This window comes from Pteropus vampyrus, unplaced genomic scaffold, assembly GCF_000151845.1.
Source record: "Pteropus vampyrus isolate Shadow unplaced genomic scaffold, Pvam_2.0 Scaffold12, whole genome shotgun sequence".
Classification (NCBI taxonomy): Eukaryota; Metazoa; Chordata; class Mammalia; order Chiroptera; family Pteropodidae; genus Pteropus; species Pteropus vampyrus.
In genome coordinates, this window is record NW_011888793.1 from 14,514,615 (window position 1) to 14,586,703 (window position 72,089).

Consider the following 72,089-nt stretch of genomic DNA (forward strand, 5'->3'; position numbering starts at 1 on the left):
AGCACAGCAAACTTTCCCTTAAGAGAGAAGAGGGAGATCAGATTTGGTGTAGAAGAAGGACTATCCTTCTGGTAGGAAAAGAATACAATGGAGGTTTTCCCTGCATCAAGCTTGGTCTGGTGGGTGTGGGATTTGTGGCTGGGATAAGATAGGGCACTGGGAACAGAAACACAGGTGCTATAGCTCCTGTGGTCAGGGGTGAGATGGCAGTGTAGAGAATAATGTCTCATTAGGCAATTACAGGGCCTCAGCTGGGATAACATCAGTAGTATAGCAGTAGCCACAGTAGAGTAAAAGTACTAGTAATATGAACAGCTAACATCTATTGAATGTTTATTATATGCCAGGATATGTTTTCATTACATACATTAACTCTAAAACCCTCACAACCCCACTATGAGGTAAGTACTATCATGCCCTTTTATAAAATAACAAACAGGCAAAGAGAGGTTAAATAACTTGCTTGAAGTTACACTATGAAATGTTAAAGATTGTATTGTCTGTTTACTTGTTAGTCAAACTGCCTTTAAAGGAATCAAGCTTTTGATAGGCTAGCATACAATTTGTGCAGAGATACCGCATAGTCAATTATTTTTTTGAGTGAAAAGCCTGTTTAACAGAAAGTAATGCACAGAGAAAATAGGCTGTTATCTTTACTAGCTTAATATATTTTCAGCAACGAGAATTTTGGGAATGCTGGGCACATCCTAGTTTAAGTATGCAAGCACATTCCAAAGTGAAATTTCAATTACTGTTTTTCTTTTCCTTTGCCCTAATGGTTATCGCAGAACTATAACAAAGGGCAGACTGCAAATGTTCTTCAGTTATAAACAGGCAAATCAGTAATTACTAGATTACTTCACTCATTTTGTGGATTGCATTACAAATTTTTCAGGCATTCTAAGGTAGCCTGACAAAATTAGGAAAAATTGTAAAACCCCACGACTTGTTTGAGATGCAGACTCTCGGAAGTGTTCCATTTCAAAGTACAAGTTTTCCTCCTCTTAATGGGATTTAAGGTTCTGGCAATGATTCCCCTGTCTTCCTTCATTTAAATCAGCGATTAGGCGGGAACTATGCAAAACTCACCTGGGGGAGGTGTATTTTTCTTAAGAGATTGTGTTATACTGGGTATTATATTTAGAGAATGAAGAAAATAAGATTGTTTTCATAACAATAGTTATTACAAGAAAAACGATAAATTTGTGGCTACACTTTAAAGTAACAGAAGATCTCACGGTTGGGGGTGGGTGGAGAACATCGGGAAGCAACTTACTTTTGCTCCAGGGGATTCCAGAATCTACTGACATATTTTTGCATTTGTTTAAATGCAAGCTTATATTTTCCTAAAAAAATGTCCGAGTAATAATATTTTATTCTAATCATCCATGAAATTCCCTAGACCAGAGTACAGTACTTTACGTACATCAGGATTTAAGTAAGCAGGCTGCTGATTTAAAGTTCATATGTAGAGCCCCTAAGTTATTCTGTCCTTGGCTCTGCTACGCCAAAACCTTTAACTCAATTCCTAAAGCAGAAGGTATCCAGGCAGAAAAATCTTATAGCTCACAGCACCAGTACGGAAAAATCCATCTACGGAGGCACTGATTACTTTGAAAGGATTTGCTGGCGCTTAAAAAAAAAAACAGTTGAGGTGGAGAGAATCCACTTAAACTTTCCTTAGGAAACGGGTTGTTTACTGAGTAAACATGCAGTAGCCAGAGAAACACCTGCTACTCCCAGCGACAAACCCAGGAGCCATCACCGCCACCTTCTGGTCACATCCGGGCACTTCTCTACAAACCTCTGACGTTCCGACGTCCGAGCCGTTGGGTTTATTTGAAATACGCACAACCAATCAGAAAGTGCCTACGAGGAGGCGGGCTGAGAGCAGCGACCAATCACCGCCCCTCTGGAGACTCCGGCCTATGAGAATGAGGTTGACATTACGCGCCAATCGGCATGGCTTTTAGAGAGAGGGGCTCACTTTTTGAATTGGCTGTGGCTGCCTCCGGCGAGGAATGGCGGTATCGGTGAGAGGAGTCGGCGTTTGAAGAGGTGGCACTTCCAGGGCGTTTTCTTTGAGAGTGGTGAGGACTCTGAGTGTGGGTTGGGGAGATGGGAGTAGGCTAGCGTCCCGGGAGCAGTGGGCTCCTGTACTTATGTCCCACGGCCCCGCCCCGGTGACCGCGAATTCCGGAGCACCCTAGCCCAGGCATTCCACCTCTGGGAGTTCCCCTACCCTACTCCTAATAACCCGGCTGTGTCGCGGAGTGGGAGCCCGAAGTCCACTAGGTCCCCGCGCGTCTTCACCGCTCACCTGGTTAGATATTTTGTTATAGAAGAGTCTGGGCGAAGGAGGGAGTTGGGAAGGGGGTCTTGGCAAGCGCAGTCCTCTGCGGCTCTGGGGGCCGGCAGCTGCATCCTTTGTGGGCTTATCTCAGAGTACTTAGTGGTTTCACTCTAGGATTCTTCTTGGCGTCTTCTCTGTGGGAAGTATAATTTTTACATAAAACGTCTGGCCGTTCCGCCCCTCCACCCCCCGCGCCATCCTCTTCGGTACAGATTTGCATGGCTTATTGTTTAAAAGCGCAGCTTCTGAAATCAGCTCGGGGTTGAATCCTTGTTTTACCACTAACTGTGACTTGGGGGAAGATACTTGGCCTCTCTGTTCTGGATTTCTTTATCAGATGGAGATAATAACAGTACCTCCCTCTTAGTATTGTTGAAGAGATTAAATTAATACAAGCAAAAGTTTTAGAACAATGACTGCGACATATTAAGGGTTAAATAAATGTCAGTTGTCAATCATAATGTAATGTTACCAATAATGTTATTGTCAATAACACCAACATATCCAGTATTACATTTAGCAACCCCATCCTGAAAGACGATTGCCTAAAGAAATAAGTGAAAGGGAATCAAAAGTGAATGTTTGTTTAAGTGACAAATTTTATCATTGAATGATAAACATGAATATAGTCATGTGTTATAGTTAATGTCTTTAGTCAGCTCCTTGAGTATGTTTTTGGATGAGAAATGAGCTGTTTAGGTTTATGGACATTGATCCTATTGTGTTTATTTTAAAAGCTTACAGAATACATGAATTAAAAAAGTGATTAGTGTATTTTATTTTCTAGTCAAAGTATTAGATGTTATGTCATCAATTTATCATGGAGATCATTTTTTCCCCTAAAATTTAGAGCTGTTTTGGCAATAAATTGATCATATACAGTATCACCAGAGACAATTTTAATTTTTAATCATCTGTTTTGATACTCTGAGAGGCACAGGAAAAAAATACCAACTTATGTTGTATTAGATTTATTAAAACCTCCCTTCTCAATTATTTAAAGCAGATTAGTTCATCCCTTGACTTTTTTTTTTTTTAAACAGCTTTTTAAGGGGACTTTTATTGAAAGCCTTTTTAGAGCCTTTTATTTTCACTGGAAACAATTAAGTGTTAGAGTCTTGAAAAACTTAAAAATTTAAGGACCGCATAGAATATATACTGGGTTCTAAGTAAAGATTGTTATTAACAGCTGTTGGAGCACTTCTTTGGGGGAGCCTTCGAATAATTGACACGGATGTTTGGTAAAAACATAAATATCCACATTGTGAATAGTATATGAAAAATAATCATTTGCATTCATTTTAGGACATCATCTGTTTAGTTTTAACCACAAATAGGTTTGAATTCTATTATCTTCTTAACTGATATGGAAACTGAGGCTTTACCTATTTAGTGCAGAACTGAGACAGGAGGTTGAGTTGCTTGACTTTGAAGTGTGTACCTAACAATTGTGCTTAGGTCTATTGTTATTAGTGTACACATCTTCACATCCACACAATATCACCATCCAGAAATGATGCTAATGATACCTTACTGTTTCTCCTCAGCATACAATTTACCTAAACTATTACTTTGCAAAGAATCTGATGGGAGATATTGGTATATTTTATTAACCTGAATAAGTAAGCAAGGGTAAATTAGATCAGACATGTACCTCCAGATAATATTCTGGGATTTACTTCAAGATAATAAACTTACATAAAAACTCCAGTTTGAATTGATGAAAATCTGTTCAACTTTTCCTTTTTTCCCTGCTTGCCAAACTTTTTAATTCTTAAGTCCTAGAAATATACATATCACATATATAAAAATATATATATGATATATAAGTATATAATACATATATATAAACATATTGGCACTAACCCATGCATAATTGTTAATTCTTCTAGAGGAGAGACATTTGTAAAGTAATGTGAAAATACAGATAAGGGAACAGACCAATACACATGAGAGGTTCAGAGAAATCCACAGATGATGGTAAAAAGTGGTGTTTTGGGAGTTGAAAGACATGATAGATGGAGAATTAAGCACCATTACTTGCAAGTAGGTGTGAAATAAATTGTGATCTGTATTTGAAAAGTGCTAAGAAATACATTGTGGCTGGAGCATATAGCATATGTGGACTGGGGGAATTATAGGAGATGAGGTTCAATGACCTTCTCAGCTAGGCTAGGACCAAACTGTATACTGGATGGTAAATTTGTACTTGGTCATGTATGGAAGAGTGCATGTGGAAGTTCTAAGCAGGGAAGTGATATGGTCACATTTGATTTTAGGACCATACCCCTAAAAACCATGTGGAGAGAGACCTCTGAAGAAACAGATGATAAAGTTTTTTTGAAGCTGTTTCTGTTTAACTGGGTAACCACTGTGGCATTGGACTTAGAAGAAGAGCCAAGTCCCACAAATACTTGAGATGGGATTGATAGGAATTTGGGGGAGGGCGGACAAGATAGTAAAGGAAAGAGTAAGGGATTGTTTGGGGGATGATGGTGGTATATAGATGGTGTTTAAGTGGTGGTATATATGAATATAGGAAGAGAAATAGGTTGGCTGAAGGCAAAGGTGTAGAGGAGGGAGGTAGAATAATATTTATGAGTACCTTTTGAGTGTTCATTATGTCAGGTAAAGTTCTGAGTACTTTTACTGCATTGATATTTTTATTGTATTCCTATGAGTCAGGTATTAGTATTTTGTTTCATAGAAGAGGAAACAGGCTCAGAGAAGTTGAGAGACTTTCTTTGGCTCAATATTAAGAAAAATGGGTAACGATGCTTTTTATAGATTCTAGTATAAAAGTAGAGCCTCTTATGATTAGTTTTGCCCAATGGTCATGTTTGTTACATGTATTTTTATTCAAATTTTATTTTTAAGCCAACTTTGAAGAGTATAAACAATGGCTGACGATAGTGGATTAACATCCACCACTGGGAGGACAAGTTTGGCAGACTCCTCCATTTTTGATTCTAAAGTTACTGAAACTTCTAAAGAAAACTTATTTATTGGACCTACTTCATACGTTGAAGGTAAATCTGCTTAAAACATTAATTATTTTAATCCTAAACTTAGAGTTTCTTATGATTTAACTGTAATACTGTTAAAGCTAGAGTACATATTCAGTAAATATTTGACAGAAACTCTTTACACTATGTAGATTTTTTATTATTGTTTGGATTAATGCTTTCTGCCTTTGAAGAGGAAGGCATCTTATTGTTGGATATTGCAATCTAGGTGCAACATTTTTAGCGAGATTGTATTCAGTTATGATTGGTTAGGTGAAGAGACACTTTTTCCCTTACCCCACTATATAAATGGATCTTTCCTAAAGTCCATGCACTGTTGAAGAAAATGACTGCAAGATAATGAATACTTTCTTTGGCTTTTAAGGGAGTGCTGATGTTTGTATACTCTGCTACGGTATGTTTTGTCTTCCTCTTAAATATGTGACCAAAATTTCAATAAGCCGAGAATTAAATATATTTAATTTTAGAGAATGTTATGCTCTCAAAGATTGAAAACATACCAGATAATAGCCAAAAAATGCATCAGGAACTACTGATTTTGATGTAAATTCCTGATAAAGTTTTAACACTTTTAATTTTAATAGAAGAAATGCCTCAGATTGAAACAAGAGTGATATTGGTTCAAGAAGCTGCTAAACAAGAAGAACTGATAAATGCCTTAAAGGTATGGAGTTTTAGTTTATATATTTTTTAAAGGATTGTTTTTCTTCCACCAATGTGTATATAATTTTATAGCTTTCTTAATCTCATACTTAAGTCTCTTTTCCACAGACTATTAAAATAATGGATGTCCCTGTTATAAAGATAAAAGAAACTTGTCCCGGAAAATCGGATGAAAAATTAATAAAAACTGTTGTTAATATGGTAGGTCAAGCATTTCATTGCATGTGGCATGCTGCACTTCCCTTAATTGTATTCTTATATTCCACTTATGGTGATTGGACTTCAATTAGGCACAAAGTATATTTTGTGCATTCTGAAGCTAGATGAATAGAAATTATTTTGTATTTATTTTTAAAATTTGGGTGTTTCTAAAACCCCAAACTATAGCATATGTGGAAAATAATGAAATCCTTGTAAAGTAATTTGGCATTGTTAAATTTAAATGACATGTATTTACAAATATCTGATACTTTACTTTAAACTCTATCTTTTTTTCCTTAATTATATATTTATTCTTAATTCTTGCTTTATTTTTAAAATTATAAATTATAATTGACAATCATCAGGGAATTTGCCTCAGCATATGAAATATATCTAATTCTATATACTAGTTGTAATAGTTTCTGAGGGCTGCCATAACAAAATACCACAAAGTCAGTGGCTTAAACAACAGAAATGTATTTTCTCACAGTTCCTGGGCCTAGAAGGCCAGTCAAGTTATTGGCAGGTTTGATTTCTCTTGAGGCCTTTCCTCTTGGCTTGTAGGTGGCCTCCACTTTCCTGCTATGTCTTCACTTATGTGCATGCACATCCCTGGTATCTCTTTTGTGTCTCCAGATTTCTCTTATAAGGAGAGATGTCAGATTGAATTAGGGCCCACCCTTGTGACCTCATTTAACCTTAATTACTTCTTGAAAGGCCCTGTCTCCAAATACAGTCACATTCTAAGGTACAGGAGGTTTCGGCTTCAACATGAATTTAGTGGGTACATAATTCAGCCTGTCACATCAATCTAACAAATAAAGCCCAAATAATTTATTGACCCATTCAAAATTTTTTAAATGCTTCTCTTTTACACAGGAGTCATACAGTTACTTAAATATCTTCATTCTTTTTCAAAGAAATACAGTATAAAGTGGTAAACAGTAATTTGCCTTTTTACATCCTATGTTTTACCGTGCTATACAACTGCCTATATATTTCACATCTTTCTCTTATTTTCCTTATATATACTGAAATGATTAAGTTAATATACATCCTTTTTGTAGATAGGAAGTACCATACTATTTTTTCTATTTTTCTGATGACAATTTGCACAATGTGTGGCATCATTTTCTCGGTCAGAATATAAAGCAGTAGTGGATATCTTCCTAATGCATCCTTTTATCAAAATGTATATACTTAAGTTCATTATTTTTATTTTATATGCATACTAGATGATTTATAATGACTACTAAGTCAAATTAGAAACTTATGCCTCTATAATATTAATCTTCAAAATTTAAGATCTTAATGTAGATGGAGATATATATATATATATATATATATAAATACAAGTAAGTAAAGAAATAGCTATTCACTATTAAGTATAATGCTCATTATCGTATGATTTAAAACTTAAGTTTTCTGTAAATATAAAAATGTTGATATTGAATTGATTTTTAGGTCTTATTTAGAGAGTTGTATGAGTTAATTTTATAATATGTAAATTTTATTCCTAATAACTGCATGAAAAAATCAAGGAAATTAAAGTGCCATTTGTAAAGATGGAATCAGTGGAAGAATTTGAAAGTTTGGATTCTCCAGAATTTGAAAATGTATTCATAGTCATGGACTTCCAGGATCCTGTCTTTCATGAGTTATACAAAACTGATTGTAGAGTCATTGGACCACCAGTTGTATTAAACTGTGCACAAAAAGGAGAGGTAAGAATATACTTTTTTTTATGACTTTTCAAGGTCAAATTTTTACTAGTGAGTGTTGTGAAAATTAATATGCAGAAAAATCCTGTTAATTGTTGAGAGTATGAAATAATTTAGAATAGGAATACTAGAGACTAATATAATAATTCTAATATATAATTCTATTGTAATTCTTAGCGGTGAAAACCTAAGACCTTTGAAAGTTAAACAATAACAACTGTGTATTTGTGTGTGTATATAATATGTATTAGTGTCTACATATATACATATGTATATGTACATATATCTTACTATCTGCAGTATCTTGGGAAGAAATAATTTGCTAAACTTGGATTCCATAAATGTATACACATATGTTTTCCTCCAAACGGAACAGAAACCACATTTCCATTTTTATCAGTTAGTACATTACTTAAAATCAAGGAAATAACTAACTTTTTATGCTTAAATAGCATTTCAATATAAGAGTTGTAGTTATTAGTCCCTATTCTTCGGTCTTATTGCTATATTTTGCTGTTCTTAAGCTTGCCTTATTAATTTAATATTGCTTAGGTCATTCTACTTCTTTTGTCATAGATATTAGTAATAACCACACGATAATCTTTAATTCTTGGTTTTGATTTAGAGATGTTGCTTTCAAAAAACCAAATAAAAATTTTAAAGACCAAAATTATGAAAAATAATCTTGCATAATAGTGGTAATTAAATATATATTTTTTAAAACCATTCTCTGATATATATATATGTGTATGTATGTAAAACTAGTGGTTAAATCATTTACCGATTACTTTTTTAATCTCAAAAATTGGAATCATATTTGGTTCAAATATGTGTTACACACCTAGGATTTACTATAAAATATCTGATCTGTTTTAACTTTAATTGGGAGCATTTACATTAGCGTAGGAGTCCGAAGTCTTTTCTATAGATAATACTTGATAGTCATGGGGATATAAAGTATAGCATAAAGAATATTGTCAATAATATTGTAATAACTGTGCATGGTGTCAGACGGGTACTAGATTTATTGGGGTGATCACTTCATAAGTTATATAAGTGTCTGATTACCATGTTATACACCTGAAACTAATATAATATTGTATGCCAACTGTAATTAAAAAATAAAATTACTTTTTATTTTTTAAAAATATGATACTTCATATGTGTCAAAGTACATTTGGAACTAAGAATTTGAATATAAATATTTATGTTTAATTTGCCGATCATAAAGTGTGTATAATTTGGGAATCATGGGAAGTTTTTTTATTGTGAAACTTGCAATCTGTCATGCTATTTTTTATTGCATATTGAAAAATGCAGGTAAATCTTTGGATTGGGAAAGTTGATTAGTAAGAGGGGTAATATGTTTAGCCTGAGAAAGATATATTCTATTTTCTACTGTAAAGAAAGCTCACAGGTTTTAAATTTCATTCTTCAGCCTTTGCCATTTTCATGTCGTCCACTCTATTGTACAAGCATGATTAATCTAGTACTGTGTTTTACTGGATTCAGGAAGAAAGAAGAACTAGTAAGTATTTTGAAACATTCTATTCAAAGGATATTTTTTCCATCAAAATAAATTTTAAATTGGCTGTTTGTTTTTTTTTTTGGTAGTTGTATCATGGTTTTATTTTTAAGATTTCGAAGGAGAAATTACTATGACTATACCAGGTTTTAAATTTTTTGAAGAAACATTCTGAAGAATCTGGTAAAGAAACAAATATTTTGTCTAGGATGACTGGCATATGAATTAACAGAAAAGCTTCTTAACTGATCTGTTTCAATTGTCTTTTGTTAGGTATCATACATTACAATTTTTTTAGACAAGTCTAGCCTTAAAGTACTTTACTGCCCTAGAGAATTCGTAGAGGCTTTTTCCTTTGACATATAAAATTTTCTGTGTTGGAGCTAATGGGATACTACTCTAATTTTGTGGGAAGAATCTTGATATTATGTAACCTGGTGTTAAAAAAAAAAAAAAGTAATAGGGCTGTATGAAAGCCAGTTTAGTTAACTTAGTTTTGTGCGACTATCTTTACTAGCTTATTACTAAGTTTTTGTCTGTGCCAATAAAGCAAATGAGTCTTTAATTTTTTTAACATAAAATTTATATCTCTAGAAAAGTTTCTGTTATGTACCTTATAAATAGAACGTATTCAGTAAATGGTAAATGAATTGCAAGCATAGTTTAAAATTTTGTGTAAATTAATCATAGTCAATGTTGCTTAATTTTTTGAGGTCAGATTGGTGACGTTGGTTCATCATATGGGTGGAGTTATTCGAAAAGACTTTAATTCGAAAGTTACACATTTGGTGGCAAATTGTACGCAAGGAGAAAAATTCAGGGTAGGTAAACTTGGGTATTTTTGCGTATTTCAATATAGCATCATTTTGGAATGCATATAATAGCACTCTCTTCTCTTTCTCCCACAATTTATTAAAGATCAAAAGTTCAGTTTTTGCTATCTGTACATTTAGTAAAAATTTTTAATTGTAGGAGTGTGTGGTCTCTTAGATTTTAAGAACTGGCTATCTATTTAACTGGCTATCTATCTTGGGAAAATATAAATACTGACCACTTTTTTTATACCACTTAATATTAATTATGAAAGATTGTAGATCCGATGAAGAAAGGTGAAACAATAAAACTTCTAGTAAAAAAAAAAGATTTTAAGGAGGTTGGGTCTGAAAAAATGAGTAGGATTGTGGAAGTTGGTAGATGGATAATATTTCAGATAGATGAATAATATTAGCAAAGCTTACTATGATCATTGGCGAATGAGGAGTCAGGAAGCAAGGAGAACAAATATTTTATTCTTGGACTTTATAAGAACAGAGCAGAGCTATGTTCTTATAAAATGGTTCTAAGATTTAACTTGTGAAACTTATTAATGAATAGGATAAAGTGCTTTTATTAGGATAAAAATCTTGATTTAAGATTGCACTAGCATATATATCTTAAGAAGAGTTTATCACTTTGTTCCCACTCTCCATCAGTATATTTATGCAGCAAATGGTAATTTTAGTGTACTGTTGAATTCCTGGGAGGTATATATCCTAATTCATACTGAAGTTTTTAGTTACTTAATCAGATACTTTCTTCTGTAGTGTTAAAGTTATTTTAATCTAAGTTGTATGATTGAGAGACAGTTTTTAGAAAAATTTTATATTTGTTACAAAGCAGATGAACAATGATCTAAAACTATGCAAAAAAGTATGTATATCATTGCTTAGAACTTTCATGAATGCAGTTATTTAGAGTAAATATTAATCGTAGTTAATGTTTATATTCATAGATTGCTGTGAGCCTGGGTACTCCAATTATGAAGCCAGAATGGATTTATAAAGCTTGGGAAAGGCGAAATGAACAGTAAGCGTTTAGAAATTTAGTAGTTCATTATGTGAATTAAACATATTATAAAGATAAACCCATGTGCCCCAAACTCTAAGTTTATAAACAGTATAGAAAAAATGGATTCAGTCTTTGGGTAGCTTAGGAAATAGTGAGAGGAGCAAAGTTATAAAAAAAAAAATTATAGAAAATTAAAAATTGAAAAATATCTATATCTTTGGACTTTACCTTGTGAAATAATTTTGATTATAATAAACATTCTAAAATTATTAGGTAATAACGATGCATCTGGATGTTTGGATTGTGTTGTATTTTTTTCTTATTTTATGTTTGGTTACATTTTAAGTGGTGATTGCAATTCATAACCTTTTTAAGCTTTCCAACCTCATAATTGTACTTGCCATTGTACTTCTTCATTACTTAAGATTTTATGAAACTGTAGAACCTCTAGAATATAAATAAAATTTCATGTACAGAGCAGGGGATTGAATCTTGTAAGGATTACCATGTCACATTTTGTCTCAAATTACTTCAAGACGACTGACAACACATCAGTTTTGTTTTTTAACTGAAGTTTTTGTGAACACTTAAGGTCCAGATATAAAATATTTTCAGTAAATGGATTATGCTAAAACCTTGAGAATTCCTTTAGATTATACAATGATCTACCTAATTAAAGAATATGTTTTGTTTTTAGGGATTTCCGTGCATCAGTTGATGACTTTAGAAATGAATTTAAAGTTCCTGCTTTTCAAGATTGCATTTTAAGTTTCCTGGGATTTTCAGATGAAGAGAAAACCAATATGGAAGAAATGACTGAAATGCAAGGTAGAATTTAGCATAAAAGTTATATATATTGTATTCCTTACTCCTGCCTAGTCACTTCCTGGTGAATATGCCTCTTTAAAAATTTGGGTTTGGAGATAAGTAGGTTGCCATATTCATGCTTGTATGCATTCCTCTTTAGGAGGTAAATATTTACCTGTTGGAGATGAAAGATGCACTCACCTAATAGTTGAAGAGAATATAATAAAAGAACTTCCATTTGAACCTTCAAAGAAACTTTATGTTGTCAAGCAAGAGGCAAGTAATTCTAGAATAAGATTGGTTTTCTAAAAATGTTACTCATAGCTTTTCTGATAGGTAGATTCTTAATTAAAATGTTCTTTCTCTCACTTAGTGGTTCTGGGGGAGCATTCAAATGGATGCCCGAGCTGGAGAAACTATGTACTTATATGAAAAGGTATGTTTTTTTCTTTTGTACCTTAGTCATTTGTTCTACAAATTTTATTATATAAATATGATACTTTTCTATCCAAAAAGAACATGGTATAATTAGCATATAGATCATCTTTTACATCATGTTTAGGAATTTGAGAGTAATTAAACAATTAGATAATGAATAATAATAGTCTTAGTCTATGTAGATATAAGTGAAACCATTCAATCTAAAGAATGTCATTTTAATCTCATATATTCTCTGCTAATACTTGGTGATACTGTTGTGAACAACATCACTGTCTTCGGAAACTTAGAACCTTAAGGGAAAGATATGAAAACAGTTACAGAGCAGAAGGACATATTCTATATTTAAGTAATGTGTTCTAATTAGCTTCACTCCAAGAGACTCAGGCAGGATTGAAAAGAGCAAATAAATGTTGAGCTAACATATTAGGCTAACCTGGTAAGGACATTCAAGTTAGACAGCAGGTAGGAGAAGGTATGAAAGCTTGAGAGTACATTAAAATAGCAAGTAGTTTATTATGGCTTTAGAAAAGAGTGTGGGAAAGAAAGGACAACAGGTAAAGCTTACTTAAAGGTGGTCAGAATCAAGAAGTTTTTAATATGTTAAAAAGGTTTGGATTTTATCCTTTAAGTATTAGGGGCCATTGAATATTAAGGGTAGGTCGTCATTAAAAAAATGACTGAAGTAGAATGTAGGCAAGGAAACTTTAGCCTTCATGCTAGATCTTGGTAAATAGCAGTATCATTCATCCAACCAAATGTGGCATAGAACTATAGAAGCAGGCTTTAAGGGAAGATTTACTGCAGTTTGGGATTTAATAATTTTAAATGGAATATTGAAGATGAGTTTCTTTAAAATCTAAACAGAAAACATTTAAAAAATCTAAACATACTCTGTTCTCTTCAGACTATTCTCAATTTAAGGTTAAAAATGCTTTAGATTTTTGGGAGAGGGCTCTTAAAATCAAGTGTTATTTGACAAATATCAGAGAACACTATGTCTAGCACTGTGCTAAACGGTAGGGATACAGTGAACAAAATATGAATGGTTCCTGCCTTCCTGGAGTTTATGGCCTAACAGGAATAGACAGTAAACAAGCTTCCAGATGAATATGTAATGGTGATAGTGCTATGAATAAAAAAATGAGATGCTAGGGATTAGATGCTACAGTGGTCCCTTATTATGTTTTATGAAGCTTCTGAATTATTGTAAAATTATTGTGCAAAATCCAGATTTTGTCAGACTTATAAATGTATTTATCTTTTGTTCCTGTCTCAGTAAAGAACTATGAGAGTAAAACTGAACTTTTGTGCTTTTGATTGCAGGCTAATACACCTGAGCTCAAGAAATCAGTCTCACTGCTTTCCCTAAATACTCCAAACAGTAATCGCAAAAGACGTCGTTTAAAAGAGACGCTTGCTCAGCTTTCAAGAGAGACAGATCTGTCACCTTTTCCTCCCCGTAAGCGCCCGTCAGCTGAACATTCCCTTTCTATAGGGTCACTTCTAGATATCTCCAACACGCCAGAATCTAGCATTAACTATGGAGGTAATTCACATTTTAAAAATTGATCTTTATAAAAGTTAGTGGGATGGAATATTTATTAGAGTATATGGTTAAATCTGTACTGTAGAGAATATGAAAAGCTCTGCCTCTAATTACCTTTGTTCTAGCTGAGGAGAAAAGGGACATGAAAATGCTTCCATTAATGATTGCTTACTATATGCTAAGTGCTTTTTATGTTTTGTATATTTATAAGATAGGTTTTACTTCTATTTTAAAGATGACTAAGGTTAGAGAAGTAACTTTAGGGTCACACAGCTAGCAAATGATGGAGCTGTTCAAAAAGTAAATTCTTAGCATTAGCGAAAGAAAATCACAGATTCACATGAATTATGGACAAAATAGGTACAGTGAAGTCAGGAGGGCAAGTTCACTTTGTTCTCAACTGATACAAGAAGGCTTTTACAGTTAACTCTTCTGTGTTGATCATCAGTTTTTCCCTTTATTTTTGTTTTTTAGTCTGAACACAAATATGTTATATTTTCTAGATTTAAGAAACAATCAAAACCTTCCCTTGATCACATTACACTCTCCACTTACTACATTTCTCTCTTCCCAGTAATGTTAGTACTCTTCAAAGAATTACCTTGATTAATTGTCTCACTTCCTTGCTTTTCATTGTTTTTTTAACCCATTCCAGTTGAACTTTAGTCCAGCTTCAATGTGAAATTGCTCTTGCTGGGGAGACTGACAGTTTTTATGCAATCAAGAGCATTAAGTACATTAACAGCTACTCATTCCTGGACACATTTTTTTTCTCTTGCTTTTGTACATTACTTATTTCTCATTCTCCTTTGCCTAACTTCTCTCTCAAACTCTAAATGTTGAATGTTATTTCTGAGTCATTTCTTCTTTATTTTGTTCTCCCCAAAATGGTCTCATTTAATTCCGTGGCTTTAACATTTATATGCTGATGCTTCCAAAATTTGTCATCTTCCTTGTCCAGCTGCCTGCTTGATATCTCCTTGTTCACATCTTAAACTTAACGTAATTGAATTAGAACTATTGATTCTATCACTTTCAACACTATTTGCCATTCTTTATCAGCTTTTTCTGTAGAAAGGATCTCTCGTAGACAATTACAGTGGTCTCCTAAATGGTCTCTCTATATCCATTTTTGCTTTTTTACATGTAGCACTTATTGTCTGCAAAACTAAATTAGATCATGCCACTCTTCTGCTTAAAGTCATTTAGGCTTTGTAGTTGTCATGTTCTTAATGTAATCCTTCCTCACCTCATGTAGTCTCATGCTTGTCGATAATACTCTCTAAGCTTCAGTCACACTTTTATTCTTTGGATAGTTTTACTACATCCCTAGCTCAGGAATGTTATACTTGCTTTTTCCGTCTTAAAGAAATCCTGTTGGATTCTCTGTAAAGCTAAGTCCCTGTTCCACCACTCCTTCCTACCAACCCACTACTTGGTTGTCTTCAGTAGTAGTTAGCACTATTAGAAATTATATTTTTTGTTTACTTCTTTATTTGCTTCACCAAAATGTAAGCTTTAGGAGAAAAATAACCTCATCTGTCTTATTCTTTGCTTTATTTTCAGTGCTTAGTACTGAGTAAGTATTCTCTAAATATTCATGGAAGGAAAGTCACTTTAAGGTAGGCCCAGAATACTGAGGTGGATTTGAGAATATAAGAGGAGCAAGAATACAGTATACAAATTGAGTTTTCAGGGAATAGTAAGTCAGTTTGCTTGGTGTATGGAGGAGAAATAATTAGAAAGGTTAATTGGGGTCTAATATTATAGGATTTGAAATCAGATTGTCATGTCTTTATATTGTCATCAACCATGATCTTTAGAAACTTGAGCAGCTGAGTAATGGAGTAGGTAATTTATAGTGGATTATTCTGAAGAATGTTTAGGAGGAGGGAATGAATAGATTGTCAGACCATGAAGTAATCTGCAGTGACTTGGGCCACGAGATAAGGTCTTGAACCAGGAGTGGTGATGGTTGGAAAGAAAAGGAAGAAGCACTGGGGAAATATCGATAGAATGGAGTGATAGGAAGAGGATAAGAGGAGATATTGGCTAAATATTAAATGGAAGTAATGTTACCTTGGCAAAAATAGGAAGTTCATATTTTGGAGGAAAATAGTGCAGGTTTAGAGAAAATCCAGGTTAAATTGAGGTAGTAATGTATAGTAGGCATTTGGAAAAATTGAACCGGGTGCTTGCGCAGGGGATTATGATTATGATTAGATTATGATTATGGTTTTTTAACAAATTTATTTTTTATTATTTTTTTAATATTTGAGTGGATTGAAGCCTGGAAGGTTATGTGTGTTCAAGATGCTCAACTGTTGACACAAAGCTCGAATTTGGGCCTCGGTCTGCCCCTTCCTGTCCTCTGCCCATTCCCCTCACTATACTGTTTCTGTCTCTCTGAGCCTGAGCTTCTGCTAGGGTCACCTTGTCTTGAACTCAGGAGGAATTCTCAGGATAGTTGACCAGTGACAAGAAATCTGAGTCAGGGTTTTAAGGGGGTCAGGATTAGCCTATTTGGCTGGGAGAAGCAGCAAAAGAGAGGGGTAGCCCACACTTCTGTCGCATAAGCCCAGTTTGGAGATAGATCAGAGAATTTACTGGTTCTTTAATTGTGGACAGTGTGAGCATGGGATGGTAAGAGCTGATCATAAATGACTGAAGCTAGTATATGCAATTTAGGGGACAGGAAAGGAAAATGAACCATGAAAGAAACCAGACATGTCAACTATAATAATATATTAGATACTCTATCAGGGGTCCCCAACCCTTGGGCTGCACAGCAGGAGGTGAGCAGCAGGCAGACTTGTGTACAGAAGCTTTATCTTATTTTCAGCCTCTCTCTAGCACTTGTATCACCGCCTCGGCTCCACCTGAGATCATCAGGCATTAGATTCTCATAGGAGCACCGATCTCTGGTGCCTAAAAGGTTGGGGACTGCTGCTCTATATAATAGAATCCCCAGTTTGTAGATTACTGCCTAGACAGAGTAAGTAAATTAGATCAGTGTACATCAATTTCCCCTCCCCAACCCCTTAAAGTATCCTTTAATGGAAGAGGTTCCTTAGTCTGGTGAAAGTAGCCTGAAATAAAACAGGAAGTATGAAGTTCTTGGAAGTCTGTTATTTTTAAAAAGCATTCAAAACTCTATAGTATACTTGATTGTTTTACTAATGCTTAAAATTAGTTTTCATTGAGTAAAACTGATATACTGGGACTATATAGTGTCTTTCTTCATGTCATTTTATTAAATGTAATACATTCCTTTTCCTGTTGAAAAACTTATTAGGAAGTTCTGTATATTATGTTGAAATATTCTAACCATATTGATAGTAAGAAAATAAGCTTTTATAAAATTTCATTTTTAAAAATTTTCCTTGAAATACATAGAAAATATACTAACACATCTTCCTGACACTTTGGGCTGGACTGGATGTTTTATATTATGTTAAGATACTTTGAAGTAGCAAAGAATTTGTAGTTGATGTTGGACTTTTTTGAGGGAGGCTTTCTCCATGTATATAAAAAGCTTTTTATTATTGTAATCATAACAACGTTTTCCTCCCTTTTTAAGTTAAATGTTTCTGTACATTGCTTTCCATTTTATTATTTAAGCTTTTATTTAGAAATTTCAGTTAGCAAAAAACCTACAAAAATCGTACAAAGATTCTTGTACTCTCTACTCAGACTTCCCAATTGGAAATATTCTGCCATGTTTGCTTTAACATTCATTCATTCATTCATATTCTTTTTCTCTCTTTTCTACACACACATATTTTTTATATCTGTAGTGTTTGAGAATTAATTGCAGATGTGATGTGCCTTTACCTCTGAATACTTAAATTTGTATTTTCCAGAATATAGGGACATTCCTTGTTTAACTAAAATACAAGTATTAATAATTAGGAAATCAATATTAATACTGTGATCTACTCAGACCTTTTGATTTTGCCAGTTGTTCCACTAATGTCCTAATGTCTTTTTTAGCAAAGTTCATTTTTTCTGTTCTAGGATCCAATCCAGTATCACAGGTTATGTTATCTCTTTCTAGTTAGTCTCTTCTAATCTGGAACAGTTCCTCAATCTTTGTTTTCAATAACTTTGACATTTTTGAAGAGTACAGGTCATTTATTTCATAAAATGTCAATTTGGAGTCATTGATATTTTTGATGATGATTGTTTTTTTCTGGCCTCAGCTTATGATGAAATTTTATTTTAATGAAAATCTATCTTTATGGTGGTATATTTAGAAGAGTAGGTATACTTCCTTTTTTTCCGTTTTATTTGTACAATGTTGGGTACTTATTTCTGGCCTCCATTTTAAATCATTCCTACTTTTTACCTTTTAGAAACACCAAAGTCTTGTACTAAGTCTTCTAAAAATTCCACTCCGCTTCCTTCAAAGCAGTCAGCCAGGTGGCAAGTTGCAAAAGAGCTCTATCAGACTGAAAGTAATTATGTAAATATATTGGCCACAATTATTCAGGTAAGAGTTTGGTTACAAAATAATTTGTTTCAGTGTTTCTAAGTAAAAAAAAAAATCTAAAAGATGTTATTTCTTATAAGAAAGTTACATAAGCATAGAATTTGAGCATAGATATTAAAAATGAAAATGTGACAAAACTGCTATTAGGGAAATGCCATAACTGTTAATGGTAGCTTTTATTCATGCAGAAATAGCATCATTTTTTAGAATGACTTTAAAGAGAGAAGAATTCTAAATAGATGATCATAGAGGGGACCGAGTTTAATTCAGAACCTTGCAGATTCCTTGTCAAGATACTGCAGTTGTATTTATATTTGGAAGTGGTAGATAACTTTTTCTGAAAGTGCGTGTTCTAGAGTCATTGCTTTATCTAGTACTGTACATATGTGCAAAAACACTAGCAATGAAGTATAACAATATGGATATCAGTAATTTAAAAAAAATCCTTTCGTGTGTCAAATTTCCTTATGTATGTAGTGGTTAGTCATAAATAAATATTAACTCATTGCTTAGCAATATTAAAATGTACTGTGAAGTTACCTGTGAAGAAAAACAATTCTAATGAATCCTTGTAGGATGAGATTGAAGAAGATACTAAGGAATGAACCAAAATTCAAGGTTCTAAAAGACATAATAATAGGACATAACTTTGAAATTTGTAGAAGGAAGGAATAAATTTGTTTTAGGTAATGAAGGAGAGGGGATAGTTTGTCAGGAAAATAATACCACCAAACCTGTCTTCAAATAGAAAAATGATAGCGAGTTTCTGATTTGGGTTTAATTTTTAACTGGCCTGTATTTGAATTCTTAATATAATTCATTAGGATCCAATATAATAGCTTTTAGTTGCTTGTATCATCAATAAAATACATGGATAAGAAATGGAAAGACTTCTTTCTTGGTAGTCATGGGGAGGTTATTCTTCATAGTTAATTCGTTTAGCAGTAGTCAAGGTTTTATGAGGCCCTCAGCTATATTAAACTTATTTAAGTCAGCTTTTCTCTTCTTCCTCAAGAGAAATCATCCTGGATGAGTGTCTTGTTGAAGTTTTTATAATAAGCCAAAAATGTAGCTGAGGAGCAGAATATCCCTTTGGCATATATTGTTCATCTACTTCGGAAGCATTTATTTCAGGTCATGGTAAATGCACTGGAGTTTCAGAATTCTAATTTGCATACCAATTAAATTCACCAGAACTCTTTTTAGAAAAGCCCTTGAAATTATTAAACTGTAGACAAAATTTCGTACCACTACACTTAGTATAAACTCACCTAAGATCTAATTTCATAACAGTGTTCTCTTGAAGCTTTATATTATGACTTTTTTTTTTTATATAAATTAGATTTGGAATAACTTAATTTTAATTTAGTCCCCAGATTAAATGAATGTTCAGAATATATTATAATATAGAATAATATAAAATATTCCAGAATATTATAAAAACATACTAACATTATAAATTAATATTGTGCGAGGAATTAAAAGAAGTTTTGTTTAAAAGGAGCTTAGACTGGAAGAGGAGATAAAGTATACATATCAAATTGTAATACCAAGTGGAAGGTTATAAACATCATGAAGGAGGTTTAATTAAGGTATTTGGAGAGTTGTGGTGAGAGTTTTACTCCTCTTCCAGCTTAGAGAAGGTGTTGAGCTGGAATTTTTGATAGATTGAACATTGGAAAAAGCATCATAAAGAAGAAAAAATTGAAGTGAATTTTAAAGTATGAGTCTGGTACATGCAAAGAATATGCATAGGAAGCATATTTGAGATTGCATGAATAATACAGATGATTGAAGATGTATTATTCAGGGTATTGTGAGTAGTCTGGGGGATTAGAATTTAGGGTGGTTTAAGAGAATAAGGGAAAGGGATGAGATATGGATACAGTGAGAGTTGAAATAAGGCTGCCTATGCCAGACCAGAGAAGGCCATTTTATCCTGTACTGAGTCATCTATGAGCTATAGAAAAAATTTGATAGGAAAGAGAGGATATGTGACTTGAATTTTAGAAAGATAACTTGGTTCACTTTTAAGGAGGTTTTAAAGGGGGGGATTTGTCATGTCAAGAAGACCTGTTTAGAGGTTATTTCAGTAGTCTTAGAGATTTTGAGGACCTGAACGTCTTAGAGTAATATCAGTGAAAATGAAAAGAGGATAGATTTGAAAAATATTGGAAAGGTAGAATCAATAGATTTTGGCTGTCTAATTTTATATGGGGGATTAAGGCAAACACAGTACAACTGTTTTAAGATGGTTTAACATGTCTAAAGACTACTGAGAGGCTTTTAAATGAACTTGATGTATTTTGATTGTCCTAATTTTTTTGTTTAGGATTTTTATTAAATGTCAATTAGATAAAAGAATGTTTAAAACTGATTACAGATATTTTTGAAACCTCTATTGTTTTTTCCCAGGCCCATTCCTTTCCATCCCTTAAAGATAATCATTATCTGGAATTTTGTGTTTATCATTTCCCTCAGAGCTGTCTCAGATGTGTAGGAAGACAAACTATAAATGTGACCGTATTTATATGTTTTTATTGACTTCCCTTTTTTTCACTTGAGAGTAATATTCTTGAGATGCACATCTATGTCATTGCATGTAGTGTATTTCATTTTCCTGTGTGAATAAATCAATTTATTCTAATAGACATTGGAGTTATTTTAAGTTTGTGTTTTATTTTTGTTTGTTTTTTACTGTTAGTAGGGCTGCTGAGAGTATTCATGTCTCATTGAGAACATAATTTGGGTAAAAACCTGGAATTTCTGAGTCATAGTTTATACACATTTTTAACTTTGATCGTAGGTTGGAAACTAGGTTTTTCTTGTCTTTTGTGCTCCTGAGGCTTTTATTGGTGAAGCTCAACATTTATAGTTTAGGCAAATGTCCTTAGTAAAATGTCCTTAGCAAAAGTAAAAGTACTCAACTCCCTACTTTCACTTAGAGTTTGGCCTCTGAAGTTATCTCTGTTGGCTTATTAATGTATTTTGAAAGAAGTATTTCTTATTTAGTGTTTTCAGCAGACAGGGTTCACCATACTTGGAGAAATGGAAGGCCTGAATACCAAAAATCTATTGATTCTACCTTTCCAATATTTTTTAAATCTATCCTCTTTTCATTTTCACTGATATTACTTGTCCTTATTTGATACACACACACACACACACACACACACACACACACACACACAGAGAATATATATATGTATGTGTATCTATATTGAGAGAGAGAGGAAAGAGAATAAACTGTAGAATTGTAGTTCTTAAAAATAGTAATAATTTGTAATCTTCATGTAGTTTCTTACTATTTATAATTTACTTTCCTTTTATACTTTTTTATAAAAACTTTTATTTATCCCCTCCTGGCCTTTGTGCAATTATTGTCATTTATTTTACTTCTGCATATGTTAAGAACCCAACAATACATTACTGTTTTTATTTTGAATAGTAAACTGACTTTTAAAAATTTTACTTTCTAAATTATCATACAGTAAAATTGACTTTTTCTTTGATGTACAATACTTTGAATTTTAACACATGTGAAAATTTGTATAGCCACCATTACAATCAGGATACAGAACATTCCATCCCATTAAAAAACTCCCAGTACTATTTCTTTATAAGTCATACCCTTTCCTTCAACTCCTGGTAACCACTGATCTTTTCTCTATCATTATAATTTTGTCTTTTTTGAAAATGTATAAATGGAGTTATATAGTATATAACCTATTGAGGTTGGATTCTTTTAGACTTGTATGTATCAATAATTCGATCTTTTTTACTGCTGAGTAGTTTATCATTGTGTGGATGTACCACAATTTGTTTATCTGTTGACTCATTAAGGGACATTTGGATTGTTTCCAGTTTGGGGCAATTATGAATAGAGCTGTTATCAACATTTATATACAAGGTACATGTGAACATAAGTTTTTATTTCTCTTGGGTAAATACCCAGGAGTGGGATTGTTGGATCATATGGTAAGTAATGTTTAACTTTATAAAAAACTGTCAGACTTTTTTCAGAAAGGCTATATAGGTTTGCATTTCTACCAGCAATGTGTATGAGTTCGTTAGTTGCTCACATTCTCACCATGCTTGATATCAGTACTTTTTATTTTAGCCATTCAAAGAGGTCTGTTGTAGTATCTCATTGTGGCTTTCATTTTCATTTCCATAATGACTAATGATGTAGAACATCTATTCTTGTCCTTATTTGACATCAATGTATCCTTTTTTTGTTGAAATAACTTCAAGTTTTTGCCTATTTTTAATTGGGTTTTTCCTTCCAAGTTTTGAGAATTCTTTGTATATTTTGGATACTGTTTCTTTGTCAGATATGTGATTTGCAAATATTTTTTCCTAGTCTATAGCATGTCTTATCATTCTAAGTCTTTCGCTGAAAAAAAAATTTTAATTTTGATGAAGTCTAATTTATCAATTTTTTTTTATAGATCATACTTTTGATTTCATATTTAAGGACTATTTTTCTAAGATTTTCTTCTATGTTTTTTCCTAAACATTTCATAGTTTTAGTTTCATTGTTTAGGTCTATGATCCATTTTGAATTAATTTTTTTTATAAAGTATTATATTTAGGCTGAGGTTTATTTTTTTGCCTGTGGCAGATGGTGCTCATGTACCATTTGTTGAACAATTGTCCTTCCTCCATTGAATTACTTTTGCACCTTTGCTTTTGCACCTTTGTTAAAAATTATTTGGCCATATTTGTTCCTAGATTTGTTCCTGGATTTTATTTTCTTCTATTGATCTTGTATGTTTCTTTCGTCATCAATACCACAAGAGTTTTGAGTACTGCATGCAGCTTTATAATAAGATGTCTATTTACCTTTCCATATACATTTTTAGAATCAGGTTTTCTTTATCTACAAAACGTCCTGGAATTTTGATAGGTCTTGGGTTAAATCCATAGTTTAATTTGGGGGATCTCCCTCATGATACTTATAACCTTCCACTTGGTATTACAATTCGATGTGTACACTTTATCTCCTCTTCCTTTAAAACAAAAATCCTCTTTAACCTGGTACAATATTAATTTATAATTGACATTCTTACTGTGTTGAGTGTTTCAATATAACCCTATGTCTTCATTTATTTAGGTCTTTGATTTTCTTGATCAGCAGCCTTAATTTTCAGCATCATGTACATGTTTTATTATAGTAAGTCCCCACTTAACATTGTTGATAGATTCTGCTACCTTAAGCAAAGCAACATATAACAAAACCAATTTTACTATTGACTGATATAAATAAGAGTTAAGTTCCTGTGGCATCTCATCAACATTATAATGAAACAACATTGAATGAAAGAATGTTATTCAAGAACTGGTTGTATATTTACACTTAAGTATTTTAATTTTTTATTGTACATGATACTTATAAAATTTTGGTTTCCGTTTGTACATTACTGGTACATAGAAATATGATTACTGTGTACATGTGCATATGTGTTTGTGCGCTAACCTTGTATCCTGTGACCTTGCTATAATCATACATTATTTCTAGGAGCTTATTTTCTTTTATTTTTTTAGATTGATACAAGCAACAACATGGATACAAATAGGTCAAATAGCGTCAAATCTAGTCTCCCCTAAACCAAGATTCTTTGCTACTGCTTAATATCTCTATACTAAGTATATGTCTGGAAATAACTGATTGCCTATTGCTTTTTTCCTTGGTAACTTGAATAAAAGTAGAAATTACTCTTGTATCGTACTAACAATTTTAATGATTTGTAGAACTGTGTGTGATGAACTTTTATTAGATCTGACATAACATTTTATTATGAGTATGTACATGTATACATAGATATATAAAACAAATAGGGTAAAGTAGAAAATATGAGGAAGGTTTCAAATTTAGAGAGAAATATTAAATTTTTTTTTTCTTTTTCATCAACATCTTATCTTCCCTTAATTGCTGTCTGTATTACCTTCTTTTCTCTTCCCACAGTCTACCTAATTTTTTTTTTTTAAACCTTTTAGTTATTTCAAATACCATTAGAAGAGGAAGGACAACGTGGCGGGCCTATCCTTGCACCAGAAGAGATTAAGACTATTTTTGGTAGTATCCCAGATATCTTTGATGTACACACTAAGATAAAGGTAAATTTATATCTGTTTGGTTTATCATAATTCTTTTTTCAATTGTGTATATTTATTATGATTTTTCAAGGTATTTCTGATTAGTTAAATAAGTTGTATCTAAAACTTATTCATTCCTTCGAATGATTTGTTCTTTGCTCAAGTGAATTATTAATGTTTGTTGTTTGCCTGTTTTTTTTTTTATTTTGATTAATCCTGAAAATAAGGAATTAAAGCCTTACAAATATTTTCTATAGAGACATGTGGCTGCTAGTACAGTTTTTCTACTGTTCCTCTTTCATTGTATGTTTTGGTTTGCTTTGGTTTGTTTGAAAACCTGTGAAGCTGGAAGGGACATAGAGATCATTTTACTCAATTCTCTATAATCAGATAAATGCTAAAATCATATAAGACAATACTATTCTCTTTTTAATGTTTTTAAAATGGATCCATGATTTGTAGGTATCAATCTTTCATAGTAAAAAAAATTTGGGGCAGGTTCAGCTGAACTCTTAAAAGTAGTTTAGTTTTATTTCCTCTTATTTTTTCTATGTGCTGCTGGAGCAAAATTAATCAGTTTTGTCCTCAAAACAACCCATATTCATGTTTATTACATATTCCAGTAAAATGATTAATTTGAATTATAAAACATTTCAAATACATTAAATTACTTTGATTTTACTGCACATTACAAAAATATAAACAGTCTGCAAATTTATAAAAACGCAATTCATCAAGTGATTTTATTTTATATTTTATCAAAATCCGTTACTATATTTCAGTTATTTTGAGATCTAAAGGGAACTCTGAAGGAATCTACTTTCTTTAAAAGCTTAACAAACTATAGAGTCTCAGGGTAGTTTATTTCCAATTAGGGTTCTGAATATTTTAAGAGGAAAGTATTTTTGGAATTTCTTTTTTGTTTCATAAGAAATAGTGAGAGGCATAAAGGTAGAATGGGAAGGCAAGTAGGTGTTCTACAACTAATTTGTGTATCAATTTGAATTTGTGTTAATATTTAACCATTCTAGGAGTGCAAAATTCCCTTCTAATATAAAATGTCATGCTTTTTATGTGTACAAAATCATAAAATTAGAAAATCATGTTCACTGATTCATTGGAGCTTTGACGACGATTGTCACTGTCCTTAAGCTTCTTCTGAAAAGTTGGATTACCCGTATTTCAACTACTATGTGTTTTTTAGCTAATTTCAGGTTTGTCATATGTTTAAAAATTACAGAGCCTGTGTTTTTTTCTACTATGGAACCAATAGATACTGTCAAACATTTATAAAATCAGGAAAAAAGGAAAAAGGAGTTGAAAATACCCATAACCCCATCACCCAAATACCCCTAAAATTTTGTAGTATGTTCTTTGTTTTTTATACATAATAGGTTTTTCTTCTCTCTTTTTTTTTTTTTAATGTAGCCAGCCATCTTTCAAGTCTAGCTACTTAGACAACACTCTTAGTATATTATGAATAAACCCTGTAAATATGTCTTACAATTATATGGTTTTTCACATCATTTTATTAATATGATATTCCCGAAAAGCACTTGTGTCTGTACAACTAATTGACACTTGAACAGTGTGGGGGTTAGAGGTACCAACCCCAGTGCAGTTGAAAATTTGCATGTAATTTTTGACTCCCCAAGAACTATAGTCATCCCTTAGTATCCGAAGGGGATTGGTTCCAGGACCTCCCTGCTCTATGGATACCAAAATGTGGGAGTACTAAAGTCCCTTTGTAAAATGGCTGAGAACAATGTATTCAGTTGGCCTTCTGCATCCGCCAATTCTCAGCCATGATGCTTGAAAAATTCTGCTTTTGAGAGTGGTTGGTTGAATCCGCTGATGCAAACCTGGAGATATGGAGGGCTGACTGTATATTTATTGAAAAAAAATCTGCATATAAGTGGACTTGTTTAGGGGATTTTGATTAGATACGGAGTTCAAACCTGTGTTCAAAGGTCAACTATATTTTGTAGTATTGCATAGTGGTTATGGATATGGACTTTTGAATTAAGCAGATTTGGGTTTGAAGTGCTTCAGTTTTGTTAGCTGTAAAATGGGGATAGTAGTATCTGATGCATGAGTGGTTGTAAAATTTATTTTACTTTTTATCTTTTATCTATTTATAAGTTACTAAGCATAGTACCTGACACTGACTATTTAATAAATAACAATAGCAATTATATTAATAATAGACTAAATTCAGAAGATGAATAATGTTCAGAAGTTTTGTGAAGGATTAAAACCATTTTTTTTTACCCGCTGTATTTACAACCACTGCGTCTGGCACTTAGATTTTTGTCAGTAATTGTTTGCTGAATGACTGATGGTCATACTACTTTTAAATGTCCAAATCAGGACTGGGACTCAGTTTATTTTCTCATCTAGATGTTTTGTGGACACCTTTCACCACCTCATTCTTAATTTGCCTCCAAGTTCTAGTTTGCTGATGATATTTAGATTGATGAGAATATTTGAGATTGTTATCAACATCTCTTGTTTCCTAAGTGTGATTAGGATTAACATTGGTCCTTGATGTATAAATGCCTACTTTTGTATGAAATGATAGTAAAACCAAAGAGAAAAGGAGGGATCGGAGGGAGTACTTTTTCTTTTTGTGTTTATTCTTAGTAAATTTACTCTGAATGTCAAGGTACCTTGTACTTGTTTCAGGAACAGGTGTATATTGGGGGAATTTGCTAATTTGGTGTATAGTGCAATTAGCTAGGTCAAAGAGAAACCCATCTTATATTAAAGTAGACGGTAACAGTACAGAGAGAATCTTAATGAAGAAGAAAAGAAGAAAGTAGCTTCCTAATCCCATCTGTTTATCACTCCCATCTGTTTATCACTTCCTCTACTTTCCAACAGGCTTTAGGAGCTATGCTCTCTGTCTTAGAACTATAGAGTGTTCTTTTTGGATGACTAGGAGGTAAAGTTGGGAGAATCTTATGGAAAATTCCTAATATGTTATGGACAGGGAGAAGGGGCTGTGTCCCAGTGTCTGTCTTAAATTGGGTCAAGCATTTTCCCGTAGAAACAGTGTAAGAAATGTGGCACTGTGAATAATGCTTTTAGAGGCTCACCTGCCTGTCTAACTCTCTATTTCTAATGGAGAAGCTCTGTGGTATATAGCTCAAGTGGAATGACATAGAATCTGGTGTCAGACAAACCTAAGTTTGCATACTGGTTCACAACTGTGATTTGAGGCAAATTATTTTATCTCTCTAAGCATTAATTCCTTTGTTACTTAGTTTCTGAGCTAACAGTTAAGGCAGAAATCTTTATTTTATTCAATCAACCAGCATTGAGAATTAAAGGTTAACGAAACAGAGTAGACTATTTTTCAGAGTGCCTAGAGATTATTTTACTTTCTGGTAGCAATGTTCTTATATACGTATATAAAGCCATCCAGTAGTCTTTTTACACTTAAAAAAATATATCACTAGATTACATTGGCAGAATTATAAGTTTTTTCTCTTTTGCATCACGGTTTTCCAAATATCCTCTTTACATTATATTAAATACATAGGAAAGTATAGCTAATTAATAATAGTTTATTGAGCACTATCTGTTAGGGATTCTTCTAAGTACTATACAAGTATTAACTAAATCCTTGATGAGATAGAAATCATTACCATCCTAAATTTTTAGAAGAGGAAATTTAGGCACTAATAGGTTAAGCAGCTGTAGAGCCAGTATTTAAAATTAGCTAGTTAGTGCCAGAATTCAGTATATTATATTGCCCCAAGGTTAGTTTTATTCATAGTCTTTTTCTTCTCCCTTTTGCTTCTTTCAAGTATAATTTTAAATAGTTAAATGTTAGTTCTTGACTTGTGGGCTGTTAAAGTATTCTTGATAAGAGTTAACTTTTATGTTGTCAGAAGTAATTTTTTTCCTTTTGAACTTTTCTGAATCTGCTGGTGTAGGAGAGTGGTTTGTAAATTATTTGGTCTTAGGATCCTTTTCATCCTTAAAAATTACTGAGGCACTGTTATGTGGGTTTAACTGTATTTGCAATTAAAACAAAATTTAAAAATATTTTTTAAGATGCATCATTTTTTAAATGGCTCTGAAGTACATTTTATGTCCTTAAATACATGATTCAGTGATTTTAATAACTTTGCTAATTGATGCAGCCGTCACCATAAATCCATTTTTGAACGTTTTCACCTCTCCCAGTAAGATCCTCTATGTCCATTTATAGTTAATCCCCATTTGGAGCCCTAGCTTTAGGCAACCACTAATCTACTTTATATGAATTTTCACATAAATACAAATATACAGTATAGGATGTCTTATGTCTGGCTTCTTTCACTTAACATATTTAAAAATTTCATCTATAATGTAGCATGTTTGTAGTTTGTTTCTTTGTATGGCCAAATAATAGTCCATTATGTGGTTTTGGCATATTTCTTTATTCAGTCACCAGTTGATGGAAATTTAGGTTGTTTTTCATTTTTGCCTATTATGAATAATACTGCTATGAGCATTGTGTGCAAATTTTGTGTGGGCATGCTTTCATTTCTCTTCAGTAGATACTTAAGAGTAGAATTGCTGGGTCATACTGATAGTTTATATTTAAGAATTTTGAGAAACTGCCAGGCTTTTACAGCATATTACATTCTCGCTAGTAATGTATGAGCTTCAGATTTCTCCACATTCTTGCCAATGCTTTTTTTTTAATAGCCATTCTAGGATGTAAAGTGGTATTTCATTATGCTTTTCCCTAATGATTAATGATGTTTAGTATCTTTTCATGTGCTTCTTAGCCATTTGTTTATTTAGTGGAATGTGTGCTTAGATCTGTTGCTCATTTTTCGATTAGGTTCTCTGTTTTATTGTTATGTAAGTGTTCTTTATAAATTCTAAGTACAAGTCTTTTATCAGCCATGTGTTTTGCAGTTATTCTCTCACAATCTATTGTTGCTTGTCTCTTTGTATTTTAATGGTAAAGTACAGAGTTTTTAATTTTAATGGAAGTACAGTTTATTCATTTTTTATTTTATGTACTGCCCTTTTGGGATTATATCTGAGAAAATTTTTGCCTAACCCAAGTTTTTGAAGTTTCTCCTCCTATATTTCCTTCTAAATGTTGTATTGCTTTAACTTTTACAATTGGATCTATAATACATTTTAAGTTAAGTTTTGGTTGAGGTGAGGGTTTAAATTTTTACCTTTTTGTATGGGGATATCCAATTAAAAAACGTACACACATTTATACATTAAATTAATAACTATATGGTAGCATAAATAACATTTTTTATGAAAAATAACTATTTTCCAAAACAGAAATAGTGAGAAGAGTGATGACGTTTTACATTTTTTTCAGTCCAGCTTAATAGAGGACTGTTTCTCATATCTGCTTATTCAGTCTATTGCAGTATCACACATTATATAGCCTCTAGAAAAACTTGTATACTTGTGAGAGAATTAGAATGAAAAAGTCAAATAATACCTTAGTATTGTAATGAAAATAGTTTTAATTTCATGGATCCTACTAAAAAGATGTGTTGGGGGGTTTGTGGATGACACTTTGAGAACCTCTAGTATAAGGGGTTACTGATTAATTTCTATTTTAAAATCACTTTTGGAATTGCAGTTAGAGCATGTTGTTTCATGACAACTTATTTCATTATCTGATTTGTATCTTTTAACACTTTTAAATGTCATCTAAATTTTTACAAATATTTAAGGTTTTTAGTATGACGATTGAGGGTTTTTATGGGATTAGCAAACTTTGGTTGATGAACCAAATCCAGCCAGTTTTGAATTTTGGTAAAGTTTTGCTTGTTTTGGTAAAGAAGGTTTTATTGAAACACAGCCACACTAAATCACTTATATGTTGTCTATGACTGCTTCTGTTCTACAAGGGCAGAGTTGAGTATTGTGACAGAAAACTGTATGGCCTTCAAGCCTTGAAATATTTACCATCTAGCCCTTTAAGTAAAGTTTGTTAACCCCTAGTACAGATTACAGTTTATAATGGCTGATGTTAAATAAGATCCTTCAGCATCTGGATCGAAAGTAGTTTCTATAATAAATAATGCCAGTCAGCTTTATAGTTAATAAGAAAAGATGTTGAACTACCACATTGTACTGGGAAGTTAGGTTTAGTCTTACTGACTTAACACTGTATTTTTAAAATATATTTTTTTTAATGCCTACAGCACCTGATATTCCTAAGTGGTCTCCTATCTAACTACTAACCAGGCTCGACCCTGCTGAGCTTCTGAGATCAGACAAGATTGGGCACGTTTAGGGTGGCATGGCCATAGACTCTTAATTTTTAAAAGCTATCTTTCTCATAATTAAAAAGTTAATTCTTTGTTGAGAGAGAATGTGTTATTAGTTTTGCCCATCAAAATAAGGTGCTTCGTAAAGTAACTTCAAATGAATATCTTGAAAATATTAAAAGATGTTTAAGGGATTGTTAAATTCAATCTTAAATGTTTTAATTTGCTCTCTTTCAGGATGATCTTGAAGATCTTATTGTTAATTGGGATGAGAGCAAAAGCATTGGTGACATCTTTCTTAAATATGTAAGTATTTATTTTTTAAGTTCTCAGTAAAGTACCATCTTATCAAAGACTAGCAGGGAATGAAAGTTACTTGTTTAAATGTGAGAGCTTTTAAAACTGACATCGTTGTGTTTGTAAAATATGTGATTTAATACTTTCTTGATAGCCTGGGGTCATCATTAGGAATACTAATTGTTGTATTGTGCTATAATAGTTTTACTATATATCAGGTATTTGTCCTTCACAAATGGCCATAGATTAATAATTTTTTGAAATTTTCTATAATTTTTATTTTTCTTTTTGGTATTACGTTTTGCTCTCATTGTGTCCGCTCTGCATAAAAGCTTCTAATGAGCTGCTTAAATTCATTTTGAATAAGGTCCTGTGACTAGGACTGATAAATTTCTTTCAATCTCTTTAAATACTATTTTTAAGTTTTAGTACCTTGGGTTCTGGTGCATTTACTTTTATTTTCTGAGGCCTTCTAACTTTCATCCTTACCATATAGTCTCTTAGATGTTTTTTTTCAGGTTGAGAATTCCAGATATGCAGATTATTGTCACATTATTTTGATACCTATTAATTTCCTCAGTTAGCCAAGATATTTTTCCTTTTCTTATTTTCATTTTTAGGTTATATAATTGATCTTTTTATGGTGGTTTAGATTTATTAATAAATAATAACATTTTTAGGTTCTGCATAGATCAACTCTACTATATTCTGAACTTAGAGACTTTTTAAAAATTATGTAATTTTCAAGTATACAACATTATAGCTAATCAACTGTATATAACAAAAAGTGATGGCCCCCGCAAAGTCTAGTTAATTATTTATCACCATGCAATTGACCCCTTTACCCCTTTTGCCCACTCTTAACCCCCTTCCATTCTGGTAACCACCAATCTGTTCTCTGTACCTATTAGTGTGTTTTTGTTTTATTTGTTCATTTGTTTTTGTTTTGTTTTTTAGATTCCACATGTGAACGAAATCATATGGTGTTTGTCTTTCTCTTTGTGACTTATTTCACTTAGCCTTATACCCTCAAGGTTCATTCATGTTTTTGCAAACGATAAGATTTACTTTTTTTTTTTTAATGGCTGAATAGTATTTACATATATATACCACATCTTTATCTGTTCATCCATTGATGGACGCTTGGTTGTTTCCATATCTTGGCTATTGTATGTAATGCTTCATGCAATGAAAGTGGGGACACATATATCTCTTTGAGTTAGTGTTTTCATATTCTTTGAATAAATACCCAGAAGTTGAATTGCTGAATTATTTGGTAGTTCTATTCTTAGTTTTTTGAGGAATTTCCATACTGTTTTCTATAGTGGTTGCACCACTTTGTAATCCCACCAACAGTCTAAGGGTTCCTTTTTTTCCCACATCCTCACCAACAGTTGTTTCTTCTTGTCTTTTTGATAATAGTCATTCTAACAGGTGTGAGGTGGGATGTTATTGTGGCTTTGGTTTGCACCTCCCTAATAATTATTGATGTTGAACATCTTTTCATATGCCTGTTGACCACTTGTATGTCTACTTTGGGAAAATGTCTTAAGATCTTCTGCTCTTTTTTAAATCAGGTTTTTTGTTGTTGTTCAGTTATATGACTTCTTTATATATTTTAGATATTAACCCCTTATCGGATGTATGATTTGCAAATATCTTATGCCATTCAGTAGTTTGCCCTTTTGTTTCGATTATGGTTTCTTTCAGAAGCCTTTTAGTTTGATGTAGTCCCATTTGTTTATTTTTGCTTTTGTTTCCCTTGTCTTTGGAATCGGATCCACAAAAACATCTCTAAGACCAATGTGAAGGAGGTTAACCTATGTTTTCTTCTAGAAATTTTATGGTTGCAGGTCTCACCTTCAACTCTTTAATCCATTTTGTAATTTTTGTGTGTGGCATAAGATAATGGACTAGTTTCAGTCTTTACATGTGGTTGTCCAGTTTTCCCAACACCATTTATTGAAGAGACTCCTTTTTGCATTGTATTTGTTCTTGGCTCCTTTGTTGTAAATTAAATTTATAGAAGTTTTTAATCTTGCCATGTTTATATCAATACAATTAGCTTTATTAATATACTTCTGTTTCTTTCAGGTTTTAGGCTATGTATACCAATTGATGCATTTTGTTTAGCAGTCAACTCACTCATTACTGAGGTGTTTATAAAATAAATTTTTATATTTAACTTGAGAATAAACTTATTTTAAACTTTTACATTCACTATGTTAGATTGTGAGTATTGATTATTTGACTTTAAGTTTCATCATCTAGATGTGACATGCATTACATGTTAATTTTTTTCTTCCTCCTAGTCAAAAGATTTAATAAAAACCTACCCTCCCTTTGTAAACTTCTTCGAAATGAGCAAGGAAACGATTATTAAATGTGAAAAACAGAAACCAAGATTTCATGCTTTTCTGAAGGTAATGTACATTTTTTCAAATAGAAATCTGAGAGTAATTTTTGAAAGAGTTTATTTAAAAAGTACACTTTTAGTAAAAATGTAAGAACACCTTAATGTTATCTGTTCACTTTAGTTGTATCTGAGAGTGGCAGTGATGTTTAACTTCAGAAGATTAGACATATTCAGTGGCAGGGTACAAGAGGCAGCTAAGTGAATAAAAATTGTGTGTGCGCGTGTGGTTTTAAAGTTTTACATGTTTTAGTTCTCAAACATCTAGAAATTTTCCAGAGGGATTTCGTTTTGCCTTTAATGATTATTTTCCCTCTTACCAGTGCCTTTCTATGTTTATTCAATGGTATCAGCATAATTAATATTTTTAAATTGTTTTTTTCTTCTGAGTAGTATAGACTTAAGAGCAGCTTAAGGTGGATTATATAGTAGTGCGTAAAGGAACTCACTTTCTGTGTTAGATTTTAACCCTGAGCTTGCCAGGAGGTCATTTCAGTCATTGGAAGATTATTTAACCAGAGTAATCTCAGAGAACAACCGCCACCCCATTTCTCCTCTTAGTTCTTATGAGGGCACTAATGGTGTGGTATAACCTAATAAATTCAGAGTGTCTAATGTTTGCAGAAACCCTTATTTTAAGTTGTTCAATAAATTAATCCTTTCAGATAAACCAAGCTAAACCAGAATGTGGACGGCAAAGCCTTGTTGAACTTCTCATCCGACCAGTACAGAGGTTACCCAGTGTTGTGTTACTTTTGAATGGTACTTGTCTGATCTGTTTTCAAACTACTTTGGATGTTTGCACGAAACTGTTTTGTTATAAAAAATGTCTTTTCATTTTCATATTTTTCTTTGCTTTCAGCGTTAAAGTTTATATCTTTTATATAGAAAATACCTTTATGGATAATCTTAATCACTAGTGCCACAAAAATTTGGTCTGGCCTAAAATGCTTTATTTGTTCAGATATCAATTATATTGACTAATATTATACTTTTTATGTCTCCACTAGAAGTCTCTTTACATTTCATGATGTGTCACTCATTCAAAATCAGTTTTACATCCACGTAAACATAATATTCACCCACAAAATCACAAGAGAATTCATGTCTTAAGTTATTTGGTTCTTTTCTGACTCTTAGTAAAGTTCTATATTCTTACATTGTGCAGAACACTCTTGAAACATGCATTTATTTACTCTAGAACTTAAACTACAGATATCAACAGAGGGAAGTTTTACAGCAGAGAGTTAATTTTTATGAATAAATTTTGCCTGCAGTAAACAACAAGCAGATGAATATGCCTTTACATTTAGCTGACTAAAGTAGTGAATATTTTAAGTATGAAAACTAAATTACGAACAAGAATGTCTATAATAAAGCATTTTTATCCCCAAACATTAACTACAGTAATATATATAGCTGACAAGGAGGCTAATTTTGTGACTATTTAATCTATATTTTTTCTTTAAAATATTTTGGTTAACATATGAGTTATAGTAGTAACTTGAAAGTTGATAATTTTTGTTCTTTTTAAATTTTTCTAATGTAGTTTAAAATTTTTAACTTACAAAATGATTTCCCTAGTCTTTAAAAGCTATCCTATTTTATAGATTATAAGGAGAATATATGAGCAAGCAAACTTTTAACTTTACAAAGCAGCATTTTGTTGTTGTTGCTTATCTTCATTATTGTTTCATCAAGTACTTGTAGAAATCCATCAAATGTTTCTAAAATGAACTTGATTTCTAAGCCTTTCATGTATCATTCCACTTAAAAGGTTAGGTGGGCATAGTACTAGGAAACCATTAGGTGGAAGAGGGAACATTGTGAACAACCTGGACAAGAAAAGTCAAAGTGTAAGCATCCCAATTACCTATAACTATGCAAAACTTGATCTTAAGGACACCGAATGCTCTCTGTGATGGAGTCATAGGCCCCAGTAGGAAGTATAACATGTATAATAATGAGGACTACATGTTTTCATTCAGCACTATGGAGAGAATTTAAGGAATCTAGAAGTCCCCAAGCTTTACCAGAAGGGAATTAGGATAGCAGTGTAAGAAAATCTGTAGTACATATTCTGAAAGTTTAGACAATAAAAAATACATGGAAACCTGAACAAATATATAAGAAGAGAACTCTTAAGAGAATATTGCATAAATATTTTTTAAAGTAAAGATTAGATAATTGTCTTTAAAAATTATCAGCCTATATCTATTAAGATGGGCAGCATTTTTAAGTCTTAAATGGAAAACCACTGAATTTTTGTTAATCATGGGAAAAACGTCATTACAGATCTTAAGAAGCATACAGCTGAAGAAAATCCTGATAAAAGCACTCTAGAAAAAGCTATTGGATCCCTAAAGGAAGTAATGACGTAAGTGCATTATTTCAATTTTTTATTGTTTCTTAGATTTAGAATGGAATTGATAGAACAACTAGAGTCATAAATGGAGAGAAAAATATCAACAAATGTTTATAAAATATCTATTTTTCTAATAGTGTAGTTACACATTAAAATGATGAAAGAATTATTTTAAGAATACATTGATTAATCAAAAACATTTATTTCTAGAGGTATTAAACTATTTCTTAGTAACAGTGATTTACAAATTTGAAATGTTTTAAATTTACTAACAGACATTTTCTTTGTATACCTCTAGTTGTAGCTTATTTTTGCCTTCATATTTACATAAACTACCCAAATGTAACTTGAGGAATTTGACCATGCTGAAATAAAAAGATTTATAATACCCTTTTCACTTTTACTTTTGACTTTTTCTTTCTTATTTTGAATTTTAAGGAATTAAATTGTTGGAGTAGATTGGAGATGTATTGGAAGTATAAACTCAAATTGACTTGGGGAGCTTGATTTTAAACTTGGAGACATAGTTCTGATTAAAAATGATGCTTTCTAATGGTTATGATTAGAAAACTTTGTTGGTATTAATTGTTTTGCGTCATGGAGGGTGAGAACACTTGAACTTTTTAGACTTCAAATATGAACCTAGTTAATAGATTTAATTAAATGATTCCTGAGATTCCGTCAGGTGCTCCAACATGAGTTTCTTAAAATACTTGCAAAAGAGCTCTTAGCAAGGAACTTAACTAGCTGTAGAGTGGTGATCCAGCAGTAGAATAATGCTCAAGTTAGTGAATACCACTTTCTGTTCCTGCTGAAAGTTTTATGCCTGTTTTGCTTTTTGGTTATGTTTGCATTTTGGTTATGTTTGCATTTTATATGACCATCAGATAGCCTTCACGCTTTTGATTTGTTATTTTGGGGCCAGGATAATAGTTTTTTTCAAAATAATATGGTTTAACAAACTCTTGACACCCATTATTTACCTTGATCTTTCTTTTTAACAAACTCTTTGAAGTAGGCAGTCAGTGTTAACATTTTCAGGAAAGAGAAAAGCTGAGAGGTTGTTACTTGCCCAGTTTACCTGTTTAGTGTGTAGCGTACTCTACTACTATTATTTTGATGATAACTTTTGCTATTTGTTATTCATTTATAATATATTTTGGTAAACAAAGATTGTAAAGTAACGTAACTAGGGATTAGACTAGTCATTTGACCTCTTATCTCCTTTTAATAGCGTCAGGCTGGCTGCTGTAGATACAAGAAGCTAAGTTGATAAGACATTATTAAAGATTTCTTTCTTTTTCAACATTAATTAAGCTTCCTGAGAACTTAGAAATCTTTCTCATATATCCCTTTCCTAAATGGCTTGCTCATGGTGGATTTCCAATAGATGTTTAAATTATAGGAGTTGCTATTTTAATGTTGAATTGCGATGCTAGTTTATAAACCTTATTAAATTTGACTACTTCTGAATTCTTGAGATGCTTGAACATTTAGTCTAGGGATTAAGTGCTTATTATTGTTGATTGAATAATTGTTAGGTAAAGGAAATTATGAGACAGCACCAATTAACTAGTTCTTGCCATTTAAGCAAAACAAAAAAACCCAAAAATTGGGATCTAACACCATTAGTTACACATGCTTAATTTATAAACGTTGTTATAGATTTATGCTTCAGTAGTTTAGTTTTTTTTTTGAACCAAACTATACATGTTTAAAATATAGTTTGAATAATTTTGGCATACATCTACTCCCACAAAACCATCAGCACCATCAAGACAAGGAACATTTTTATCTCCTCCAAAAGTTTACCCAAAACCTTTGGTAATATCTTTTCCTGCCTCTCCCTGTCCTGCCCATCTCAAGGCAACAACTGCTCATCTTTTTATCACTGTGATTTACATTTTCTAGGATTTTATCTAAATGGAATTAGACAGTACATTATCTTTTGTCAGTTTTTTTTTTTTTACCTTAGCATAATTATTTTGAGATTAGTCCTTATTCCTTGTATCAATGGTTTATTCCTTTTTATTGTCTTCCATTGTATGAATGTACTACAATTCATCCATTCATGTGTTGGTGGACATTTTGATTGTTTCCAGTTTCTGGCTATTACAGATAAAGCTGCTGTGAACCTTCATGAATGAATCTTTGTATGGACAAATACTTTCATTTCTCTTGGATAAATAAATACCTCATAGTAGGAATGGCTAGGTCGTGTAACTTTTTAAAAGTTGCCTATTTCAAAAATGGTTATACTATTTTGCATTCCCAGTGGCTCCATATCCTTACCAACTCTCAGTATGTTCAGTTATTTTAATTTGTGAAATTCTAATAGATGTGTAGTGAGTGATACATTTCATTGTAGTTTTGACTTGCATTTTTCCCTAATGACAGGTAGTGTTTACCATTTTTTCATAGGCCTATTTGCCATTCGTATTATATTCTTTGGTGATATGTATTTTCGAATCTTTTGTCTACTTTTTCTGTTATTTGGGTTTTCTTACTTTGAATTTTGAGAGTTCTTTATGTATTCTGGTTAAACTTTCATCAACTTTGCAAATACTTTCTTATAGTCTGTGGCTTTTTTTTAAAAAGTTTTTTTTCAAAAAACAGGAGTTCTAGATTTTTATGAAATCCAGTTTATCAATTTTTATAATTTTATCTAAGAAATCCTGATCTTGTTCTAACTCAGGGTAACAAATAATATCTGTTTTCTTCTAGAAGCTTTGTACTTTTTTAAATCATTAGGTGAAACTCATTTAGGTCTAATATTCAGTGTGACTTATTTTTTGTATAAGGGCAAGGTATGGATCAGTGTTCTTTTTTTGTTGTTGTTGAAAAGACCAGCTTTTCTCCACTGAATTGCTTTTGCAGTTTTGTTGAAAATCAGCTGACTATAAATGTGAGGGTTTATTTCTAGACTCAGTTTTATTTCATGGATCTGTATGTCTCTGATTATACTAATACCACACTATCTTTATTACCGTGCTTTGTATATTAAGTTTTAAAATTGGGAGGTGTGAGTCCTCCAACTTTATTCTTCTTTTCAAAATTGTTTTCACTATTTTGGGTCCCTTGAATTTGCATATTGGTTTTAGAATCAGCTTATCAGTTTCTGGTGGTGGGGAAGAACAGTGGGGAATTTGATAGGGATTTTATTGAATATGTATTCAGTTTGGGGAGTATTGTCATCTTAACAATAGTAAATTTTCTAATCCATGAACATTTATTTCCATATATTTAGTTCTTCTTTAATTTCTTAAACTGTGTTTTATAGTTTTCAAAGTATAAGTTTTGTATTATTTTTGTTAAACTTATTCTTGAATATTCTTTTTGATGCTATAGTAAGTGAAAGGGCTTTCCTAATTTCATTTTTGGATTGTTCACTGCTAGTGAATATAAAGACAATGGAATTTTATGTATTGTTCTTGTCTTATACTCTGCAACTTTGCTGAACTTGTTTTAGTTCTAATAACTTTTAGAGAATTCCTCAGGACTTTCTGTAAACAAAATTATGTCATCTGCAAATTGAGATAGTTCTTCTTCCTTTCCAATCTGGATATCTTTTATATCAATTTCTTGCCTAATTGCCCTGGCTAGAAACTATAACAATGTTAAACAAAAGTGGTGAGAGTGAACATCTTGCCTTTTCTTGTTGCTGATTTTAGGTGGAAAGCATTACCTTTCATTACTAAGTATGTGGTAGTTGTGGAATTTTTGTATATTCTATTAGGTTAAGGAAGTCCTCACTTATTCCTTGTTTTTTTTTTTTTTTTTAAATCATAAAAAGGTGTCGGATTTTTGTTGAATGCTTTCTCTGTGGCTATTAAGGTGGTCATGTGGTTTTTGTCCTTTATTGGCATGGAATTATTACATTAATTGATTTTTGATTTTTAACTCAAGCATATATTCTGGGGTAAAACTCTCACTTGGTCATGGTTTATAATCCTTTTTATATGTTGCTGGGCTTAGTTTGCTAGTATTTTATTGAGGATTTTGGTGTCTGTATTCACAAAAGATGTTGGTGTTTTCTTGTAATGCCTTTGTCTGGCTTTGATGTTTCCTCCTCTTCTTTTTTTTGGAAGAATTTGTGAAGTATTGGTATTAATTCTTTAGGTCTTTGATCGAATTCATCAATGAAGTCATTTGGGCCTGGGTTTTTTATTGGGGAAAGTTTTAAAATTACTAATTGAATTTGTTGTTATATAACTATTCAGATTTTTTAATTTCTTCTTGAGTCAGTTTCTGTAGTTTGTGTCTTTCTAGAAATTTGTTCATTACATCTTAACTATCTAAGTTGCTGGCATATGTAGTTAGTTGTTCACAGTGTTTTTATATGATCCTTTTTATTTCTGTAAGGTGTCAGTAGTGATGTCTCATATTTTATTACTGATTTTAGTAATTTGAGTCTTTTTTTTTTTACGGTCAATCTAGCAGAGCTTTGTCACTTTTGTTGGTCTTTTCAAAGAACCATCTTCTGGTTTTGTCAATTTTTTGCTATTATTTTTGTATTCTCTATTTTATTAATTTTCACTCTAATCTTTATAATTTCCCTTTTTCTCCTTGCTTTAGATTTAATTTGCTCTCCCTGCCCCTTTCTTAAAGTAGAAGATTAAGTCATTGATTTAAGATCATTTTTTTTATTATGTTCATTTATAGCTATAAATTTCTCTTTAAGCATTGCTTTAGTTATATCCCATAAATTTTGGTATGCTGTGTTATTGTTTTTTTATCTCAACGTATTTTCAATTTCCATTGTGATTTCTTCTTGACTTGTTGATTTTTTTAGGAGTGTTATTTAATTACCACACATTTGTGAATTTTCAAAGTTTTCTTTTGTTATTTCTAATTTCATTCTACTGTTGTCAGAGAATATACTTTGTATTATTTCAGTTATCTCAAACTTTTTGAAGCTTATTATATGGCCTAACCTGGAGACTGCTACATGTACACTTGAGAAGAATGTATATTTTGCTGTTGTTGGGTGCTATATTTTCATCATTTTACTTTCAATCGATTTATGTCTTTGAATTTAAAGGCAGTATTTGGTTGTCCAGCTTGCCTTATTTGTTTCCTGTCTCATAGGAATTGACTTTCAGTGTCTTGAGAAACCTTGTTTCTCTATATTTTGATGTTTTTTTAGTTGTTTCAGGCAGAAGGATATATCCTTTCCTTTTTATTCCATCTTGTCTGGAAGCTGTGTCTTAGTTTTTGTTTCAGTGAAATGATTAGCATGTGACTTGGAAATGACTTTAATAATGAACTTAGAACTGTTAACCTGAAGACCATACAGGTTTAATGTCTTTTAGAAAGTATATAGTGAGTATGGTAAAAACAAAAAAGAATATAGTAAGGATTATAGTAAAACATACTAAACAGAGTTTTCTGAAAGGTCTGTGGCATTTTTTTTTAATGTAGTGGGATACTTTTAGGGAACCTATTAACTGATTCAGTTATAAGAATTAAGATAAACTCATGGGAAGGACTTTTATTGTGACATGAGATGTATTTGTATGGAGTTTTCATATTCTGTTGTTTTACAAGTTAAAGTTTTTCAAATAATCTTATGAATTTTTCAGGCATATTAATGAGGATAAGAGAAAAACTGAAGCCCAAAAGCAAATTTTTGATGTTGTTTATGAAGTAGATGGATGTCCGGTCAGTATTTGTTTTTGATGATTGTCGATTTATTTTCTTTCTTGTTATTTAGATTTTATAGTTTTTAATATAAACAGAATCTTGGTACCACTGTCTTTAAATTTATAACTTTAAAAAGTTATTTGCTCCTAAGTGATTTTTTTCTATTAATATTTTTAATCTATACAGGCTAATCTTTTATCTTCTCACCGAAGCTTAATCCAACGCGTTGAAACAATTTCTCTAGGTGAGCACCCCTGTGACAGAGGAGAACAAGTAACTCTCTTTCTCTTCAATGACTGCCTGGAGGTAAAGTTGTACTTAATGTAATATAGTAACATTGCTGATTTGTGTGACTTCTTTGAATATTGAAAACCGAGCTATAATTGAAGTATTATATATAAGTTTAAAGTAAAGTGAACTTAAACAATCGCACTTTTTTGATTGAGACCAATTGTTGGTTTACTACTATTAATAGAATGCTTTTAGAAGTCCTAATATTAAGAAGTTGGATAAATTTCCCTGACTTCAAATTTAAGTCATAATTAAAATTCAGTTTATTCCTATGCAAATAAATGCTTAAGTCAAGAATTTTAGGAACTTCTTGTTTCTATGCATATATATGTAAAAGGTTTACAAAAAAATTATGCATTCATTTTGAAATTTAAGTAGATTTTTTTCATCAAAGAAGTCAATATTTTGTGGAAGAGAGATAACTTGATTATTTAATATTATAAATTATGATCTAATTTTTACTTAAGACAGCAGGTTTCAGAGTGATTGGTCAGTATATCAGGTGGGGTTTAATGATTCTAATTCTAAATTTCTCATCTAAGTTAAATTTTTCCCTCATATTATTCCTACAGGCAAATTGAATTGTGTTTGTGTGTTTTTTTTAACCCTTTTCTTTAATTGTGTTAATAGTGTATTTTTAAACAACTAAGCAGTCAAATAGGGGATATAAAAGAGTGTATTTTTCTTTCATCTCAGAAGATAAAACTGTTGGTTTTGATAAAAACAGATATTAACCAGAAGACTAATTTGACATATCTATTATTGAGTAACTTTCTGTTGCTTTCATTAAAGTGATCGATAAGTTTCTTTTTTCTTTTTTAAAAAAGTTTATACCTCTTTTTTCTTTTTCTACCTCTCATGCTGCCCTCTTGTATCATGTATATTATTATAAAATACCAGAGAATCTTAGAGAATAAGTCATGCACAGGCACCAAAAATTCACTTGTGTTAAATGCAAAGTTTTGTTGTGAAGTTAGTGGAAAATGATGTTTTCATTAGTTTAGTAATGTCACAAAACACAAAGGACAGTGAAAATACTATATGCAATTGACCATACCCTAAACTGAGAAATTTATAAAAAAAAATCATGAGACAGATAATTCTGAACTACTTGTCTCTCCCATAATAAGAACTTTAGGCTACTCTGCTTTTGAGAACATGGGCTAGTCAATTACCAGTCATATTTTTACCTCAATTCGCATTATCATGGTGTTTTACTGTTCACAGTTGGTAGATATTTCTATTTATTAGCTTCTATTAAAGCTTTTTGGGGTTTTTCCTGTTGAAGTCCCTAAGTCAACTGGCCCCATTTATCTAATAGGTTAGGTTTTCTATACTTTCCTACTAATCCATTCTGGTTTTTATTCCCCCTTAATCCTGAGAGAATTGTGACCAGCTTTAAATTTTTGATCTTACATCCCTTTCATATTCTGTGAAGTCTTCTATAACTGGCTCATTGACCTTCCTTCCACTTTAATTCTAACATTAAATTTGGACTTCAAGATTTATAATCCCAAACTCTTGTCCTTTAGCTTTTTTGTTTTAAGTATATAACAAACCTCTTAGCAAATTTGGAATGAAGAGTATGGTAAAAGTTAGAACATTAAAAATGTATACAATCTATAGTGACAGCTCTTAAATATGACGTAACGTTTTACTGAAGCTGAACTAATTTGGTATTTAAGGGTATATTTTTTTTTATAGTTTTATCTGTATTTTTGGGTTTTTTACCTTGATTTACTAGCATTTGTGTCATTAAGAATATTAATACTTGTCATTGCTTTTTCTTTTTAAAAATGAACTTTAAAATTATTTATTTTGCTTAATCAAATTAATTCAAAAGTATATTCAAATATTACAGGGGAAATAATTATTAAGTGTATCATTTATTTTTACTATATTAATATAAATGAACTTTTAATATTTGATATGTAACACGTCAGTGTCATTTCTGCTTCAATGTGAATACGATACTGACTGCCTTTTGATCTTTTCTTATTAGTCAAGAAAAGGTAATAACTTTTCAGCCATACTTTGTCATATTTATGATGGTGACCAATCAATCTCAATTCATTAAGTAACTTAATCTAAATAATTTTGCGTGAATGACTTTCAGTTGATGATTATAACCACAAAAGAGATGTTCTTTTAACAAGGCAAAATAACATACTAAGATTTCATGGAAGTAAAAACAGTAAATTTAAAGACCTAATAAAATTCACAGAACTCAAGGACATCATGAATCACATGGTCCTTTCTGATTTTGCTGCCGGCTATTTTAGTGTAGTATTTATCCATCTCCTTCTTTTGCAAGAAGGTTAGGTAAAGTTATATCTGAACACAGCACTTTAAATTTAAATTTTATGCCATTTATTTAATGTATTGTTTAATTACCTTTTAATTTTCTTCTTTCTCAATAGTATAAAAATATGAGCAGCAGAACCATTTCTTTATTATTCTCCCCTTTATTCTCAGGATCTAAGATAATCATAAATTCTGCTTTGATATCAGTTATCTTTTGAGCCCAAGACAGAGGTCCCAGAGTAACTATTCCCCTTTCAGAACTCAAGAAGATTCCTTGGTTCTTTGATTATATTACTTCTCACAATGCTAAGTTCTTTCATATCTCTGGGATCTTTTGCATAGATCCTGCCCCTCCGCCTGTTTTTCTTGACTTTTGAGCTCTTCTCATAAATGTGAACATTTCTGCCAATTACATGCATGAATTTGTCACATGGTAACTCTGCTTCTTCTCAAATATGAATTCTGCAATGACTAATAGTCAGATGAGCTGCATATAGATTTATGTGATTAATGCCATTTTATTTTTAAGTAGTTGGTCTTTGTTTTTATTCATATTTCTTATAATGACTTTTCTCCCCCTTATAATTAGATAGCAAGAAAACGACACAAAGTTATTGGCACTTTTAGGAGTCCTCCTGGCCATACTCGACCTCCAGCTTCTCTTAAGCATATTCATCTAATGCCTCTTTCTCAAATTAAGAAAGTGCTGGACATAAGAGAGACTGAAGGTATGCTCATTGGATAAACTATTGGCTAAATAAAAATAGTTTATATTCATTGTAGGTTTGATTCACTCCCTTACGTTTCATGTTTAACTAGTAAATTATCTTTACATATAGTTGGTTAGTTCTGGTAAAGTAATTGTTTTAATACTTCTATCCCAACTCCATCTCTAGGAACTGACTTGATTTTTTTTTTTTTTTTTCCCGAATGAAAGTGCTTTCTCAACCTGTGAAATATCTTTATCCCTTAAATGGTTACCTGTCAAAATAATGCTCTAAGCTAGCCTATTCCCACCCCAAAACTTTTCATTTCTTCATAATCCAAAAGAAATCATCAGTCTATTACCTGTGCTCCACATCTTATACCTTCCCTGTCGCCAGTGGCTGCGTTGTTAAGGGTACATTTAGGATATGACCAGGTATAGATATGTATGAGTAAATATACCCAGAGTAACTGTGGTAGACCTGACATGGAGTTAAGTGTATATTACGGGGAGGTTTTACTCTCAGCTTTGGTAGTGTTAGGGAGAGTTCTCTGACAGCCTGAAATTGCCAGAAGTTTGTACCTACTCAAAACAGTATCATTGTTTAACTAGCACCTAGTGATGTGTCTGCATGGCCATTTTCTGGATGTTAGGCATATGTTTTTACAATGTCACCTGGTTCTATTACTGACCCCACCCTCTAATAATGTAAAGTTTTGAGTTAATAGAAACAATTAAAACTCAAACATCAACTGTATTGCTATCTTTACTTGTCACATTCTGGATTTATTAAAGGTTATTTAGAGAATTTATTTTAAATCATTTTCATATTTTTGGATTATAATAATGGAAGACGTTTAAAATAAGTTCTGTTTTAGCATATTGGTCATAACATTTTCTAATTTAATATTTGGACATTTTGTTTCTTTGAACTTGATTTAAGTAAGTCAAGTTATTCTTACAATACTGTTTTATTTTGAAACTCAAATTCTAGAATTCTAAGAAATGATATAATCTAATTTTTAAAAATTCCATCATAGAAAATATTAAATTTATAGAAAACATGTTTACTTAATATCAAATTATCATTGTTGGTCCCTCATATTGTACTTTCTGTTATAATTCTAATGTTTCAATGTAATATGGTGATGCTCTTTGTCCAGTTAAAAATAGAAGAGATGGAAAGGGTGAAGAAGAGATCATTTCATTGGAATTTTGTTGGTCTGAGAGAACTAAACTTGCATAAATCTGTTATTTTCCAAGGAATAACACTTAATGTTTATGATTCTGGAACTAGATTGCCATAATGCTTTTGCCTTGCTTGTGAGGCCACCAACGGAGCAGGCAAATGTGCTGCTCAGTTTCCAGATGACGTCAGAGGAACTTCTAAAAGAAAACTGGCTAAAGATGCTATGTCGACACGTAGCCAACACCATTTGTAAAGCAGATGCTGTAAGTTCTTAATCCACAAATATAATGAAAAGTTAAATTCCATGACAGTGCGTTCAAGCTAAACCTGTACATTTCTAGTGACTTGTTAATTATGAATAGAGGAGAGTTTTAGTTTCGTGTGTATTGAGGAAAGCTGGTTTAATAAGTTCTTTTGGAAAAGAACTTTTAAAAGCATAGACACATGAAACATTTTTTTGAGTCTCTAGTTTACAGATAGGCCCTTGTAACCTTGTAGCTCCTATGGCTCTAAATTAGTGAGGCTTTGGGACTTGTGGTAATGTACCCTGTGATTTTCATGGTGCTCTTTAACTTGGCTGTTTGTAAAATAGAAGATATTTTGTTCTGTTGTTCTTTTATCTAACTGAAAGCAATAGGTGAGTTGTAGCAAGTTGCTTTTCCTTTCAGGCAAGTAGCCAGTCCCGTTTTCTCAGTACAACCTCTTAAAATCAAATACCATTATGAATATATAATTATCCTATACAGATTAAGATGAAGATACATGAGAAAATCAAATTATCAAAGTTAAAAGACACACCAGAAATGAAATATACGTCCCTTAAAAGATAATTTGATTTCTTCATTACATATGGAGGAGACATGTGATATATAACCCCTTCATCTTTGCACTAATGACATAGGTAGAGGAGATTGTATTCATAGGTAACCCTTATCAGTACAGTAGTACTGAAACTGAGATTGCCTTGGATAGTCTTGCAACAATAAAATGTTTATTTTATCATAGTTAAGTATTCCCTTGAAAGACACTGAGATGTAATTATTGTGGTTCATAAAGTACATAATACTTGATTAAAACTCCCTACATAAGTGTTTAGAACAATTAACAGACTTTCTGATTTGTTCGTTTGTTAAAATTTCTGCGGGCCAATATATGGTGTTATAAATAAAGGGTTGTTTGTCCCACAAAAAAGATTCATAGAGGAAATACAATGCTAGTCCTAAAACAGAATGTTGGCTAGAAAAATGATGGAGACAGTTTTTATTGTAAAGCTTACAAAACTACCCATTATAAGGAAGAATTTTTTTTCACAGTTCTAGGTATTCATATTTAAAATGGATCCTTGCAATATAGTGATTGCCTATTTTAGAAATTACTCCTGCATCTATCATGGTGTCAGACTAAATGGCTTATGCAGTCTTTTCCATAAACAGTTAATGGAAAAATTTCCTTAAACTACAGTCTGTTGAATTACTAGCCACGAGATGGCTAATAATCCTAGAACTCAAATATAAACAACTAATGAAAAAATTTCATTAAGTAAAATTAACCACAAGATGGCAGCAAACATTTAACTATGTCCTGATTTATACTGTCTTAAATCACGAAATTCTTTCGAGTTGTGAAATTGTTACTAAGAAATATGTTTGTAAATTTACCTATTTAGTGACTTCACTTGAGCTCTTTCCCACATTTAAAATATTGTATGTAGTAAATTTTTAAAAAGTCTTCAATGTCTTATCATTTGAGAACATTTGCCATGTTGAAGAGAAAGTATTTCTAAATATATATACACAAAAGATGTAACAGATAAAAATCTCTGATTCTTTGAATCAGTAGTTTTTATTCTTTTATTATATATATTTTTGGTGCACTAAATAATTGGAGCTTAAATTATATGAGTAAAATAAGTCTAACTATTCTACACTATTTTATTTGTCATGCCCATTTGATTTAAGAATTAAAATTTTCAGGCTGAAAGAAAACATATTACTTCACATGTGAAACTAAGGCCATGAGTTTAAAGCTAACATTGTAATCCAGATATCTTTATTCTCAGTTAAACCTTCTTGATAGATTTTCTCTCCATGGATATTATGTCCCATATTCTGTTATTTCAGAATTTAAATATTAAAGTTTTAATCTGGTGAAAATTTTTTCCTCAGAATATTTAGGTATGTATTTTGGGTCTTTTGCCAACATGTAACCTTCAATTGTGTGGTCCATACTCTTAAAGCTCATAAATCACTTGAGGTTAGATGATAGCTTTGCTGAAGTCATTACAGATTTCTAACCTCTAATATCAAAAGTAAAATTTTATTAACATAAATTTAAGCACTATTATCACTCCCCTCCGCCCACTCTTCCACTTTGAATAGTTTAGAGGTACCTTGATAACTAAATGTCTTAGGCTAAAGTTCAGTGCTTTTACCACTAATTCTTTATATTTCTTTAAACAATCAAACTAATCCTATATCTTGATGAAATCACCATTGGCTACTTATTAGTGGCAATATTCATTCTTAGTTTTTAAACTTAAAACTAGAATTTCTAATTTCATGAAGAATAGGTTGAAGACAGAACATATGCAAGAAGAGTTTGTATTTCTGTGCCAATAATATTTATAATGGAGTTCATATGATTTCTATTTAAAATTATAATTATTTTGCTGATTATTAGCCATACATAATAAATTGTTAATATAAATGTCTGTTATTGGCACCATTATAATTTGGCCTTATCAGAAGATCTAAACTATAAATATGATTACAGAGTTTGAGGGACAGGCTAAGGGAGGGGGCCCAATGATACTAGATATTTTTTTCTTTTACATCTTTGAGTTTGAGGACTAGTAGGAGAGAACTTAGGGAAGGAGATTTGATAACTCACATGTATAGTTGAGCTCATTGGCTTAAGATATCAGAAATTCTAGAATATTTCCTGTGAATTAATAACACCCAGGAGTAGGCCTCTAAAATCTGTAGCTGAGGTTCAGTTTCTCCTGAAAACAATATCATGTATCTCATTGGAGAAATTGATTACTATATAATTTTTAAACTCAGATCTGTGTTTAGAGCTCGTCTTAAATTCATGTGGATTTGGTGCTGATTGAAGAACTTCTCTTCCCAAGCTGCTTTAAGTCTTGAGATATATTGACAAAAACATAAAATGTTTTTAGAATTATATTAGTGTGTTATTAAAATTGAGTTGGTTCCGGTACTGAATATCATTTTCATTTTAGAAATTTAGAGGAATAGATTAGAAAGTGAGATTTCAGGGGGCAGAATGGGAATTTTTGAGGAAAAAGAGTAATAGAAAAAAGCCTGAGAATACTGAACATAAGTTTCCCCTCCTTGGTACTTTTGTCTATGATTTGTCTGAATTTTTCCTTCCTCTATGCAGAGAGAACTAAAGGAAGTTCATCTTTACATCTTCAACAGCTATATTGTCTTCTCAGCCGCTGGTGAACTAACTAGATGTTTGGTTTACCCTTTCAGTCATTCTGAACTCAAAGCCTTCTAGTAATGTAAAAGACCTTATATCTGTTTTCCCCCACCAAATCAGAAGCAATTTATATGTTCGTAGAGAGAGAACATGAAACCATCTGTTCCCAATTCAGTTCATAGGTGGTTAATAGTTAAGATCACAATAGAAAGTACTGAGAATCTCTTTTCTTTGTTTGCAACTACTTTAAATTTCAGGGGCCTTCATTATAAAAAGAGCATTTTACCAACATTAAACATACTTGGTATTTCATTTCATTAAATATACATTAATATGTTTTACATCTAAATATTCAAGATAATTATATTTGCACATAAGAAAAAAAATCAAATAAAAGTATACTGCAGTAAATATATGCACCTGCCCCACTGGTCTTTTCAGTGACATAACTGTTGATACTTTTATGGGTATCTTTCCAGAAATATAAGCATAGACATGAGCATATCTTGTTAGATTGATTCCTAGGTAACTATCACAAATGAGATACTTTAGTTGTTTAAGTTCTTTTGTATGTAGGTCAATCTTTGATATTTGTATATTAATTTTGTAACTGATCATTTTTATTATCTTACTGTTTCCAATTGTTTTTTCACCTAATTCTATTGGATTTTTCAGCTTTCAGTTTTTAAAAAATATCATAATTTGACCAATTCAAAGTGAACATTGATAAATTACTTGTAGTTTAAAGTAGTTTAAAAACACAGCATAATGGAGGAAAATGATTTAGTGTCACCATTTTTTTCCTGAATTTGTCTCTATATCTAGGAACATAAAAAACTTCTATCAAATAGATTTTCAATATATAATTATTGATCGGATGAATCCAAATTGAAATGAAATCACATGAAATTAAAATCGAAAATGGAATGAAATGAAAACAAAATTAAGTTCATAAAACTAAAGTTAAAGCTGTTCTTAGCTTATGGTGCCATACGTACAGCAGTGTAGGGAATGTAATCTTTCTATGAGATGTAGGAAATCTTAATAATGCAAAACCTTGCAGTTGTATATGAATGAAGGTGGAGAGAGACTCACGGTTAGGCAGAGCTTGAATCACAGTCCCGACTACTTTGTTTCTCATGGATTGGCAAGAGATATTAACTATTCAGAGTTCTTTTTCAAATGATTATCTAGATAATTGACATGAACCAACTGAAAATTATTAGAATTTAGAGTTTAGTTAAGTAGCCAAATAAAATATAAATATATACATGTCAATATTTTTCCTCTTTACCAACAGTAATCAACTAGAAATTGTAGGTAATGAAGACCCCCTTTCCAATAAAATTTGGTATAAATTTAGTATAATTCTAAGAATAGTCTTATAAGGAACAAATGAAACCTATTTTAAGAAAACAACAGTAGTTTATAGAGAGACCTGTGATGTTCCTGAATGAGAATGCTAACTAGTCATAAAGATAGTTCACTGAAGTCCTTATAAAATCCTATAGGGAATTTCAGGAATTTGACAGAATGATTCCAAAGATATTTAAAGAAAAAACAACAACAAGAAAATTTAGAAAATAGTACTTTCTTTATGAGATATTAAATTGTATTGTTAAAGTTACAATAATCAGAACATTTTACCCTGAAAAATTTAGAGATGAGTCAATGGAAAGGATAGAAGGCCTTGAAATAAGACTTTATCGTATGATAAATGTAGAACCATAGCAATTTAATAAGATTGTTAACTCATGATGCTTAGATAGTTGGTTAAGTACTTAGAGAAAATTAGATGTATATCCTAACCATGCATCTACATAAATTATAGATTCAAGAATTATAAGTGAAAAAGTGAAACTATTTCAAAAACTCATCAAGAAAACATAGGTGGTGAATGTTTAATCTTTTTTTTTTGGTCGAGTTTTAGGAATTCTCTGTTTATAGATAGATTAATCCCTTATCAAATATATGATTTGCAAATATTTTCTCCCATTCTGTGAGTTGCACTTTTACTCTTTGATAGTGTCTTTTTTTAATTTAAAATTTTCATAAAGTCCAGTTTTTTTTTTTTGTTTCCTCTGCCTTTGGTGTCATACCTAAGAAATCAATGCTAAATCCACTGTCTTGAAGCTTTCTTTGCCCTATGTTTTCTTCTGAGAATTTTATAATTTTAGCTTTTAGATATTTGATCTATTTTGAGTTAATTTTGGATATGGTGTAAAGTAAGGGTCTAACTTAATTCCTTTTTGCCTGTGGATATCTAGCTTTCCTAGCACCATTTGTTGAAAAGACTGTTCTTTTCCTATTAAATAGTCTTGATGCCCTTGTCAAATCATTTGACCACGTGAGGTCAAATGAGCTCTCTGGTCTGTTCCATTATTTCTGGGCTTTCTATTCTAATTCATCTCATTTGATTCCATTCCTTTATGCTAGTACCTTATTATTTAGATAAAAGTAACTTTGTAATAAGTTTTAAAACCAGGAAATTTGAGACTTCCAAATTTGTTCTTTTTCAAGATTATTTTGGCTATTTGGGATCCCTTGTGATTCTATATGAATTTTAGAATGAATTTTTCTTTTTCTGAAAAAAATCATTGGGAATTTGATAGGATTTCACAGAATCCGTAGACTGTTTTGGGTAGTATTGACTTAACAATATTGTCTTCCAGTTCATGAACATGGGATATTTTTCCATTTATTGGTGTATTCTTTAATTTCTTTCAGCAACATAATGATATTTTGTAGTTTACAGTGTTTGTTCCATCTCCTTGGTTAAGTTTATTCCTAAGTATTATTATTTTTCTTGCTATTGTAATAGTTTATTTCTTAATAAGTGGAAACAGTTTAACTGTTCAAAAATAGTAGAATGGTGAAATTAATTTTAATATAATCAGAAGAGCCTTTTATAAGCTGTTCACTAATAATTCCTTTGAGTATTAAATGACATGAAAAATACACATATACAGCTAATTGAAAAACATAAAATATAAAACTGAACGGTATGACTCCAATTTTGTTAAAATAAAATGATTTTATTCATGGAGGAAAGTATCTATGGGGACTATACCAAAATGTAAATAGTAAATAGATCATGTGGAAAAGAGAAGGTCAAGCAAACACATCAAAAATCTTGAGTGGCTTCATTTATATATATTCCCATGTGTATATAAGTGCTTAAAGGTTTTATTTTTAGAAACAGTTGTGTTTTTTAAAATTTATTTTAAAATAATAAAAATATTTATTTTCAACAGGAAAATCTTATTTACACTGCCGATCCAGAATCCTTTGAAGTAAATACAAAAGATATGGACAGTACATTGAGTAGAGCATCTAGAGCAATAAAAAAGACTTCAAAAAAGGTGAGTCTCAGTGAAGTTATTGTTTAACATCTCCAAAAAGTATTTTTCAGAGTATATTAAAATAATATTGCCATAAACACCAATGTAAAGATAGCCCATAAAATAAATATGGGTTTTGCTTCTAGAAAATGGCCACAGAGATAATAATTTTAGTTCAGTGAATTCTTTGGCACAGTAATTATAACAACTTGTTATCCTTCCTGTTCTTGTTACAGTGATACTTTTGTGAACTCTACTTCAATAGAAATGTACTAATGGTGTTTTAGGTATAGATACGTGTGCGTTTATCTTAATTATTGCCTCAGACATTTTTTTCAGCAAAGGGCACATGACAGAATCAAGAGACCTGGAATCTAATCCCGACCATATGTAGGTTTCAGTCTTCTAATGATGAAGATAATTTCCCTACTTACCTTATCAGGCTTGTTGAGGACTACATAAGAATTGTAATAGTCTGGAAGAAATTTGCAGCCATAGTCTATAGTTCAAATTTTAGCGGAATCAAACAAAACCCGATTTTTTCTCTCCTAGGCTAGGCTTGTACTCTCACTTTCTTTCTCCCATTGGACTGTAGTGCTCTATGAATGCAAGATGAAATAGTCTATAATGTACAGTTGAAATAGTCTACAATGTACAGTAGGTTTAGTGTTGTTTCATTATAACATTGCTGAGATACCATAGGAACTTAACTGTTGTTTACATCAATTAGCCTATGGTAAAATTGGTTGTGTTCTATGTCGTTTTGCTTAAAGTCATGGAACCTATTGACAACATTAAGTGAGGACTTACTGCACTACATTTTCTCGCTGCTTGTCCAAAGCAATTCTAATTTTGCCATATACTATCTGTACAAAAACTTTAATGTGTATTTGCCTTTGTTTATGTGTAATTGTTCTTATGTTAAGTTTATATGGGCTTACTGAATTGTAACTCAGATTTTTAAATCTAGGTTACAAGAGCATTCTCTTTCTCCAAAACTCCAAAAAGAGCTCTACGAAGGGTTCTTATGACTTCTCAGAGTTCAATGGAGGGGAGAAGTCCTTCCAGCAGTGACAAGCATGTAATGAGTCGTCTGTCTAGCACATCATCATTAGCAGTAAGTGACTTTGATTTAATTGACTAAATGACTTATTCAAATTTATGGAGTTAGTATGGAGTTTGTTAACTTTTAAATATGGAAATCTTAATTTCTCTATTTTTTAAAAAATGTGTCTCTAAACTTTTAACCTCTTTTATTGAGTAAAGGTAGCTGAGAAAACCTCACTTAATGAACTAGAAATAGAGACATGTTTAATATGTAGTTTATTCGATATGAAATTTTATTGGGATTGAGATATGTTCTAAAATCTGTAAGAAAAGAAACATGTTTCAGTCTGGCCTGTCACTTTACTAACACAAATAGTGATGGTTCTGTTTATAAAGATTGGTTTCAGTAATATAACAGAGACTGAGTTTTATTCCTTTTACTATTTCTGCAATTAGTAGAATACAATCTCTGAAATTGTGAACTTCAAAGGATGATATGGGTTCTAAATTCATATGTATATATTTAAATGTTTTCTGAACAAGCCAAATTCCCAATGGTGTCAGAATTATTAGACGTTTAATTAATATTAAGGACATTTCTAACATTTATTACTATCACTAAGTATATGAGTGATGTATCTGTTCTTTGTAAAATTATTAACCTAACCTACCAAGGTTAAGAAAAGCAAGTGACTGTCACTTTAATTGGGTGTCCTTCAGGATGTTTCTTATTCCCTTATCCCCATTTTTGTGGATGAGAGAAAACAGATTAATAGTACTTACCCTATACTGTTACTGTAAGGACTAAATACACACACACACACACACACACACACACACACACACACACGAGTGTGTGCATATGATGTGATCACATACTAAGGGGCAGTTTGAATAGTGGTTAAGCTCATGAACTCAAACACTCCTGTTCAAATCCTGGCTCTGCTGTTTACTAGCTGTATGACTTTTGGCAGGTCAATAAAGATCTCTCTGTTTGAATTTCACCACCCAGAAAATGAGTCTGAGGTAGTAGTTAATTTATGCAAAGTGCTTTGAACAGTCACTTAGCACATAGTGAGTACTCTAGTGTTTTGTAAGTGGTTACCTTTTATTATATAAAATTTACACAGACAAGGCACATCCTATCAATAACTTATTTTTTTAAAAGCTAGTTAAGTCTTTAATTAATCCATCAAAGTGTTAATGCTAAATCTGTGAGTGTGATATTGATCAAAGTTAACCTTCCAATGGGAGAGTTGTACTTAACTGAAAATATAAATATATGCAAAGAAATTTGGTCAATGAAAAGTGTATTAAAATTGACAAAATACAGTAAACATTTCTTTATTAAAATCAGATTATAAGATTTCTAAAGACCAAAGTATTATCCCTTGTTTATTTCCTGCATCTATAGTAACTGTTATAAACATTATTGCTTTTCAAATGAAGGTAATTAGATTTCACAGAAATATTTTAGAAAATTAATTTATATTATTTATGGTTTTATCACTTTTACATAGACAATATAAATTAGAGGTACCCAAAATATCTTTCAGACATTCATGTCCTCTTCTCCGTCTGTTCTAACAGATTATCCATTTTGTTTCCACAAGCAATATAATTGGATTTACTGAGCATGTTTATGTTCAGCATTCAAACTCTACTGGTGGGCACACTCACCAGTAGCATTCAAACTCTACTGGTGGGCGCACAAAACTCCTGGTTTTGTTCTAGACGTCATTCTAGTTTTCAGAGATACTAAAAGGAAATATTTATTTTTCAAATTTCAAAAAAGTTCTGTCCAAGTCATCTTTGAAATTTGCGAAGAATTAGGAGATATGCCAACCAATAATGGAAACAAGACTCATGAAGTTTAATGTGAGCTTATTAGCTATTTGAAATTTGTATTTGTGAAAAAAGAAAATATTCTTTCTCCACTGAATTACTTATTACGTGGGCGGAGACTTTTGAATTCACAACTTTATAACTGCTTTTAATTTATAACAACTTAGGCTAAATAGAGTTACTTTGCATATTGGCACATAAAAATACTTTTACAAGGTAATTTACCCTTAAGTCCAGAAAAAATCAATACTATTAGACATTTTCTTATTTATGAAAGTGGTCATTTTAAAGAATAGTAATAATTTCCATGTAAAGTAGATTCATATTCCAAATCTGATTCTTAATCTTAGATTTATGGCATTTTTATAAAATATATGCTTTTACTATGGCAAATCATAAAAATTTTACTTGAGGAAATGTAAACTTTTATGCTATCTACTTAAGTTATTTGAGTGGTAATACTTTACCAACACAGCTCTTTAAACACTTCATTTTACTACCTTGTATATGAGAACTTATAGCCAGCTACTTTGTTTAGTTACACACAGCCATTCATGGATGTTAAAATGAAACAGTAGCTTTTTTTTCTAATTCATTTTGACTTATACTCACTCTTGGGCTTTTGGTATTCTTGTGCATGCTTCTTTGTTATTGTTAAAAATTCTGATGATATTTAACTTTGACCTCTGGAACAATAAGTTTAGACAGCTTAGTAACTTAATAATCTCTATTATCAGAAGTACTGCTGTTTTGCTCAATTTTTATATGGAGAATAATTATACACATACACAAACACACATGGGTTGCACACATTATACAAAAACTCTTTAGAAGTGTATTCCTTTTAATTTTAGAAAATTATTTCCCATGAAATAATTTCTCCTCTTAATTCTGCTTTATGATTAAGTTAAGAGGAAACCACTAGCATTTGTCTTTTTACCTCAAAACTTGTTTACTAATTTTTAATTTTTTTAATAACCTGAAACACTGAATCATTAATATCTCACAGAAGTACCGCTACTAACAGTAAGCCAATATCTAATCCAATGAGTTGATATAGTTAACTAATATACCCATATTTTTCAGCATACTGTAATAATTTTGTTTTCTCCCTACCCCTCCCCTATTTTAAATTATTTTATTTATATAGTTTAGAATTGTCAGAAGCCTTTAAATTAATTGTTATCGTAATTTGTAAAACATTAAAATGCTATGCATTATGCTAAACTGTATGTTACAATTTTTTAAAGGAAAAATTTTAAATACAAATATTTGTTTTGTCTTTCTAGGGTATCCCATCTCCCTCCCTTGTCAGCTTGCCTTCCTTCTTTGAAAGGAGAAGTCATACTTTAAGTAGATCTACAACCAATTTGATATGAAGCTTTAAAAAAATTTTAATTTATAGAAACTTAAGAACACCTCATATTTAAATAAGAAACTGACTTAAATGGTACTTGTCATTAGCACTTGGTGAAAGCTGGAAAGAATATAGATAACACTAACTATGCCAAGAAAATGATTTTCTTTTTGAAAGAGTAACATTTCCAAGTTAATTCATGTAAAAAATAATTTTGATTTTGCTGTAATTTTTCTCTTTTCTTGAATCGTTCATTTGAAGACCAATAACTTAAATTATTCATGATATTGGTAGCTTTGCAACTAATACAGTAAATAAATTTTATTGGTGGATGCCAAATACTGATGTGAATTTCTTTGTATATTATCCATGAATGAATTTTGGAAATATGTATTTGTGAATCTCATTTTGTGCAGAAATTAAGCGATATCATAGTTCTTAAATAGACAAAAGTTGCATATATTTCTGAGTAAATAACAGGATCTTATTTCACATGTGCTGTTTGAAACACTGTTCCTTTTGCAGTTTATTTTATTCTAAAGTGTATTCAAGATCTAGTGTGTAGCTTTTAAAAGAATAACAGTTAAAGGAGATTGTTTCAAAATACTTTTACAAATTGAGAGACAAGGACAGAAAGATTAAAAAATAATGTATGTTTTGCACAAACATGATATTGGTATAAAGTTGTAGCTGTTTCAGAGACATATATTTATGGTGATTTTAGCCACTAGTAAATCGTGATTTATTTTGATAGTGTGTGGGATTTTGTTTTGAAGGAATACCATGGAGGAAATTATAGTAAAGATTGTTTCTAATCTTTATGAAATAACTCTAAAATTGGCATCAGTTTTACTAATCTGTTGTAAATTACGTAGATATGTGTATGGTCAACTTTTTATTGTGGTCCCATAATTAAATGTAAAATTGAAATACATTCTCTTAGCTGTTGTAAAATATTTTTCAAGCCATGATGTTATCATTCACAATAGTTTTTTTTTTTTTTTTATAGTCAGTAATGCAAAATAATTAAGTTCCTATGAATATATGCACTTTTATTTCCTACCTGTTTAGGGAATACTACAAACATTTAATTGACATTTAACAATTCTGCTTTAATAGTTTAACTGACTATATAGGTTTTTTCCTATACCATATGTGCCACTTTTAAATAGTATATGACCCTTTATTGCTATATTTTAAAAGCAGTTGTATTAGTAAGAACTTTGTAAATAAATACTTAAAACTGGAGTATATTTTATGTTTCGTGTTTTAAACCATTCTTTTAGACAAATTTTTATGGATTAGTATGAATGCCTGCATCAACTTCTTGCTTGTTGTGTATTTGCTTGCATATTTATTTGCTTATTCCTTCCTCCATTTTTGAGCATTATGTATACTGGGCTATGTGTAGGGTAGGATTTTTAAATTTGGAATCTACTTTGCAGAATGGAGCCAATAATAGTTTTATAAAATTTTGTGTTTACATGCATGTATGCATTTTTCTGGCAAAATACACTACTTTTATTATTTTATTGGGAATGGAGCTGTGATTCTCTCCAAAAGTTTGAGATTTCCATTGGAAACGTGTTGGATGTATGAAAATAAGTTATTAGATGAAATTCTGGTACAAAAATTAGTACACAAATATCAATTGTATTTATTGACACTGGACTGCTTTCAAACAAGTTGAAAATACTTTTCCTTAAAAGATACTTGTTATAATAGTATAAAAACCATTGAAATACTTAAGAATAAATCTAATAAGAAATGTACAGGATCTTACAGAGACAACTGTAGAGCTTTATTTACAATAATTATAGACCTTAATGGAGATACTGTATCATAGTCATGACTTGGATACTTAATATTGAAAAATGTCAGTTTTGCCCAAATTGAACTGTAGATTCAAATGAAGCCAATCACAATACTGACAGATTGTATGTGTGTGTGTGTGTGTGTGTGTAACATGACAATGTTTTTAAAATTTATATGGAAATACAAAGGGTTAAGAATACCAATTTGTTGAAAAAGTGAGAGGACTTCGTCTATTGGAAACAAGGTTAATTATAAAGCTGTAGTAATCAAGACAGTGATGTGTTAGAAACCTTGGTATACTGAACAGAAATAAATTAATGATCACAATTGAAAATCCACAAACAGAGAAAAGTGGCACTTAAAACAGTGGGAGAAAGACAGTTTATTCAATAAATGGTTCTGAGAAAAATGGATATCTTTATTTAAAAAAAGAAGAGAATGAAATCTAATCTCTTCTTTACAGTCTATACAAAAATAAGTCCTAAGGGGATTATAGACCTAAATCTGAAAGGTAAAACTATAGATTTTGCTAGTTAATATAGGAGAGTATCTTAATCTGTCGTGTTGGAAAAGAATCCACATGGCTAATAAGCTCATTATGAAATGTTCTCATATATAATGTAGAAAGTACAAGTAAGATACCATTGCATATGCACCATATTGGTTTAGCACATATGGAGGAGAGACATCTCTTCCACTGCTTATAGGAGTATAAATTGTATAACCATTTAAAAAACATTTAGGCATTAACCAATAAAATTTAAAATACCAGATATTTATTCCAGAAAAATGTAGGCATGTGGATACCAGGATTCATGTACATGAATGTTCATAGCTGCATTGCACATAATAGCCTGAAAATGGAAAATTAGAAATTTGTATTAATATTAGAATGGATTAATAGGCAGTTTTGCTCATTCATTGAATGAACTCGAGTGAACATGCAATGACCTGGGTAAATATTGAAAACACTGATTGTAAGGAAGCTGATATAAAAACAACCAGTATATGATTTCATTTACATAAAATTTAAAAATTGGTAAAGTGATACTTTATTGTGTGAGGTTGCAGAGTTATCCAGCAAAAGTTTAAAGAAAAGCAAGAAAATGATTTCCCTAAGAAACTAACGGTATAACCTCCATGGGCAAAAATGAGAAAGGGGCACATGGGGACTTACATGCTGCTGGCAGTATTCTGTTTCTTAACTTGTGTGTTATTTATACTGTTGTTCACTTCATAGAAATTTATTGTTTTATTTAGTTCTTTGCAAAGCCAATAACATTGACAAACGTCTGACAAGGCTGAGGGAGAGAGAGAGAGCAAATAAATAATATTAGGTCTGATCTACATCTGGACACATGCTATGTTATGAACAACTTTCTAAATAAATTTGAAAACAGTTGATAAATTTTTAAGAAAATACAAATGAATGAAATGAATAAGAATAAAACCTGGTTGGCTCTATTATTATTAAAGAATAGATGCCAAAGTTAAAATTTTTTTCTATAAAGAAAACAAACACTTGGCCTAGATGGTTTTAGGGTAAGTACACCCCAAATTTAAGAAACAGATTGAAGAGAGAATATTTTCCATTTTTTAATGAGTTTAACATGACCCTCATATCAAAATAAAGTCAGCATTGAAAAAGAAAATGATCTAATTCAGAACTATCAATGGAAAAATTCTAAAATTGCTAATTTTCTAAATACTAGCAAAGTGGGTTTGTATTATATAAAAAGATTATGCATCATTACCAAGTTGAGTTTATCTCTGGAATGCAAGGTTGATTTAACAATACAAAATGTAATTCACCACATTAACAGATAAAGGGGAAAATTATAAGATCATCTCAATAAATAAAAGCATTTGAGAAATTTAATATGCATAAAAAAATAAGGTAATAAATGACTTTCACTAAAGAAATACTACAATGATGAAATTTTAAAAGCATTCCCTTCAAGATTAGAATACTTTTTAAGAATACGGGAGGTCCTAGCTAGTATAGTGACAACCACCACCAAAAAAAAAAAAAAGATATAAAAATTCAAAGTGAAAAAAAAAAACCCCAAACCTCTCATTCACAGGGAAGTTATGATCTGCATAGTTGCTTATTCCAACTTCCCAAAATAATATGCAGATAAATTAGAATTAATGAGTTTAATAAGGTTCTGGAAATAGTAAAAATGAAAAACTAGTAAAAAAAAAAGGTAACATAATAGCAACACAAAATATAAAATGGGAGAATTCCAACAAATTTGTAAGACTTACGGAGAAAATTAAAACTATTAGAAGGCATTAAGGAACATTTAAAAATACAGAATATTCTTAGAAAATTTTCCAAATTAATTGTCAATCCTAATTTGAGAAGTTTTAATTTATTAAGTTGGCTGATTAAAATGGACTCAGCAATTAATTCTGAATAACAATTACCTCTTGGAGGAAGGGGTGAAGGGAGAGAGTTGTGGTCAGTGAGTGTACAGCATAGAGGGATCATCTGAGGTACTGGTAATTTTTGATTTCTTAAATAGGATGTTTAATACATGGGTATTTTGTTATTTTTATAATCATTTAAAATTTTAAGTTGTGTTATATACTTTACAATAAAATTTTTTAAAAGAAAAAATCCTCAATGTAAAGTAGTAGTAAAAGGAAATCACCAAAATATGATAGTCTTTATAACAACTGACAGCAAATGTACATAGTGAAATACTATCACTATTGCATTAAATTAGGAAAAGGTAGACTTACCCTCCATTACCACAGCAATTTATTTGTTTTTTAAAGTCTTAGTTAAGTCAACAATACAATAAAATTAAATAATTGATACAAATTTTTTAAAATAAACATTTTTATTTGCAAATATTGTGGATGCATACTCCAAACACCTAAAAATCTTGTAATATTAATATATTTGGCTGGTTACATGATAGATATACAAAAATCAAAAGCTTTTCTCCAACTTGGCAATATCCAGTTAGCATTTGAAGCAATGAACTAAAAATTCCTTTTACGATAGTGACAAAGTTTATAAAATCCCTTGGAATAAACTTAAGAGGTACAGGCCCTGTGTAAATACAAACCCTTATTAAAGGTCATGAGTCAATCTTGAATGACTGCAGAGACATTTTTCCTGGATGATAAAACATAATATTTAAAATAATTCTTCCCAAATTAATATCTAAATTCACTGCATTTCCATTCAGTATCTTATTTTTTCTTATAATTTTTTGAGATATAATTGACATTTTAGGTCTACAATGATTTTGATATTTGTATATATTGACAAATGATCACCACAAGTTACACATCCATCACCACACAATTTTTTTTTCATGTGATGAGAACTCTTACTATCTACTCAGCGACTTTCAAATGTACAATACAGTATTAACGATAGTCACCATGCTGTACATTACATCCCTGTGTCTCATTTATTTTATTACTGTAAGTTTGTATATTTTGACCACTTTTACCCATTTCACCCACTCCTGCCTCTGACAACCACCAATCTATTTGTATTCAGGATTTTTTTTGTTGTTTTTGTTTTTTTTAGATTCCACATATAAGTTTAATCACAGTTATTTGTCTTTGTCTGACTTGTTTCACTTAGCATAATGCCCTCAAGGTCTATCCGTGTTGCAGATAGCAAGATTGTCTTCTTTTACGACCGAATAGTATTCCACTATATGAATGTATATCTATACATCTCTCTATATACCTATATATCAATAATCTATCCATCTATCTCTATCTATCATCTATCTATCTATGTCACATTTTCTTTATCCACTCATCTATTGTTAAACAGGTTGTTTCCATGTCTTGGCTGTTGTAACAAATGCTGCAATGAGCATGGGAGTGAATATATCTTTTCAAGTTAGTGTTTTTCTTTTCTTTGGCTAAATACCTACAAGTGGAATTCCTTGATCATATGGTAGTTCTATTTTTAATTTCTCGAGGAACCTCCATTCTGTTTTCCATAGTGGCTGCACCTGTTTGCATTCCCACCAGCATACATGAGAGTTTCTTTTTTTCCACATCCTCAAACTTTTCAGAACATGCCCCACTCTTATTCTGGCTCCTTGTCTATGCTGTACCCTCTCCCCAGAATGCCCTTTTTGCTTAATTACTGTGTCCTTCAAGAAGTCTTACTTGACACTCTACTCTTCTCAGTCTGGGTTAGTTCCCCTCCTACATTTTCCAGCAGCACCCTTTGTTTACCTTCATCATAGAACTTATTGTATTTCATAACTTTTTTTTTTTTTTTTGGTCTAATGTGTTAAAGTAGATTGTCAATACCTAGCTCGGAAAATTACAGATAATAGGTACTCAAAAACTTGCAATTGTTTCAGTATCTATGAGAAAGCTGTAAATTGAGAAAAGTGAAACAGCTATATCACTGACATGAAGAATAACCATGTTCCACGTATGTCTGTCTAAATGCCTTTGGGATTTTAGTTCCTTTCAGAAGGTGTTAATATAACATGCTCCTGTTAGATGTCCCTTAGGAAGAATGTGGATTTTAAGCATTGCATGAAGGAGTATTAGGTGGCAGCTCCGACACACTAGGATGGTCCAAACAGCAGTCTTGTTACTGATGGAAACAACACTTAGTAGATCACCTGTCTGCAAGAAACGTGAAAACCAATAATCTGTGTTGCAACCTCTTAAGGCAAATGTTTCAGCCCTCCACATACGTTGCACCTATATATTGGAGTTAGAAAAGCAGCCACGTGAGCCGGGATGAAATCAGGCCATGGGCCAGGATAATTTTTGTAGGGTTTGAAATTGTGACTTAAGGCACTAATATTGTACCTCCCCAGGATTCAAGTCTCACAGCCAAGAGGTGTGGCATTGCTATAAACCTGGAAAGTGTGGCAAAGGCTTGGGAAAATATTGTTGGCTGAGAGATTATTTTTCACTTCCAAATATATCTTTGCCGGCTGAATTCATTTGGAAAAGAGTAGATTCGACTTGATTCGTTTTGGCTTCTGTGGTTTCAACTTTCGTAGAATTAATTTGTGCCCAATTTATTATAACTTTATTTTTTAAATGAATAATTATAATTCTTTACTTGATTCAAAAAATAATAAATGCTTATAACAATTTTTGGTGTTAGTTTTTCTAATGGTTACCTTCCTAACTTTAAATAATATTAAAAACTGCTATTCAACTGTCAGCTTTAGGCATTATTTATTTGCTGAACTTCTGAGAAGCTGAAAAGTAGTCTACTTAAACTACACTTTCCTCCTCTTCCTCCTCCAATTTAAAAGTTATTTTTACTTTATTTTTTATTTTACTAAGTGAGACAGCATCATATAACTTCCAATGATGTTAGAAAAATATTAAACATTTACTGAATGCTTAACTGTATGCACTCATATTGCAGACGTGAAAACCGAGGCACAGCACAGTTACATAACTAGTGCAAAATTACCAGTTAATACAGTGGTGGAGCTGGAAAGGCTCTATTATCTGTGCTATGAATTATTATGCTCTACTGTTTCCCCATAGAGGAAGTGATCAGAGCACTCAGCATTCCCTGCACTTCGCCTTTCCACTTTCACTATATCTCTCCCGTCCCCCCAGCATCGAACGGCTCTTTTTTCCTTTCCGCTCCCCACACACATCCTATTCACTTTCTATAGTGAGAGTATCATTCTTTTCACGTTGTGGCTCTTCTTCCTCAGGGGAAGCCCACTTTTCTGTCTGCCCCCAGGTCCCAGAAGCAAAAAGGCTGCCCCTCCACGTCCTGGGCATTAGGGGTGAGAAAGAGGATGTTGATGGTGGACATGCTCTTGTGTATACTGGGACTCCAGTGTGTGGAGTGCCCTGGGGCAGAAGGCCTCATGAAGGACAGAGGGGGATGGTATTGCGGGTGGACGGCATTGAACTGCACCAAAAAAAAATAATTTTATGTTAAAATTGATAACATTTAATTTTGTTATGTAATGTTTTTAAGTTTTCCAGGTTTCGTTTATAGGTTAATTCAAAGGTTCAACATTAATATACAGCATTTACATTATAACTAAGTGGATACTGTCCAATGTAAAGACAAGTAATGTGTTAGAATTATAGGTTCGACGTTTCAACTGTGGGTACCAGTCAAAGCAAAATGATCCTCAGAGCCAGTTCAAATGGATTTCCATTTCTTTTCAGGAAACCCTTCTATTGCTCAAAATCATGCCACATTTTAGCTTACATGGTTTTGGGGACACGTCTTTCTTGTAAGCTTCTTTCCTCTTGCTTCCTCAACTGATTTTATCCTTCATCAGGCTTTCATCCTCTTTCCATGTTTTAGAAATGTGTTCAAAACTCTCCTCTACCAAGTTTTCACTTCTGTCTGCTTTTATTATCTTATTTCTTCACTCTTTCCTATTAGAGTCTTTATTGGGTAATCATTTGTGCTTATCTGCATTTTGAATTAAAAATCCTAATTTGATCCACATTCTAAATGTAATTAATAGTCTGTGTGTGTGTGTGTGTATATATATATACATATATACATATATATGTAAGTGTGTGTGTGTGTATATATATATATATATACACACACACAATCTTAAATGTGTACCAATAGCATTATCAGATAAAAATAGCATTTGTTTCTTTGAAACTAAATACCTTAGGTATAGATGAATATTTACTTAGAGATACCTAAAAATTAAAGAAGGTGGTTGCAGAATATTATTCTCACCTTCCGCCTACCCCAGGCTAGTACCCACACAGAGAACACTTGGTTATCAGATTCATCATTAATTAGACTCTTTGTCAGGTTAAACCCACTTACAGCACAATAACTGATGCCCATGTTGGTGTCTTAAGGCAATGCAAGACCCCAAAGTGCCTTTACGATTATTAGAACAAAGTTCAATTATGTTTGAGATTAATTTTAGTACAAATTATTTTAAGTTAGGTCTCTAGACATTTGTGATAAATATATTTATTGCCTCGTCATACTACAGAAAGGATTTGAGGTGGTTTACATAAAACCATACTACTCCAAAAGATAAAACAACGACAAAAAGATTAGGGATGAAAAGATGAAGTTAGGCTTGAGATTGGTACTCAGTAAATTGCCTGCAGAGTGTCTGCTGCATTTGTTAGCAGTACACCACACATTTTATTCTGAATGTTCTAACAGCTGAGTAAAAACAAGTTTCACCTCCAGTAGGACCAGCTCCTTTATTCACAGTAAAATAAAAACAATTGTCTGTGGAGGAGAGCTATTGCTGGAACAAAGACTGGTGCAAATTATTTCCTCTGGGCTCTGGTGGAGAAGGTATGTTTAATGTGGAGTACGATGTACTACATACTTCTTTATTGTAACTAGAGCAATATGGTGTATGTGGGAGTTATAATAATATTAGCAGAACACTATAGGGCATAATTATAAGCACCTCGATTCTCCCTCCCACTCCCACACCACGGTCAGTATCCATTTGATGCCTGTCGATTTCCCCCAGTTTTGTGAAATTTAGGACAGCTCTCTTGAGTTTTTTGTATCATTCTTAGAAAACAAATTCTTTCCATTCACTTTTAGTCACTAGCATAGATTCCTTTTAGTCTTTGTTATGTTCAGTCCACCAAAATAATAAAAACTCTGAACTTAATTAGAAGTTGAACTTTTCTTCTCCCACAGGTTGGGTTGGAAGTCTGTCATGATAAAGGGGGCATGGTCTTGAAATTTTACTTCTCTACTTCTCGACTTCCGTAAACCTCCTTTCCTACTCCCTTGACTAAGTTGTCCCAGATTCCTCTGATCTGGGGAAATGAGAAGTCAAGATCACAAAGTATCTACTTGACTGGGAGCTAGCGCCCCCTGCTGCTTGGGCTCTTCTGACTCAGAGAACAGATCCTTCAGGGTGTGTCAGACACCAGTTTGCTGTGCCCTCCACATTCCAGGAAACATGTCAAGCTCTGTAAGCGTTCTCCTTAAAGCCCCTTTCTCTAGGTGAAGGGGATACATCCTTTTCTTCCCAAAGGAGGAGAAAGGGCAAATGTCACAGCACTGCCAGTTTTCTCTCTCTGCCTCTTATACAAAACCTTTTTATATCTTTGACAAGGAGTTGAGCTAAAGGTTGAAAGACTAGTTTCCTGACACCTCCACAAGTCTCCTTTGCCATCTATTGTTTGGTTCTCAGCTTCTTGGTGGCCTCTGCTGAAACAGATTCAAAAAAGAGTTCCATTTTAATATGTTGTTATATTTTAAATAAAGTTCTGCAGTATAAGTGGATGAGAAATATTGTTAAAATGCCTTTCTGCTTTGAGGACCAATGCGGTTCACATGTAAAGTATTCTGAGTCCAGGTAGATGGCAATTTATTCTATTGATATATCTCTTTTTCCCATTTAAATTATCAAATTGATACACACTAATTTTTGATAGATTGGAAGCATTGTTGAGCAAAAGGTTAAATTATTAAAATTACTCTTTCATCTTTCAGTGATAGTTACTATCAACTTTGGTTTATATCCTTTTATATTCTTTTTATATTATAATGGATAATCCCTAGCATCTGAATCTCACTATCCAAATCTTTGTTTAAATAAGTTAACAGTTTTTTCCCCCAAAACTCACTATCTGAAAGGAAAACTTATTATAACAAATCCACATTGTCACAGCAGCAAAACCATTTGATTTGTGCACAAATTCAGGGGAGAAAATATAGAGCAGCTTTTTTTCTGATAACACTGAATCTTGTGCTTACACAGTTTAAACGTGTTGTGCATTATCTCATCAGATTCCCTATATTATTATAAGAAAATGTCTCCTAAGAACGCTGAAAAGTCTGTGAAGATAGTAGATGAGCCTATGAATTGCAGAAAACTATTGACAAAGGTGATTGAACTGCAAAGCAAAATTTTAACGTTGATGAAATTGGGCTATTTTGGAAACAAATGCTATCCTGTATGTTCATTTCAGAGAAGGAGACAAAAGTGCCAGAACATAAACTAGACAAAATAGGCTAACCCTGCTCTAAAGTGAATATGATGCTAAGCTAAAACCTTTGCTGGTGTATCACTTCGAAAACCCCAGTGCCTTTTAAGGACTATTGAAGAGTGAATTGCCTGTTAATGATATTCAGCTCGTAAAGATTGGGTGACCAAGGCAGTGTTCAATGATTACAAGAGGAGCTAACTGTCTCTATTCATTAAAGAGTATGCGAAAACTTGCAACCAAGGCTTTTTTGATAATAGACAATTCTCCCGGATGTCTTTCTACTGTTGACAGTTATGGAGATAATATCACAGTGGTCTTTTTGCCTCCCGGCCTTATGTCATTGTAGCCTCTGGACTTACGAGTCACTGCAGTCACTGCATATTGTTTACAGATGGTGATGCAGTATGTGGCGCTTAAATGCTGATATATGGTCTGATGATGCTGGAACACTGCTTCAATTAAGGATTTATGGAAGAGTTTTGACATTCAGGAGGTCTTCAAATTTATCAACTGGGTTTGGCATGTATGATAACAAACAATGAGTGGAGTATGGGAGAAACTGGTCCCGCAGTTGTTGCTGACTTATAAGGTTTTGAGGAAGTGATTAACACAAAGCAAAAATTCAAAATCTTGTGAAGAAGGCTAGATGATTTGCAGAGTTTATGATCAAGAAACTTGTTCAACTTTATATTCATTCAGGTCAAAGGAAGAGAAAGAAGAGAAGCCATAAACACCTGTTGCCGGATCTTTAGAAAACTTGGAATTATGCAGATAAAATGATTGTTCTTGCAATTTTTATTTTATTTTTTGGGGGTCCTTTGTTTCCTACCAGTTTAGATAATGGGTCATAGCCATCCACTCAAGTGTTGAAAAGAGATGACCATCCTCGGGATCCTTGGACTTGAACATAGGTAGCTGAAGGTGTTTGCCGCTTCACTTGCTCCCTGCTCGCTCATTCACACTTACCTTTACCCACTCCTGAGTGGCATCAGTGTCTACCTAACTGTAGTCTCCATCTTTCTCTTTCTAAACTGTTCCTTACATGGTAAATAATTATTATTTTAAAAATTTCCATGTTTGCTTATTCATTACATAATTTGAAAATATATAGTATTTCAAAATTTATAGTATGTGTTTGTTGCACTGCATAAGGAAAATTAATTTCTACTATATTGTTACATATTATGTGAAAATATATCCACTCAAAAACCCATTAAGTATTAAATAATTATGTAGTTATACTGCATATATATATATATATATATATTAAGGCAAACATCCTTGAGAATATTTTTATATAAATGTTTGAGTACTTAGTTGTCAAAAATTATTAAAATTATGCATGCAAAGACAGTATCCTCCAAATGTTAAATAATTCCATTTCCTTATATGTGCAATAAACATATCAATACCTTCAAATGGTGACCAACCTGTAAAGGCTCATTGGATGGAATCATCACCATGATCCACCAGAAAAAAATATCAGGAGCCGTGAAACAGCAATAGGTACTTGCATGGTATAGTTTCGTTTTTATTAAAATTCTCACTCAGGTCAGAATGACCTGAAAGACCTCTTTACCCTTAAAGTCCTGGGGCTTTTGACCTGTAATAATTTGCCTGACTAGCCATATGTAGTTATTTTTTTCTAAAGAGTAAAGGACTTTTCAAATATTTCATTCTTGCCAAGTACGTTGGGCAAAATGCATGGGCTAGGCCAAAGGACTCATTTTATAAATGAGGAATTCTAGTGATGTATCCTTAACTGAGGCAGATCTCATAAATCCTTATAGCATGGGCAAGGTGGTAGGAGTTTCAACAGCTTGACCAGGAGAGACTCTGATAGGTTTGTGTATTACACGAAAATTTTGACCAACATTATTGTTACAATGCTCTGAAGTTCTTTCCATGTTAAATTACAAATTAACACCAGTGATGCTCATTGGGCATAGTTTACCTTTTATTCTCTATTAACTTTAGGGATAAAAACAAAGTCTACATGATTACTCCACAAATTTTCTAGGACAGCATTTTAAAATTTTTTTTATTTCGCAGATTTGAATTACTAAATTATTTGTTCACTCTGAGCCTCAATATTCCCTCCTGGGAATTAAAGAGCTATTATAAACCATGCTTACCCACTTTTCTTTTTCCAAGGGAATGGTGGATGATTAATGAGGTAATGAATATGAGGAGAACTCTCTGGAGGAAAGACGTTTCATAAACATGAAGGGAAGACTTTGGCTGACTCGCCAATTCTAACAGCTCAGAGCCATGGATACATCTTTTGGTACAAATCCTACCCACATAGTCTACCCACCTCATGTACACCTTAAAGCTGGATTCTGGAGAGTTTTCTAAGTGTGAAACTGTTTCTGCTTATAGCAAAATTCATCATTCAGTTTGTAATTAACACAAAATGTTTTTGAAATTAAATGATTCATCTCTCAATGCTTTTGCAGGCTGGGAAGCAAAGCAGTGCTCAGGACTAACGTGGAGTTGGTTTGCCTATGTGATGTAGCCAAGAGCTGCTTTGCTTGGCTATTCACGATCTTTCAGGATAAAAAGTCCTATCCCAGAACCACTCCCTCTAAAACAAATTGATGTTTCATTCTCTGATGTTTTTCTAGAAGAATGGAAATGAATTGGTAAAATTTTTAAAAAACCAAAAGCAAAAGACGAAAACGCACAGCTGGAAGAATTGAATGATTACTAAACCCAGCTGTTTTCCAAGGATCTAAAGTATGTTGGGGATGTCAAGATGCTACTGGAAATGTGGCTGGAAGCGCCTCATTATGCCTCTGGTTCTGTGGGTCAAAATGGGAAACAATTTCAGAGGAACAAATAAATTATTTTCCATCCCAACTTTTGTGTTCAGTTAGCTCCACAGCATTTTGTTAGACTCGAAAATCAGTCAAGAGACACACTACAGTTGATATACATTTACGATTATATATTCTTCATGAATTGCCTTTTTTTATCATTATAAAATATCCCTCCTCTGTATGTATTTTAGGCATGGCTTAGCTTCATCTGTCAATGCTCTTCTATCTGCTTTCTTTAATAAACATTTTTTTCTTGTGTGTTGATAGTTCTCATGATCTCTTCATTGTTATAACTTTAGAAATTTGTTAGGTGACATCTCTGATCATTGGAGTAAAACTGGAGTTTTTAATAAATGGTGTTGGACAACTCAGTAGCCATTTGGAAGAAGATAAAATTAGATCCATCTTTCACACTATATCCAAGAATTAACTCCAAAAGTTTAGGGATCTAAATGTAAAAAAAGAAAACATTTAAGTGTGTGAAGAAAACATGGGTAAAATCTTCTTTAATCTTATTAAGGGTGTAGAGAAGGCTTACTAGCCATGACTCAAAATCCAGGATCAATAAAAGTAAAGATTGAGAAATGTGACTACTAAAAAGTAATCTTTTAAACACACACACACACATACACAAACACACACACACATATACACACACACATGCCCCATAAGCAAAATCAAAGGACAATTGACAAACTAGGAGAACATTTCTGTAACATACACCACAGACAAGAACATATATATAAACCTTGTAGCACCTGAGAGACAAAGAACCAAGAACTAGTAGAAAAATGGGGAAGAAAACCATGAACACATACAAAAATATATAAACAGCCCTCAAACATATGAAAAAAAGTTCAGATTCACTTATAATTAGAGAAATGCACATTAAAACAATTTCTCACTATCAGGCTGGCAAAAATCGAAAAGCTTCTAAACATGTTTTGTTAAGTTGTTAGGATGCAGATGGTCCTTCATAAATTGTTAGAATGTACACCAATACAACTCTCTAGAGGGAAAGTTGGAAATATCTAATAAAACTACATATGCACTTGTTTTTTGACCCAGAAATCCCACCTTTAGGAATCTACCCTGAAGATATACAAAAATATATATGCCAAGGTTATTTATTATATCATTATTTGTACTGGCAAAATATTAGAAACAACCTAAATTTTAACACATAGAGGAGTCCATTATGTAGGTGTGTTGTAATTTTGTTCTAAGATATTATAAAAAAGAATGAAGAAGATCTCTGTGAACTAATATGGAGTTATTTCCAGGACATACTTATTACTAAGTGGAAAGGAAAAATACA

General features: G+C 32.0%; 1 protein-coding gene across 6 annotated transcripts; it reads left to right on the forward strand.

The window, feature by feature from the left end:
- The first annotated feature begins 1,919 nt into the window (after nt 1-1,919).
- ECT2 (epithelial cell transforming 2) lies at nt 1,920-58,449 on the forward strand. 6 transcript variants are annotated; one of them, XM_023524751.1, is made up of 26 exons: nt 1,948-2,090; nt 4,246-4,399; nt 5,231-5,382; nt 5,964-6,043; nt 6,151-6,243; nt 7,785-7,967; nt 9,403-9,492; nt 10,203-10,310; nt 11,261-11,334; nt 12,014-12,144; nt 12,284-12,399; nt 12,497-12,559; nt 13,888-14,110; nt 18,466-18,602; nt 24,603-24,722; nt 31,187-31,255; nt 33,559-33,669; nt 34,325-34,421; nt 35,955-36,036; nt 41,607-41,685; nt 41,854-41,973; nt 44,852-44,990; nt 46,266-46,420; nt 52,856-52,963; nt 53,913-54,059; nt 57,124-58,449. In XM_023524751.1, the coding sequence occupies exons 3-26, from the start codon at nt 5,253-5,255 to the stop codon at nt 57,211-57,213; spliced, it is 2,745 nt and encodes a 914-aa protein (XP_023380519.1). In that variant the 5' UTR covers nt 1,948-2,090; nt 4,246-4,399; nt 5,231-5,252; the 3' UTR covers nt 57,214-58,449. The 6 variants fall into 6 exon arrangements, with proteins under 6 accessions (XP_011378794.1, XP_011378821.1, XP_023380521.1 ...); XM_011380492.2 differs by lacking the exon at nt 4,246-4,399 and having other exon boundaries at nt 1,920-2,090; XM_023524753.1 differs by lacking the exon at nt 4,246-4,399 and having other exon boundaries at nt 1,925-2,058.
- Nucleotides 58,450-72,089: the final 13,640 nt, after the last annotated feature.

What these genes read in the sequence shown, in the direction of transcription:
- ECT2 (XM_011380492.2), top strand. Translation starts at nt 5,253, where the DNA reads ATGGCTGACGATAGTGGATTAACATCCACCACTGGGAGGACAAGTTTG. An exon ending in CTATGTACTTATATGAAAAG is followed by an intron (nt 12,560 to 13,887) that starts GTATGTTTTTTT and finishes TTTTGATTGCAG; the next exon opens with GCTAATACACCTGAGCTCAA. An exon ending in TCTTCAATGACTGCCTGGAG is followed by an intron (nt 41,974 to 44,851) that starts GTAAAGTTGTAC and finishes CCTTATAATTAG; the next exon opens with ATAGCAAGAAAACGACACAA.